Here is a 72,089-nt window from a genome sequence, read left to right as displayed (position 1 = left end):
TGTGTGCATCTGAATTGCAGAAACTGTTTATCAACGCTCTGTACCCACACACTTTTCAACATCTTCAACTATATAATTATTTTTTTGGAATCATTTAGACCAAATACAGATGCTTCATACATGTTCAGTCAGAAGGGATGAAACAAAAGGAGACGTAGGGTGGGAATACGTTTTTTCTTCCTTTCCTTTTTTTAAAATAGTGGCCTCTTATCTTAGCAGAGAAATAGGTATGGTGTTACATGTAGAGTTGTTAAGGGCAGAATGGGAGTCTTTGAAATTGCATTGCAAATTATATAATTACCAAAAGCAAACAGGTTAGAGCCATAGTGCTAAAACAAAACATGAGCAGGAAATGACTGGCTCATGGAAGAGGTGGAACAGATATGGTGGTAAAGAAATGTGGAGTGAAATGTATTAAAGACCATTGCCCAATTGTTTAGAACTTCCATTCCTGTCAGAGCTGTGGTGTAGTAGGTAGTGCATGTGCTTGTGACATGTAAAGAGCTGTTGTACTTATGAGGTTGCATTTTCGAATCATGCCTTCAAGGAGACCTACTATGCACCTTTTTACAAGATGTAATTGTGGCAGGGCAGAGGGTGGGTCCCTTATCAAGCTAATCAAGCCTCTGAGAGGGATAAAGGCCGACTGCGGAGTATTGTGCGGGAGAGAGATATAGTTTACGGACATGTCCGTCATGTGTGTGTGTTTGTCTTTTAAGTGCATCATTAAAAATATTATTTATATCGTCAAGCCGGTTCTTGCTGCCTCCTTTCCATTGACTGCTTTACACTGGTGCCGAAATCCGGGAAGGAGGAGGGATACGCCATAGTAGAGTTCTCGTCACTACCGTTCACCCCAATGGAGCAGCCGCGGCAATCTGCCGGGGGACGAGGAGCCCAGCCGTCTGGAAGCGGACCTCAGCTGCCGACCACGAGGGGAGAAGGGGCTCCTAACCGACTGCCTGGAGCGGTCAGGGCCGCTGCCAGGGGCGGAGGAGTCACCTACCAGCCGCTGAAACGCAGGGTGGGGCTCGCTGCCGACCGCCTGGAGCGGAAGAACCACTGCCAGGGGCGGGGGAGACCCCTTCTGTTCCCCAAGAATGCGGTGGGGCGTTCCGTCCGCCAGGGGCTGGAGGTCTGCCTCCGATCCGCCCGGAGAGGCGTGGTTGTCCTCCGTTAGAGGGTGGAGGAGTGGCTGAGGAACAAGCTACAGTGTATCGGAGAACTGGCGAGTAAGTGTTTTTTTTTTATCTCTCTCTCTCTCTCTCTCAATCTCACTGCTCACTGCGTTGGCCTTTTCCCTCTCGTTTCAAATTTTTTTGTGTTTTTTTGTGGGGTACTACACTGTAACAGGAATCCGTGTGTATCCGTGAAATTGCGTGTGAATATATATATATATATATACACATGCAAGGGGCAGTGTTCTGTATGCACAGATTCTTATGGACCTATACATTAAAGACAAAAGGAGACAAAGTAACCTGTCATTGTCCTTTACTTGATGGTAGGCAAAGATAGACTATGTTATATTTGATCAGAATATGATCAAATATCGGATATACATTTTGTAACATTACATTTCAGAGAATGTATTGAACAATATCTTTCTCTCTCTCTCTCTCTCTCTCTCTCTCTCTCTATCTCTCTCTCTCTCTCACACACACTCACTCTCTGTGGTTTGGTGTTTGCGATTATAATCCTTGACGTCTGTGAACTCAGAGTGGGTGCCGGGATGCTGAACTTGTCTTTATGTAAATGGAAGCAAAATAGTTGTCAGGTAGATGGCTATGTTTTAGATTGCAGCAAAAAAATGAGATCTCTCTCATAAAGGGTAGGGGATAGATTTTTTCAGCTTTATACGTTCTCCTCGTTACGGTTTTAGGGCCATTAACGACTGATCATTTACATTTATGCTCTTGGCAGATGCTTCTAGTACCAGCTGGATGTTCAGATCATAGGAGTTTGAATATGCACCAATGCCAGGAGGACTAAATATATGGATTTTGTTAATGATAGATTACATTAGGTCGAGAGCGAGAGCGAGAGAGAGAAAGAGAGAGAGAAGAGGAAATATGTAGATATTTAGAGATAGAAAAGGACAGTGTGAGAGATAAATGGATTCACAGGATGTGTTAATCAGAGATTAATTAAGGGCATTTCAGAAGGGATTGGCCTATTCTTTTTTTGGCAGCAGGTTTGATGGGCTAGTTTTAAAAATATATTTGTTTTATGATGGCATCTATGCCACAGTTGAGAGTGTTGTAATGCTTTGACTGCTTGTAACGTGCAAATACACACACACATATACACACATCTCTTTCTGATTAACTTGAGAAAGAAAAGAGGCAGTCAACTGTTGGGTGTTTTAGCATAATTGTGGTTTTGCTGGTCTCACTCGAGTGAGATGCTTAATTAAAATAATAAATCATGCTTTTGTGTCACTGCTAAATAAAACCATTTTTTTTCCCTCCTACCCACCCACTCACTCACTCACTCAGAAATGTATCATTAGTGTGTCCGTGAAGGTCACGTTGCAACCACAGCGTCCAATCCAGGGCCACATCCACCCAATCCCACTTCAGGATTAGCTGGTGAACTCGTTAAATGGTTAGCAGATATATCATCCTCCCCTCCCTCACAACCCTTCCTGATTTTACCCAAGAGCAGCCTTGAGTAAGACACTCTTACCCCACATGGGATGGTCAGATTACAATTTCCCCATAATCCCGCACAGACTACAGAGACATGTGCCAATTTTAGCAATTCTACCTCTTCCATTTTCTTTCTCATTGTTCTTTCTTATTCTGCATACTTTATATTGGCAGAGAATGGAAATACATACTCATATCTACACATACACACTCCTTCAGTCACATTCAATAACAATTATGCATTTGAACCTGTCTTTTATTCCCATTCTATTGGGAATTATGTAGGGCATTTCCACAAACACTGCTCCCTCACTCACTCTCTTTTCTTGTCTTCCTGGCCACCTGTCTTTACTCCCATCCCCCAACCTTGACCCCTTGGAGCTCCTCTCTCACCTGAAGCCTGGTTTGGCATCCTGTGCTGGGATTATGTTTAATCTGGACACATGCCCACTGCCCTCCCTCTCCCTCAATGTCATCCTTTTCCTTCATGCTCTTGTGCTGCAGGCTATTAATGTCACCTGTAGGCCTCTCACTTTGAGAGATGACTCAGTTTTTGGTGGAGGAAAACGCCATTCCAGTGTGGTTGAGAGGAGCAAATTAAGCTAAATCAATGTGATTTACACTCACTGAGCACTTTATTAGGAACACTATAGTCCTAATAATGTGCCCAACATGGCCTTCTGCTGTTGCAGCCCATCCACCTCAAGGTTCGATGTGTTGTGCATTCTGAGATGCTATTCGGCTCAGTACAATTGTACAGAGTCGTTACCTGAGTTACTGTAGCCTTTCTGTCATCTAGAACCAGTCTGGCCATTCTATGTTGACCTCTCTCATCAACAAGGCCTTTCTGTCCACAGTACTGCCACTCACTGGATGCTTTTTTTTTTTGGCACCATTCTGAGTAAACTCTAGAGACTTTTGTGCATGAAAATCCCAGGAGATCAGCAGTTACGGAAATACTCAAACAAGCCCATCTGATACTAAATATCATGCCATGGTCGAAAACACTGAGATCACATTTTCCCCTATTCTGATGGTTGATGTGAACATTAACTGAAGCTCCTGACCCGCATTTGCATGATTTTATGCACTGCTGCCACACAGCTGGCTGATTAGATAATCACATGAATAAGTAGGTGTACAGGTGTTCCTAATAAAGTGCTGTAAATTGAAGTAAAGACATGTGAGAGTGGTCTACATGTGAACTACTCAGCACATATTAGTAGAGACACAGTGCGATATAAAATGTAACACAAAAACAATTAAAAAGAAAATATTGAGAAACATCATATAAATATCACAAAACATTTTGCACCCTGCAAATGACAAAATACAGACTCCACCATTCCACCAAAATACAGACATTCTACAAATCATATCCACCTGCATTTTCCTGAATGGAGTTTAGAAAGAGATAATAAACCAGGACAACAGAATAGATGCATTTGTGCTGTACTGTGATGAAGTTTAGCTTCTAGCTCACAATGAAAAGCAAAAGAGGGTGATTAAAGTGCAGGGCACAAAAAGAGTGTGATTTGATGGGTCTTTAAAACCCCTACAATTCAAGTCAACACAAATTATGTTAATACTTTTTACCTGTGTTGTAATTAAGCATATATTGTTCTTTTTCCTCACAATATTCGATTGGTATTTAGATATAGTTTATCTATCTATCTGTGTATTCATATAATTTCCTACAGTTCAATTAAACATTTTCCATGTTCCAAACAAGTTAAGCTCAATCAACAGCATCTGTGGCGTAATGTTGATTACCAAAATAAAATAATTTTGACTAATTTATTTACAGAAAAAAACATGTTTATAGTAAGGTACTTCAATCAGTTTTGGGTAAGTTACTTAAAAATAGTAATCCACTACAAATTACTAATTATTTCTCTAAATTGTTATCAGATTATTTGCTAATAACTTTTAAGTTACTTTCTAAAACACTTTTCCGCACAACAAATTCAAAATAATGTCTATACACTCACCTAAAGGATTATTAGGAACACCTGTTCAATTTCTCATTAATGCAATTATCTAATCAACCAATCACATGGCAGTTGCTTCAATGCATTTAGGGGTGTGGTCTTGGTCAAGACAATCTCCTGAACTCCAAACTGAATGTCAGAATGGGAAAGAAAGGTGATTTAAGCAATTTTGAGTGTGGCATGGTTGTTGGTGCCAGATGGGCCGGTCTGAGTATTTCACAATCTGCTCAGTTACTGGGATTTTCACGCACAACCATTTCTAGGGTTTACAAAGAATGGTGTGAAAAGGGAAAAACATCCAGTATGCGGCAGTCCTGTGGGCGAAAATGCCTTGTTGATGCAAGAGGTCAGAGGAGAATGGGCCGACTGATTCAAGCTGATAGAAGAGCAACTTTGCCTGAAATAACCACTCGTTACAACCGAGGTATGCAGCAAAGCATTTGTGAAGCCACAACATGCACAACCTTGAGGCGGATGGGCTACAACAGCAGAAGACCCCACCGGTACCACTCATCTCCACTACAAATAGGAAAAAGAGGCTACAATTTGCAAGAGCTCACCAAAATTGGACAGTTGAAGACTGGAAAAATGTTGCCTGGTCTGATGAGTCTCGATTTCTGTTGAGACATTCAGATGGTAGAGTCAGAATTTGGCGTAAACAGAATAAGAACATGGATCCATCATGCCTTGTTACCACTGTGCAGGCTGGTGGTGGTGGTGTAATGGTGTGGGGGATGTTTTCTTGGCACAATTTAGGCCCCTTAGTGCCAATTGGGCATTGTTTAAATGCCACGGCCTACCTGAGCATTGTTTCTGACCATGTCCATCGCTTTATGGCCACCATGTACCCATCCTCTGATGGCTACTTCCAGCAGGATAATGCACCATGTCACAAAGCTCGAATAATTTCAAATTGGTTTCTTGAACATGACAATGAATTCAATGTACTAAAATGGCCCCTACAGTCACCAGATCTCAACCCAATAGAGCATCTTTGGGATGTGGTGGAATGGGAGCTTCGTGCCCTGGATGTGCATCCCACAAATCTCCATCAACTGCAAGATGCTATCCTATCAATATGGGCCAACATTTCTAAAGAATGCTTTCAGCACCTTGTTGAATCAATGCCACGTAGAATTAAGGCAGTTCTGAAGGTGAAAGGGGGTCAAACACAGTATTAGTATGATGTTCCTAATAATCCTTTAGGTGAGTGTATATCTTCCTTGTTCAATGTAACACACACAAGTCACACTCATCACCTCTCATTACTCGTTACAGGGCCATAAATCATGTATTCTACACAAATAATATATTAAAATAAGCATAACCCTATAATGTACTTAAAAGGAATTAAATTAATTGAAAGTCAGTAACTGTAATCTGATCACAAGAATTTAAATGTAATGCATTACACTACTTTTTACTAAAAGTAACTAATTACTTTGTAATTGGATTACACCCAACAGTGCTTACAATGGAAGTAAATTGGGCCAATCTATAAATGTTAAAACATGCACTGTTTAAAGAGTATAGCTACAAAGTCCCCCTCGTGCCGCCAAATCAGCACCAACACATATCTCATATGAGATGATATTCTTCTCACCACAATTGTACAGAGCAGTTATCTAAGTTACCATAGACCTTCATCAACAAGTCATCAACAAGGCATTACTGTCCACAAAACTGCAGCTCACTGGATGCTTTTTGTATTTGACACCATTCAAAGTAGATTCTGGAGACTGTTGTGTGTGAAAATCCTAGGAGATCAGCAGTTACAGAAAACTTTGTGCCATAGGTAATCACAGCAGTGCTGATTTAGGGCTATACAGCATGATTGCGAGTGTGATATTGTTTATATACAACAGTTCAATGAACAAATATATTTTAAAAAAATTAGGAAAAACTGAGTCACAAAAAACATATTTATGCATGGAACTACTTTCTTACTTGACGGATCAGAATCTGAGGTTGTTGGTTCAAACCAAATGATGCATCTAAGCCTCTTAAAAACATCACTTCAGAACTACTAGTCATACAGCTTATGCTGTTTCTAACATGTGTGTGTGTGTGTGTGAGAGACAGAGAGAGAGAGAGAGAGAGAGAGAGAGAGAGAGAGAGAGAGAGAGAGAGAGATGGAGTGTGTGAGATCACCTGTTGATGATGCTGTAGTCTGTTAGTCAATTTTCTGAAGATAATGTAATTTTGGTCAAATTCATCCTATTGTCTCTGTGGAAAAATAGCCATCCAAGCAGGGGTATTCCTCCCTATTTCGTGGTAGCCGGTGCGCAAGAGTCTTTCACTTTAGACAACACAATCTCGCCGCCATTTTGTCCTCTCCAATGTGAAAAGTCTGGTTAGAGGTAAGCGCCTTGAGTTTGTGTAATTAATCATTCTGTTGTGTCTCTCAGCTGTGATGAGCCTTAATGCTGAAGTTGTTAGTTTAAAGCCATTTATAGCTATTTCCTAGCTTTAGTAGTGCAGTAGTAATACGAGCGATCATGGAGTGCTGTTGAATATAAACACTTAAGTGATGCTGACTCACTTCACGTCACCAACTGGCTCATATTGCACACAAAAATGGTCTTCTGCTGGCTAAAATATGTAATGTCACAAACATAAATATAATGAGACAGATGGCTCTTAACACATCTGCACTGCTCTTACACTTTAGTTTAGAATGATATACACAGAGTGAAGCATCGGCGTGAGACCATAGGTGTGAGACCATCATTACTCATGGAACATCGCTTCCAATCAGATTCGAGGACTAACTGTTGTATGTATGTATATGTATATATATGTATGTTTAACTATTAATATACAAACACACTCAGAGTTTATAACTGTTATAACAGTTATAAACTTTGAGTGTGTTTGTATGTGTGGCAGCATAGCTCATTATTAAAAATTACCATTTCTCTCTCTGCTTAAATAGGCCGCAAAATTGATTTGCCTTCCTGTTGCCGCCTCTGATAATCTCAATGACATGTTCTTATTATCAGCAATACGAGCATTATCTCGTACATTAATCAGAAAAGAATTCAGCCATAACTTTAATTACAAATCATGCACTTAGTCAACGACAAATCAAAACCACAAACAGGAGGTTACAATTGCAAATAATCTTCAGATATTTATTCAGATATGTTATGTGAAAAGAGTGACCTTGAAGGACATCTTCACTTAATCACACATTCAAAGATGTTTATGCTGTAGTATAGTTCTGAAAAAATGACCAGAGCTTTGTGCAGAAAACATAGACGTATTACAGAAGGCGAAAAAAGCTCAATTTCTCGGTGCGTTAATTATTGATGGGGGGATTATACTGCCAGCAGTATTTTACCGTAACCGAACACAGATGAAATGCCTCTGCACCTCAGTGCAAAGACAGATGTATAATTTTGCGAAGCACATGCACATGCTAAAGTGGTGCGAAAATGAAGAAGTGGGTCATGGAGTAATTTGTTTTAGAGAGGGGGTGGAAACTGGGTCACTGGATGCAGAGGCGGCGAGAGGGGGATTGCTTTTGGGAGCTTCTGTGTGCTGTTGCTGGGCTGACTATTGGGGCGTATTGAGAAAAGAGGGAGGGAGTGAGAGACAGAAAGAGAACTTCCCATCCTTTTAGGAATTAGTCATGTTTTAAGGTCTAGAAGTATCTGACAGATGCTAGATCCCATTCCAAATGCAGTATTCCAGATAACATGAGTCTTCTAGAGATTCAACTACAAAGAGAAGGAATAATGATCTGAAGAAGAAAAATGCAGAGTACCATTGGACGTAATTTCCTTGAGAAAAATAGGAGAAAAAAATCCTCACTAGTTGTATACTTCCACTTAATCAACAAACACAAAAAACCCAGTAGCCCTCTCTGTCAGAGTGATGTGGTCAGAGCTAATGAAATTGCCACTAATATTAAGGGCACTGGAGAACACCAGTGACCCAGGGGGAGAGAAGGTCATCGATCCATCCACAACGAACCAAGAGCTCATACTTTCAGCTTTATACTGCCATAATATAGCACTACTTTGACTGTACGTCAAATGATTGGTTTACCTTAACAGCTAAATACATCCATGTTATAGGAGGAATATAAGCTGCAATGCTGTCTCTGTTGCATTTGCTGGGATAATATTTTATAGATAAGATTAGAGGAAATAACAGAGCACCATCTGGCTGTGTTATTCTGTATAGCTTTATACTAGGTGTTGCGTTAATATGCTGTCTATGTGATGATTTATAAACCAACTCTACATGTTATTTTAAGTTTACTGTGGAGTTTAGCTAATGAAAACTATGCATGCATACATGTATGCACACTACGGCAGAGTACATGCATGTTAGAGCAGCAGCAAACACAACAAGACATGCTGTCTTCAGCCGATTTACCAAACTACCCTACCAAGCACTCTGTACTGACACAGCTTTAAAACACACACATGCACTCATCTGTACATAGCCTATAGGCACTCACACTCCTATGATGCACATATAATGGCCAACTCAGCACTCTACTATACCCATATACCTTTAAAACACAAGCAAACAAAAGCAAAGAAACAGAACCTAACACATCTTAATGCATACACTGCACTCCTTTCTTCCAACACACATGCTGTATGTAGCATTAGCATTAGTTTAAAAAATGATCTTCCATCCTAAAATACTGCAGGTTTAGATTTTAAACTCATTTAGCTTCAGTCGGTGTAATCTCGTAAATGTCCCGTTTCAGCTCTTCGGTTAGGACTCTGTTTTACCGACCAATCTGTTCTATGACCTCTTTAAAATGATCCAGCGCAAAGATTGACTGCTTCAACAGAACATCTGGTTGCTCTGCTTTTGTTAATTTATTTTGCTTGCTTTTTAATTTAAATTTTAATCTGATGCAGATATACACTAAAATATATGAAATCTGGGTTCATGTACATCTTGATGGGAACAGTAAATTGTTACTACCTGGTTCTTTAAAGGGCGGAACAGAGGAAAGAGTGGCTGTGATTTAAAAAAAAGAATTACTGTTTTAAGAAGACTGAGGATAACTGTAGCATTTAACACTCAAATGAGAAAATTGTAATAAACCGCAGTGCATGTGGAATCACTTTTAAAGAAACACCCACACTTGCATGGATGAGTATTTAAATTACCACACAAACATGCACACACACAGAGACAAAAACACAAAGAATAGTGACTATGCGCACACACACACACACACACACACACACACACACACACACACACACACACACACACACACACACACACATTCAGAAGGAGCAGGTCCTCGGATACTCGTCATTTGTAATGAGGCGATAATCCAGCTCAAACGCTCCTATTTGCTAATCTGTCAGATTACAGATTAAAGTGCTCTCAGAGGACGCTATCACTAGGAGGAATGCAGCCTAGGCTAGTCCTGACACACACACACGCACATACGCGCACATGCACACACACTGGCCCTAATCTTCTCCATTCTTTCACTTTATATCTGTACGATTTGCCTGGGGCATACACACTCGAAAAATATACATTAATGATCTCAAGCGAAATATATATGCACTGACATAAAACAACAACAACATATTCAAACCACATACAAACGTACCGTTTTAAAGATGCTTGAGAATGTTTTAGGCTCCCTCTATATTTCATTTTTAGTTTTTGGCATTTTAAACAAAAATTACATTTTATATTTATATTATGTCTTAAAATTATTAACTAAATGATGGTGAATAATGAATTTAATACTATTATTATTGAAAAATAATATTACCACTCATAATATTGAAGGATTTTAAATTTACAAATTGCAAATGTATCTACAAAACAACCGCACACCTGCATAAAATTTAAGGATGAAATTTTTTCAAAGAACAGAATATTTTCACAGAATATGCTGAAGCATAAAATTGATTTAAATGTCAGATATAGTTCAAACCCTACTCAGAACCCAAGACTAAACAGTATTGATCTCTTCTGTACAGCTAGTTCACTGGGGTTTCATGCTTTGAAATGCATCCAGATTTAACATCTTTCTTATCAAGTATAATGCAGAAGAACGAATAAAAAATAGATTTAAAATTAAATTAAAGTAACTTTGCATTCAGCATGCTTTGTCTCTCTGATCTGTAGCAATATTACACATTGGTGAAGTAGTGGCTCGTGTTATATCATGCATGATATATCGTGTGCGTGTGTGCGTGTAAGGGAGCATATTGGGTTGCCTCCTCGTGGCCCCCCTTACACCTTCAGCTGATCAACCTGAAAAGATGGAGTGGTCCAGGGTCAACTCTGTCATCCCCCCTTAGTAGTCAGTATTAATTACCATATATTAACCATTAACGCCTAGAACATCAAATGCACGCACCGTACACTATTTTGTACCTTAAATTCTGTGTATGTTACATTGTGTTATGTATGTGCACATTACTTCCTAATATAGCTAAATATAGCAGGTATGTCCTATCTTTATATTTGTAGGTATGTGTGAGACTGTGAGATGCAATTGTGCCCAGTTTACTTTTATATGTATTTGCAATATATTGTGTTTTAATGTGAGTGTGTGTGCATGTGTGTATCTTGGTCAGAGAGGGTCTCCCCTCCCCTGCTCAGTCAACCCCCTGCATGTGTAATCCCTGCCAGCTGTCCCCACAATCTAATCTCTCTACCACGATCAGCTGGGACGTTACACGCACGTGTGTGTGTGTGTGTGTGTGTGTGTGTGTGCCCAGGGAGGTGGGGGTGGTGTCAAACAGAGAGCATAAATTGTAGCCCAAGCGTGTGCGCAGCGCAGTGTGTGTCCGTGTGTGTGTGAATTGCTCATCCCCTGCATACCTGCTCTTTCCTCTTCCTCTGGATATGCATACATATATGCCTCTGTGTTTATATGTATATTTGCATTTTGAGCTTTTATTTAAAAAAAAAAAAAAATATATATATATATATATATATATATATATATATATATATATATATTTATATATTATTTTTTATTTTTTTAAGGGTCGTGCACTGTCAGATGGATTTTTGCAGGCTGATATAGCTTTTGGTATGGGGGAAATACTCAGCTTTTTTGTTTTTGTTTTTAAACGGCTACAACATCCCAGATCCTGATTTCCCCTATTCTTTTCCTGCATGCGTGAAACCTTCCTACCTATCCCCTGCCTATCTATCCCCTACCATCCAACCCTGCTCTTCAGCCCCATGAAAGGAGCTTCATCTGGGGCAAAGAGCTTCGGCAGGACCCCTGTTCATCCCTGGATGGAGAATAGCAAGAACTGACGGAACTAAGAGAACAGAAAACCAGGATATACACATCTCTACAGGGCTGTTTTCTCCAGTAGAGCAAAAATGCAAAGAAAAAAATCAAAAGATAATTATGGCACATAATTTGGTTCTTAAAGCAGTTGTTTTGATGAAATAGATGATGCTTCTGGGTAATTTTTGTATGTGTTCTTATGGTTGTGTCTTTAACTGATGTATTGGAACATTCCGACATGTTTATTTTCTAAATACAAGTACATTTTATGTTATGTGAAATGTAGGCATTTATTTCAAATGTCATCAGCTTCAACTCTTTTGATGTAATTTTAACACATGTTTGTTTTTAGTTGTGGTATAGGTGCATGTATGCTGAGAGAGAGTGAGAGAAAAAAAATACAGAGAGAGAGAGAGAGAGGGGGGAGAGGTGGGGGGAGGATAAGATGGGAGAGAGAGAACAGACTGTCATAGGGAAGCGTTAGCTTTACATTGCGATGCTTGCAGGCGTCTCATCATGGCAGTGGACGTGCTGAATGGACGGAGGTGGAGAGCGGTGCGTAGCTTTGCATCTTCACATCTCACACACAGCTTTGCTGGTCCTCTTTGTTTGGCATAGATGAGGCAAGGTCTGCTGGAATGAAACAAAAGGCAGGTGCCACTGAGCTTCTTGCAGAATGGTACAACAAAAGGTAGATCCTCTTAATCTCCCCCTCTCTCTCTTTCTCTCTTGTAATTTCTTAGGTCATGTATTCGGTGTAGAGTATAGGTAGTATTGTGGATTTCACCAGAACAGGTTGTAACTGTATTTGAACAGGAAAGTGTTGAAATGCTTTATATTAATATATATATATATATATATATATATATATATATATATATATATATATATATATATATGTGTGTGTGTGTGTGTGTGTGTAAAATATGCACAATAGAAACATTGTGATCTTGTCTTTTATTGTCATTTATGTTTTGATCCTAGCATACATTTAGGCCACTTGAAGAGGGGGAATTGCACTATTTAAAACAGCATACAAACACACATACAATGCACTCATTGGGAAATTGCACAGAATCCTTGGTGTGATAGTGTGTTTGTAAGAGTCCATGGTGTGTGTGTGTGTGTGTGTGTGTGTGTGTGTGTGTGTGTGTGTGTGTGTGTGTGTGTGTGAGTGAGTGATTGTGTGAGATTAGGAACTCTGATGTGGACTGCACTAACACCAGCAAAGTCCACAGCAGATGCAGGAGGAGGAGGACAAGTAAGAAGAAAGGGATTTTAAATGAGTGCAGCAAGATGGTCCTGTACTGAAGAACAAGCACAGGATGTGCAGACTGCAGAAAGAGAACTGGCAAAGCTGAAGTGCACAATATCACCATTGGTGTAAAACAAGCATCCTTATAGTCAGAAGAATCCAGACTGCAGGGATGAGGAAGAATGCAGAGAGTTTGTAGGAAAAGAAAGGAAAAAGTGGACGAGAAGGACTTTGGAAACTTGGGTTTGTGCTCTTTGTGTTCACAGTGGACCTTGATTTAATTTCAATACAATTAAGGCACGCGGTGAATGCCAAGAGAGAAGCCAACAGCAGCACTCACCTGAGAAACAGAGAATAAGAGACATCGTACTGATCATTATCTAAATCGTCTATGAGGCAAACTCTTGTTCTGCGCTGTCACTATAACCGCTGTGGGTTCATATGGAACATTACACAGTTCTGCACAATAAAAATGATACATGCACCATTACACAGCCAACTGATTCACCCTGATATCATGGAACCATTGTATCCCCTTATACACAGCAAACAGTACTAGACTATAGAATATTCATCACATTGGGGGTGGGAACAATCAGTAGGATATATGAGGCCTAATACACATTCTTTGATTTAAGAAAGCCACAATTGTATCGCTCCAAAACCATAATATAATATTTACTGACACAATGTTCTGCGAAAGGATTTGAGGCGAAATCTGTTCTGTGATTGCGTTATGACCTACATTTCACAACAGGCGCCATCATTACATACACTTGATTAAAATCGCGCGCATATGCAGTGTAGTGAGTGCGGGATTAAGGCCCTCAATTATTAGCGATAAAATTTGGGCAAATCAGAGTCAAAAGAGTCAGTAGAAGATTAAACATTTTAAACGGGAAAATACAGTACAAGCACAAACGCATAAGGCCCACGGTCATGGTTCAGGCGCGAGCGAACCATGCAAAAGATTAGCCTTCAAACTGTCAGCATTAAATCATCAATCCCGCTCTGGGCACGTGCCGCAGATGTTAAGAGGGGTCAAAGTTTACGTATTTATTTATGACTAATTATGAATTTTCCTTACAAAAGAAATCCAAATAGTGTCTGGGGTTTTGCTTTGCCCCTCAGGCTAGATTTCTGTCGACAAAGCGTATGACTGTGAAGACAATAAAAGCAAATATTAATCACCCTGAGAGTCAATCAGACCAAACGAGACATTGCTGGTGTCGCATTTATGCTTTAAAATAGGCCTATATATCTAGCGTTAATACAGATTATTTTGTATTTTTTTTTCCCCTTCACACTACAGATGTCTAAATCTATCTTTAAATAAATATCAGCATTATCACCATGAGCCAATTTTCAAAATAGCTTCAATCGATGTCGGTCCCTGCCTTTTCAAAGGGTGAACTGGCTAAATGAAAGTCTATAAAATTATATAAATATTTAGTTTTTAATAAAAATGATAAAAACAGTGAACTAAGCATTATAGGAGCATTTCATTGCATTACGTGCCAGATTCTTGCATTTAGGCCTATTTTGCATAATGCAAAATCTAAAAACCCTAATAAATTCAGAAACGTATAAATAATTGCAATTTCGTATAAAAAAAACAAAAAAAAAACAATGTAAATATAGGATGAAACAGAGGCCCTAATCCGCGAAATCTGTAAGTATTTTTTTTTTTTTTTAATTATGTCTTGAAAGATATTCATGCAAAGTCATGAAGCACGAATGTTAAAAGACATTAACAAATAATATGAAAATAGTTTTTCAGTTGTTCAAAACGATGCTCAAAATAATAGATTTAATTTTGTAGTCTTTCAGTATGATCCACAGAAGATAGCTAAAACACAGACATGACAAATATGTGTAAGATTAAACAAATCAGTATCTTGTCACAGCTCACAAAAATGAAACTGCAATAGGCCTATGTGTTATTATGACTAAATTAATTGAGAAATTCTTTGTTATATAAATAAATGCAAACATACTTGTTTTATTAACAAATATCCTACATAATTTAAATTTAAATTTAGAAAAAGCAAACAATGTGTTCGGGGCTAAGCAGTTTATTTATTTATTTTTACTGTTAGACATCTCTGACGTTTAAAAAAAAAATAGATTTTTTTTTAATTAATATTAAAAAATATATATTTATCGGGTTTATTTTCAATGTAAGCTATGTCAAATTATTTTTTTTAATGAAATTTAGATTGCCCTTTTTACATTTTCATTAGACCTCCACTAAATATTCGACTGAAAGAAATCGGTCAGTGTTGTACAGAAACGAATTTATTATGTAAATAGCAGTCTAAAGCAGACATGTTCATGCGTTACTAATGGCAAAAGATATATTATGCGTATATATATATATATATATATATATATATATATATATATATAATATAACACGCGCGCTCTTGATAATGCGCTGAACGCACGCGGCTGCGCGACTGTCAACAGACTGATAAACGGAGCGCGTGCCCCTCACCCCGTACACAATCCGGTCAACGGCAGTAGGTTAAAAAAGCGATAATATGTCTGGGCTACAAGAAGAAACTGAATCCGAAATTCACAACAGCTTTTGCGTTTAAACCCGAGAATGATTGGGTTCAGGCCTGCATCTCTTTGTTATCAGAGTGGCCACACGGATATGATCTGCAAGCCTGAAAATCGCTACAGTATTTCTCTGTGGCCTGTACGTTATAGTCAAGCATTTCACAAATTGATTGTTACAGTTTTAATAAGGATTTTCTTGCCGAATAAATAATAATAATACTTACACCTTTTACTAATTGGGGTTCTGTTTTTTCTTTACAACTTATGGTTTTCCACATTTCCTATTTTCTCTCTGGTATTTAAAGCCTCCACATCATAATGTGAACATCAGTGTGCCTGTGCACTATTATGTTTGCTTTGAAGCTGAGGAAACAGGGTTACTGTTACATTGATTTTATTTTCAGAGAATGACAATCAACATGGAGGCTGACTAGCCTGCATCTGTCTTAAACACACAGGGCATCAACGTTCTTAGAGACATGTGCCGACCCCCTCCCCTCCTTCATGCTGTCTGGAGATCCCATGAGGTTTAGGGGTCCCTGGGGAAAGAGAGGCAGAGGTCAGAGAAGGGCCCCTCAGGCAGCATGATATAGACAGCCGGAAGGTTGAGCCATGTACTGCACCTTAAACAACCTCCCCCATACGCAAAAACCCTTTATATCATCCACCCACCCACCCACACTTTGCTTACACAGTTGACTCCGGTACACACACACACACACACACACACAAACAACACAATAGCCAACACATGTCTGACAACCAGAGGAGAACTGATTCAGAGACGTATACAATTTTTCAAATCCTAAACACACACACATCCTACCCTTGAACAGTCATCAATTAAATTGATTCAGTTTAATTGATTGATGGGTGTGACCTCACTGACACACCAAGTGCAAAACCGTTGCCAGTGTAACATTTCCAATGAAGGCTTTCCAAAGCTAATCAAGTTTTAAAGAATGCCATATTGTTCATACTCAGTATGAACTAAAGTTCCCATATCTGATAGTTTTATCTCATAATACAGAGAGAAAGCTTTTTACATATAAAACCCTGTAAATTTATAGGGGAGACAGTCACATGTGCAATGTCACAAGGGCTATTACCAAGTATAAGGTTTTGAGCCAAATGTCCACTCCAGCAATGGTTTGCATGTGATTTCAGACACTCTTATATTAGATTAGTATAGTTTGGGTGAATTCTTGGGTGAAGGTTGTTTAAAAAAAAAATAAAACATTCTTAGGACAAAGGGTATTTTTCATTTAATGTGTTAGCATTTGGACAATATAAAATTTTGATATTGTTGTACTACCCAATGTGTTGTTTTGTGCTTCTTAATTGTTTACAGTTGATATTTCTCTGAAAAACCATTACATAGCCAGTGATACAATTATTTATTATATGTTGCCAATAATACAATTAATCAACGACAAATATTTGGTGACCAGAACAATATTTGTATATGTTACCATTTACATTTAGCTGTTTCATGATTGTTTTAATTTGCTGGAAAACCTATGATAGGCTGTTGAATGTTAAGTTCCACTGTAACAACATGCAGTGCTATTGGGGCATGTTGTTACAAAGGGCCAACGTGTTAAAATAAGTTTTTTTGTGGGCAATAACAATGGATGTGTTCAATAACTAAGTTAGCCAAGTCTTTATGTATGTGCCTTTTAAACATAAAGCCTACCAAGAGAAAAAGTCCTATTCAGTGGAGTCAAAAGTGTGACAACTAGCCCCAGTCTTCCCTATTTTGTTTTATGAGTAACTTTTTTTTTCTTGTTTGATGATTGTGAGGTAAAGACTAATAAAAAATAAAGATTTGTAAACAGACAAAAACAATCTGCTTCTTTCTTTAACAATCCACAAGGAAAAGGCTTGTTTGGTTCGATTTTTTGTTCAGATACATCAGTATAAACTTTCAAAATTCATATGAATTAGCACATCAAATTAAAACAATCATATTTGGTCACAAGAGCGAGCAGTTAATTCTAAGTGGGTCGTTCACAACAGTGTACGCACTTTGAAGAGGCATGAAAAATTAAGATCTACTGACCCCTTATGGACAAACATGGTCACTTACACCTCATGCCGCCATTTCATAATTAAACTGTTCCGAATGTCGAACAGTAACGAAGGCCCGCTATGTCTTCGTTATACAGACACACCATTTAGTCGTAGTGTAATTATAACCAATTATAATGAATTATACTTTCTAATACGCTTTGTAGTCACATTCATGAAAATGTGTGCACATGTGTAAAACAGCGCAACCGAGAGGCCGTTTACGAAATTATCCCTGTCAGGGGATTTAAAACGGCAGCAGTAAATAAATATTGCGTTTCAAACATACCAACATATATTCAGTTATTAATACAATGAAAATGGCAAACGTATTTTTAGATCATCGTTACACGTTTTTAAAGGAAATACTTTGAGAAGACCTTGGCAACCAATGGCGAATCCTCCTGACAGAAGCAGATAACCCGTTTTCAGCCACATAATAACATTTCATGTCCAGAGCATCTGGATTAGCGTAAAACTACAGTTAATTCATCCCTTTTATAGTTGAGACCTGGCTATAAAACCATTAAAGGAATATTCAAGTTAAGCTTAATCGACATCATAGTGACAATGTTGATTACCACAAAAATTATTTCGCCTCGTCCCTCTTTCTCTTTAAAACAAAGCAAAAATCGGGGTTACAGTGAGGCGCTTACAATGGATGTGAATGAGGCCAATTTTGAAGGGATTTAAGGCATGTGTAGCTTAACATTTTATAAAAACACTGACATGAATTCTTGCTAAAACTTGTGTATTATTGACCTGTAAAGTGGTTTACGGCATTACATCGTCATGGTAACAAAGTTGTAAAATCAAATATAACTACACAGAAAAGGTTAGTAAGTGATTTTATCACACTAAAATCAAGGTAACCACTCATATTGTTTACGTCTTGTGGCTATACTCCTGAAACAGTTAATATTTTGACATTTACGCATCGACCCCATACACATCCATTGTACGTGCCTTAATGTCTCCCAGATTTTTATATTTTATCCCCATTTCTCCCAATTTGAAATGCCCAATTCTCACTGCTTATTAGGTCCTTGTGATGGTGTGGTTACGCACCTCAATCCGGGTGGCAGAGGACAAGTCTCAGTGTCCTCCGCTTCTAAGACCGTCAATCCACGCATCTTATCATGTGGCTCGCTGTGCATGACACTGCTGAGACTCAAGCTACTCTCCACAATCCACACACAAATTACCACATGCCCCACTGAGAGAGAGAACCCCTAATCGCTATCACAAGGTTACCCCATGTGACTCTACCCTCCTTAGCAACCGGGCCAATTTGGTTGCTTAGGAGACCTGGCTGGAGTCACTCAACGTGCCCTGGATTCGAACTCACGACTCCAGGGGTGGTAGTCAGCATCAATACTTTTTTTTTTTTTTTTTAAATAAGAAAAAATCCTCAAAAGGAAAAGAGGAAGTTAAAATAATTTGTGGTAACCAATATAATGCCACAAATTATGGTGATTGAGCTTAATAAAACTTGTAGAGAGAATATTCTGGGTTCAATACAAGTTGTCAATACAATCTCCTGACATTTCATGCATTACATTTTAAGTTCCTTTAAAGCAAAACCCACACATCAGTTTCACTATTAAAGGTGACATTACCTTAAATTAATTTGACAGACACTTCCTAACAAGCCAGCCCCTAATGGTGTTGGTTAAAAATCACACAGACTGCCAAGCATACACTTAGTCCAAACAAATTCTCGAAGTGCCAATAAAAACACAATCAATGCAAAATATTCAACCACTCCAACTCTTCCACTTCAACAGCTTTTAGTACACCAGGTATTCCTCCACATTTTTGTCATATTTTAAATACACTCCTTCAGAAAGCAAACACACTTAAAGATTTGTGCAGCATCTTTATTCTGACACTGCTAAATGCCAGCAGTTTTTGCAGGAGTCGTTTAATTCACCAACATGAACATAGGAGGGTTGAAGGTGTGCAGCCAGCTAATGTAGGACATGAGTCAGGAGTGCGGGTGCTAGGTGAATGGGGAACCAGGCAGATTGGGACATGGGTTAGTGCACATAGTATTTAGTCAAACAAGGGGAAATGCAACACACAAGTTCTGCTGAGTATACCACATTTATTTTTAATGAACTGATTATGCGAAAGAGGGTGCAAGGCCCATCTCAATGCAGACTTGAGAAACGGAAGAGAAAGAAAGACGAGACAGAAAACAAAAGATAATGGGAGGAGAGCAGCCCATTGCAACATTTTTAACTTGCAGAAGAAAAAGGATTAAATGGAAAATAAGCTGACAACTCTCAAACACGGCCCCTTTTGTACACTATAAAACTGATCCAATCACCAAAGCTTTAACTCAAATCTGCTTCTCCATTTACCTTCCCCTGCCAAATACTTTATTACCAACACAAAAACAAAACAGGAACAGAAAAACTCAGGACAATCCTGAACATTCATTTGATTTACTTTTTTTTTTTAATATATATATATATAATCTTGGTTAAGGGCAGTGGACATTTTTTTTTCCCCAAAGTAATGATACTTTTATGTAATTGACCAATTACCAACAATAGAACATCTACTGTGATGGCGATGTCAATTGTGCATTGTGACTGGATGGTTTCAGCTCCAATGAAGTGAGGGAGGGGTTTACAGGAAAAATGGGGGAAAAAAACCCAAATCTACAGGATCCAGGCACTAGAGCTCAATGTTAAAAAACCCTCAAGATTGTGATGAGAAGCAAAGCCTTGTGCTTGGACTGTAAAACCAGATGTTTAAAAAAAATAAAAAAATTATCAGAAGAAAGAAAGAGGCAGCGGAAAAAAACAGAACCAAAAAGAAAAAAAGGCAAGTACTGGGTTCACTATTAGAATCCTATAGAATAATTAAGTTGTAGTCCTATGAATAATCGTGTCATTTTCTTTTACTACAAGTTCGAAGTAAGTCTTTTAGGTCAAAAGAAATCAAAAAGTCTTCATTTAGTTTTTTTTTCCTCGTTTTGAATCCTTGGTTAATTCGTTCCCCAAAATAATTTCTGAAAATATCTGGTTGTAAGATTGGGGAGAGAGAGCACAGGGCCTGTCAGTCTTTTGCCCAAAGCAGTGCTTGTTACTTCACACGTCCTTGGCGATCCTGGAGAAGACAAAAAAAAAAAAAAAAAGATTAGTAAACTATGCATAGACAGATGAAATCTTAAACTACCTTAAAATTTACATTTTCCAAAAAATAATAAAAAAGAAAGAAAAGGGCAGAAAAACATTAAGATTTCCAAAACCAAATCTAGTTTACATTTTTCAATTTTACCTGACATATAGATGCTTATTAATCTTTTTTTTTATATTTAATTTTACACATTTGCCCAACAGATTCTTCTGAAAATATACAAGCGGAACAAAGTTAACAGAACCTACTTCAGTTAATATACACCTACTGACAAGCTCAACAAGACTTGTTAAACGGAATATTCTGGGTTCAATACAAGTTAAGCTCAATCAACAGCATTTGTGGCATAACAGCATTTGTGGCATAATGTTGATCACCATAACATATTATTTTCTTTAAGAAAAGAAAATCGAGGATACAGTAAGGCACTTATTGTATTGTGTTTCACTTAAGAGAATTGGGCAGAAATGTGAAGTTTATAATTTTAATAAAGCGCTTGCATTAATTGTAATGTTAAAACTTTGTGTATTGTTTGAGCTGTAAAGTTGTATAAAAAGTTTACAGTTATTTTAGTGCTTATGGCATTACATCGTCATGGTAACCATGTTTTAAAATAGGATATAGCTACACAGAAAAGTTTAGTTTGGGATTTTATCACACTAAAATCATGTTCAAACATATATTGTTTGTCTTGTGCTATACGTTTGAAACAGTATTTTAATTAAAGATTGGCCCCATTCATTTACATGGTACAATGGAACCCAGACTTTAACTTTTTTTTTTTTTTTTACAAAAGGAGTTATCAATATTATGCCACAAATGCTGTCGATTGAGCTCAACTTCTATTGAACCAAGAATACCCCTTTAAAGCACCTTAAATTTTAAAAGTATGTCCAAAGCATGCTGCCTAAACTAGCAGAAATAAAACCTTTCATTATTTAAAAGCTCACAGAAACTAATTTACAAGCATCCAACATAAAAGGACAATATGAGCCAGCGGTGAATCTGCAAGGTGCATCACCTGCATTCTGTAGTGGCTCCGACTGGAGTTATTGGCGTATGGGTCACTCCCCTGAACCTCCACCTGCCCCAAAAAAAGAGAAACATCTGTTAGTCTTCTTGAACCATCATAGAAAAGAGGACAAAACTTGTATATTACTGATACTTATATTACATTCATAGAAAAAAAAAAAAAAAAGACATGTTAGAAGAGTAGTTCATCCAAAAATGCACATTTAGTCGTTTACACATTCTCATGTCATCCCAGCCCTCTATGCCATTTTCTTCCATGGAACAAAATAAAATTTGAAGAACATTGAAGAATGTGAGAGGACTGAGACCATCTAACATCTTTTGTGTTCCATGTAAGAAAAAAATAATGCTGGATTGGAATCACATATGACAAAAATAATTTTGAGCATGAAATAGTAGATATAAGTCAAACCCACTTTGATAAATGTTACAAATGGCAAATTATGGCAATGTAGTGGTCACATGACCATCATCAGGCATTTACATACACAGAGTGCAATAGGATTATGTTAGAAGTTATCTTCACATTGTCATTTATTACATGTATATGTGCTTGTAAATATATATGTGATGTTTCTCTTCAGAATTTATAGGGGTTTTGTAGAGGTCTTCCATTTAATTGATTGTTATTGGTTAAGTTGTCACGGTCATCAGATGCACTGATTGGTTATGATGCATTTGAAATTTGGTGCCATTGCACTGCCTGATGAAGGTCATGTGACCGAAACTTTGCCATAAATTGTGTAATAGGCTACTCTTTGCAAGCTAAGACAGTGTGGGATTTTTTTCTTTATTGACTTTACTACAGCTTGTGTCCTACACACCTATCAATTTCTTTTCAGGTGTGCAAGGTTAGTTGTTCAGGAAAATCACAAAACCAAATGTAAACATGCAGAATAAAATACAATCATTCATTGCGGATTTCTCACATTATTGGGATATTTCATTCAGCAAAATAAAGCCGTTACATATGTAATTGGATTCAAGCTGAAGACCTTTCAATGTTACCAACATTCAGTGGGAAAAAATGGTGACATCCACCCACAGGTACAAAAAGAACTGTAATAACTAGTCTGAACAATTAAGGCCACATTTCCTCGTCATTCACATAACCACGATATAGTAATTTTTCCAAAAATCTCAGTTAATAAAACAAAATAAAGTAGAATGGTGGATCTTGGCTGCATTTTAAAAGATAATTTCATGTTCTCAGGTGAGCCTAGAAATGCTGCTCACCTCACAAAACAAACACTTCACATTAATATTGTGTACTGTAATGTGCACATTGTGTGCAGTGCATCACACTGTCAGAAAAAACCAAGTGGCAAAAATACAATTCCAAATAAAGACACTGGAAAGTGACTAGATGGCTCAAAAAAAAATATTCAGATAATACAGGATAAAATACTGCTACTTTTATGTGAAATCTTACTAAGTCCAATAGATGTTTTAATGGATTCACTAATTGTTTTGCATGTGTGAAGAAAAAATAAAATAAAAATAAAAACTGCTGTATGCAGATGTGGTCGAACAAAAAATACAAAAACACAGGTGTTCTCTTGCAGTGTTGCACAAATCACAAAGCTTTCAACACCTGTGGTTGAGTTAAGATGGGTTTAACCCAAGTTTTTGTATGCTTATGTCAACTGACGCACTAGCATTCTAGTCAAACAAAAAGGCAGGTTATATAAATTCAAATTAGTATAAGTCAATAAATAAACTTAACCTCTTCAACTGAGCGGGCACTACGTCATGGAAAAAAAGTTTACTCTTAAAATGTTCAAGTCTCAAATACTTAAATAGGTATATATGGTATCTTTTGAAAGCTAAGATAACCACCTCTTCTGCATGTATGATACATAAAATAACAAAATAAGGTCTTAACACAATCGCATCACAAATCAGCACCACCTAGAGGTCCTGTGGTAGAAATATTAATAGAAAAGTCAAATGAAAGCTCTCATTCTCAGGAATGTAAATGTACAGATTATTTTGTTGCCCTAATACCACAATTCACAGGATTTTCAAAACAAAGTTAAATGATTTCTCAAAGACATCAAATACACACGTCTAAGTGCCAATCACTGTTGCAAGCCCCAAAAAGCTAAAAATCTGCTTTTACCTTAGGCCGTTTTCTAAAACAAATAAGCCTTTTTTACTTGCCTGTGAGCTTGATTGTGTGAATAATACAATGTTATATCATAGATGCCCAGAACAAAATATGTGGTCCAGCAGTAAATGCATGCTAAATGAACCATCGGAAATATATTTGAATCACCTAGTGATGATAAAATGTTGTACATCACAAAGGGGAGAATCTCAGCTTTCTAATGAAACCTAGATTCTTCTAGTCCAAAGGCAGAGATATTCAATGAAACAATGGGGGCGTTTTGTTCTGAAAATTACACTTAATGTCTTTTGATCAAATGTGTTCAGATTACCACCAACATTTTATATATATATATATATATAAAAAAGTGGTCGATCAACATATCGCCAAGGCCGATGTCCGATATGACGTTAATTGTCAGCCAATACATTTTCCAGTTAGGCAAATTTGTTTCTTGAGGGCACCAAAAATCACCTGCTTGCAAGTGAGCGACTGAGACAAGTAAATGACCAGTAACGGTTTGTTTTGTTGTTACGTGCCATTGTGTTACTACAATAATAGACCAGTGTGCAACAGTCTCGTTTAAACCAGTTTCATTTTGGTTTTGGCATTTAGTCCACAGTATCCGTGAATGGTGAGCTTATAAATTTGAGGGTGAAAAAAATTGTCAGAGTTGACATGGTTAACAGATTAAACGGACTGGAAATTAGCATGGGGGTGACTGAATTACCACAGCACAGTATTCAGAGTAGTTCAGTAAATTTGCAAATGATGTAGGGAAACAATTTCAAGCATGTTTTCATGAACACTCAAAACCTATTTGTTGTTCAGTCACAAAGGGTTGCATTTTCCAAACGGCATTAATGTCAATACTCTAACGAAAATGGGTATATGATACAGGAAACAACAAAATCATTACATTAAGTGTTTAAATTATTTGTGTTAATATCCTTGTCAATGTATATGGAGGAAATAAAACATTTCACCTACTTTTTTTTAACTGGACAAACTCCAAGCAATCATAACCCTATTTCTAAGTATAAGGTATGATTTAAGACACGCAAAACCAAAAGGGACAGGTCTCAAGACAAAACACTGAACAACACCGTTTTTAACATTTTAAAAAAACAAAACAGCCGGTTGTGTGTTTAGTAAAAAAAAAAAAAACTTGGTAAAAGATAAGGTTTATGTCTCAGATGAAGCAAGGCCATGGCAGGTTACCTTTTTCACACTCTCCTCCTCTTCCTGACGTTTCTCATAGTGTGAGAAGTCGTCAAAAATGGAGGTGGTGTGCTTGTAACTTGCGATGATCTTCAACACCTGCCGCGCCTTATCCAATGGAACCTCCTGCGTGTCACGGGAGTTGGTGACTGGCTTATTCTCATTGTTTTCCAGACGAATGTGCCTCAGTTGGCTGTTTGGAACGTCCTTCACAAAGATCCAGCGCACATCAAAACGTCCCTTCCACTTGTCCTGTGACCACACGCCTGCACAGGTGTTGTAGTCCACAGGCGAGCGCATCTCGGCCACACCACAGAAGTGCCCACTACCGTTCACGCTGAAGAGCAGGTAAAGGGGCCCTTTGTTGGCCAGTGAACGGTACGCAGCGTCCAGACGCTTATTGCCATGTTCCGTGCTGCACCAGATATTGTACTTAATGGAGCGATGGATGTCGTCCTCCGAGTAGCTCTTGATTATGAAGACACGACCATGCTTGGGGTTCCAGTCAAAGTCCTTGGGATTGTAGTTGTTCACCATTCGAAGTTTCTCCAGAACTGGGTGGGGCTCTGCTGGCACAGCAACTCCACCCATTCCTGAACTGGGAGGGGATTGGCCAGGCCCACCCGCTGCATCCCCAAAGCCGTTGGCACGGTTACGTGGGGGGACCCAACGGGTTGGTTGGGAGTTTTGGGGAGCAGGAGGGCCCTGGGACAGAGGTGGCGGGACAGCTCCCGGCTGCCCATTAGGTGGAAGGGGGTGCTGCCCAAGTTGACCAGGAGGAGGAACCAGCTGTCCATTGGTGAGGGGCAGTTGTGGCACCCCTCCAGCAGTAGCCCCAGGTTGTGGAGATGACTGACTGGCTGGCTGTCCATTAGTGGGCACGGAAGCCTGCTGAGGTGCTGCTGGTTTCGGCACTGTACCCTTGTTGTCCCAAGTCCCAATATCCATATTATGTTTGATTGGAGGTGGTGGCAGATTTGTCCCGCCAAGCCCTCCCTTGGTTTTCAGCTTAGGCTGAGGTTTGGCCGGCTTGCTGGCAATGTCCGCCCAAGATGCAGCTTTTGCCGGAGCCATGGAGGATGGAGGCATGGTGGGAGCTGCAGACACCTGACTCAGAGGTCCTCCAGGGAGTCCAGAACCAACAACTTTGGGTGTCATGTCCCCAGCCCCAATCTTAAGCCCCGCCATGCCCTGATCTAAACTATTCATTCCCACAGCCTTGTTGAGTGGCTCATTGGCTGCAAAGGGTGACTGTCCATCAATCATGGCACCTCCTAGCGTGCTAGGAGCATAGGCATAACTGCTGCTGTAACCGGAGCTCTGTGTGGACTGTCCCTGAGAGCTGCTGTTTCCCCAGGCAGAGAAGTCAATCCCACTAGGGAAAAAGTTGAAGCCATGCTGTCCCAGGAAAGGGTTGCTCCCAAGTGTCCCCGACTGGCCAAACATGGCGTCTGGGAGAAAGTGGTGCTCGCCATTGCTAAGTTGTCCATAGGAGGCCAGGTAAGGCATCGGAGGGTCACCACCTGTAGACCATGCCGCTTCGTTAAGAGAATAGGTAAAGCCTATAGAGGGACTGTAGTAACTGGGCATGTAGGAGTCGGACATGGCCGTATAGGCATTGCTCTGCAACCAAAAAACAAAAAAAAACAAATTAATTCACATTCAGCTGCAAAGTTTTCTTTATTTTTTTAAATGCAAACAAGTGTGAATTTATTTGATCGTTAGAGAAGAAAATATAATTATAATTAAAAACATTTCTACCCTTTCATTTACCTGTCCAGCCAATTAAGTCTATCAATTATGACATTGCTGTGGATTTGAAGAACAAGAAAGCGAGGACAAGTACGGGTACCAAGTCAATACTAAAATAAAAAAAGATGTAACGATACCAGTGTTTCTGCAATACGAGCACCAACTATCAGATACCAGCACGCAGTATGACTAACACACGACTGCTTTAAAATGCAAATTTTGTGCGTGTGCCGTTACTCCTGGCACTGAAATGGACAATTTAACAAATTAAAATTGAGACATGCCCTAGTGTGAATTATACCGCTCAAGGCAAAAACCTTCATGTGGAAGAGATGCATACTTTGAATGAACGTATAAAATGAACGTATAAATCGGACTGCTCTCCACAGGCATTGAGATTCATTCACGACACATTGTATCAGATGACAGGGCAGAAAACGAATTACTGTGAACCATGCAGCACATATAAACTACATATTTATATATTTAAAATCACAGCATTCACCAAAGTGCTTCACAGTAATAAAGTTAAATTACCACATACACAAACATCAGTGTTCTAAATCACAAAATATAAACATTCCAAAACTGTGTCATACTTTTCATTTGTCAGACTCAAAAGGCCTATTTAAAAGAGATTTCAGACGTGACTTCAGTCTCCGTGTTGCAAACTGTCTATCCAGAAAGTGACGATTCAGGCAAAAGCAAAATGCACGTCAAAATAAAAAGCATGTTTCAAAATAGAAGCTAGAGCCCTGAAATTTAAGAAATTGTGACAAATATATTACAACTGTATAGTAAACTGTAATGATAATTAATAATAATAAAAGGAATATCACAAGCAAGACTGCTGTTGAATAAAATTGGCAAAAAAAATGTTTTACATTTGAAGTTATATTTTCACATAAGTTTTAAGAATGAATTGATTACACCATTTTGATGAAGAAATTAAATTAACATGTTCTGGAAAATAATAATATTTAATTTTTGATGTACATTAAAATGTAACTATACATAGGCTAAACGTGTGTGTTCAATAGCACATTGTCATATTGTCATATTTGTGCTGTGGTACCGAAAACCGTGAAATTTCACTGGTATCGGTACAGACTACTGGAATTCTAGTACAGTGACAACACTACTGTATACTAAAATACCTCAGATATGTTCATAGCTGGGAAGGGGGCTTTAAGATCACTTGTGCCCCCCCTCTTGGCACACAGCTCTTAGCCTGCTCATATTTTAAACACCAGCAATTAGCTTTGTGAGGGCAACAGTGGCACAGATTCCTACAAAGTATCCCAGCATTCCTTTGGCAGAGTGAATACTAGCCCCATTCATCCATGTCCCATTTTCTTCAGAAGGAGGGACATCCATTGAAAAACACCCATTACATCATCATACATTAGGGTTAGATTGATACATTAAGGAATTATTAATTAGAATGTAATTACTTTAAAAGGAAGTCTGTACAAGTAAATTATTGATAATTTAATCTCCAATCACAATTTTATCACTTCCTGGTAAACAACTGTACTGCATTTCTGCACAATTTCATATGACTCATCCAGACACATGTCTCATTACAATGCCCTACAACTTTAGCCCAATATGGATGAGAATAGTTTTATATGAAAACAAGATGTTATAATTACTAGAGCTTTTCTTCATGATTTTATTCCTGTGCGAATCGATCATTTCAGTCACCTTCCGGGATTTTTTACGGACTGCACGTTTCAGCAACGGTAAAGATTACAGCACTTTTTTTTAACCTACTATAAAACACCCAGTAAATTAAACCCTGGTTACACCTATCCTGTGAAAACTGACATTTTGGTAAAAAGCCTGCAAATCTCTATTGTCCAACCTAGGATCCCTTTACTATCATTGCTCTTCAAGGTCTCAAAGTGTCTGAAGTGGATTTTGGAAGACGCCAGAAAATGTAAGAAGCGGTTCACAACTTCAGATAACACTGGCTGTTGCGTTTGGACATGTTTTTCTCAACTATTTTTTATTAGAAATATTAGAAAGTAAACAAGCACATCATTTTGTGATTTGAGCAGAGTGAAAAGGGAAAACTGTGTTGAGATTTGTTGTTTTTACAGACACCGCATCACCACGTTTCACAACATGTTCCGGATTGTCCATATTTTTAATTCAAGAGTGCAATATAGGATTACAGTCGTACTAATGTCACCAGTTCTGTTGGATTTTGCCAGATATTCCAAACAATTTCTTCTAATAATTCCAGATACAGTATTTGGTCATGTTAAATAATATTCCCTGCATAATTAATCAGCACAGCTAAATACATTTTTATACAGTCAAGTTATGTGTAACGGCTGTGTGTAAATGCAGCAGATACCCTCATTTCTGCGATTTATACAGTAATTGCTTATACATTACTATTCAACAGTAAACATAACAGATGTCCCCAGTAATAAATACGTTACAGATATATTTCGAGGAAACTAATCCTATCTGAATAGGGCTTTTGACACCAACTCACTACCTGTGTATATCCATATGCATGACAACTTGACTAAGTGTACACACTTCTCAAAAAAACGTATGTAGTTTTTGACTGCTCCGCCGAATGACACCCTAATAGGAAAGCAAAGCCCAGAGACCAGGATGCAATTACAGGCTATAATGAATCCTCAGAGAATAGCCAGCAAAATGAATTGCACTGGTTTTGCCTCAATGGGTTCCCTCTTTTGTTATGTTCTGAAACAAGACCTACCTGTCTGGGTTGAGCATTCAGGTAAGGCTCGAACTCATCATCGTTCAAAGTATCCTTTTGAGTAACAGCTCCGTTTTGCACTGGATGGGAACAATACAAAAGTTAGGGAACATCCTCAAAGTTTATCTTTCAATGTAATTCAACGTGGCAAGTGTTACTAGCTTACTTAAAACTAGGAAGCAAACTTATGAGAGGTGAAAAGTCATAGCATAGCAGGTGTTCTAGGGGTATACTTACTATTTGTCTGTTGAATTAAATGTGTTCACACTTAAAGTATCCATTTAAAGTGACAATTACATCAAATGTCACCTAGCAATTTGTCAAACTGGCTTTACAAAAGAAAAGTGAATTTAATTAAACTGAGGCTGGAAAACGACATATCATCGGCACCACTAGTGAATATAACTTATTCTTAAGGGTGCTTTCATAGGCTCAAAACTCAATGTCAGAGCAGTGTAATGCAGCTGGTACTGAAATGAAAATGTGAAAAGAACTGACTGCAGTTGCTACTGGAGTACAACATTTGAGACCTGTACATCAACCTTAATAAAGTTGCATTCTAAAAAGAAAATTAATAAAAGCTCTTTGCCTTACTCATACCCAAAACATCCAATCCACGTGGTGATGTACACTGATTTACCATGTAACTGGATTGTGAGAGTGGTGCTGAAAAGACCCTCAACAGGTTCTTCCAGGCAGCGTGCTTTACCTCCTGCCTAACTATCACTGATAGGGATGCAAATACATCGCTACATGTTAACTGTACACCTAACAGCGTTGCATGAAAGTATATGTGGGTGTTCAGGTGAATGAGTTTGTGTCACGCTTTCAATTGCACACTCGGCCTCATTAGTGTGCTAGGCGGCTAGCTAGCGTTGGCTCTAAACACAAGCTCTTCTCGGGTCTGTCAGTGATCAAAACAACCAAAATGTTCTATAATCAGACACACGTCTCTTTATATGGGACTGTTAATAAGCAGGTTTCACCAATAGATTTAACAACGGAGTTCATGTGAACACACGGCCTGATAGCAGCAGCGCCGCATGAGACGGCGCTAAAACATTACAACAGCACTTCACTTACCCTTATTTGCTTGGCCTTTCGGTCTCTGGATTGGGTCCAGGTGATTCATGAAGGAGTGAGTTTGGAGAGGAAAGAAGGAGAATAAATGATGATTTATTTGAAGTTCAGGCCTGAACTCGCGCTGCGAGAGTGAAAAACCCGCCTCGACGCCACTTCTGCTCGATGTTCACAAAGTGCCTCTCTTTACCTGCTCCAGAAGGCTGCTGACTGACATTTCTCTCTCCTCGGAGCCTGTGTGTTAATCTGCGCGTATGTTTGGGGGATAAAGTGAACGAGAAACGATTGTTTTCAGAGTGTTTGCGTCCGTGTCTTTTTCTCTCTCTCCAGCTGCAGATCAGACACACAATGGCGGGCTGCAGTTCCTCCACACTTCAACATGGCCGAGCCGCCACCGCACGTTTATCCGTAAAGGAACAGCGCCACCACGCGACCGGGAGGAGGAGGGTTTGCATTTGTACATAGAAGAATTAATTTATGTGATTTAGATTGTCCTGTAAGAAAACGCACAAAGAATGTGTACACTCCCCACAGTAAAGAGGAAATACATGATGTGGGTGTCTGAAGGAAATGAACGAAGGAGATAAACAAATATCTGACAATGTCTGTGTGATATAATGAGCCAGTTGAGGAAGCTCAACCTGCCACAGGCTAATACAGTTCTACTCAGCAGTCAGTGGGTGAAAATATAATCGAAAGTGATCATCCCTATGCCCTACTCACTACAAAGGACAAAGCTCTTGATATGGGCTCTCTAAATAGAGCATGACATTACTGTTTGATTGTACCCGTCACTAAAAGTCTTGTAAAAAGCGCCCTTTGTAAAAAAAGATTAAAAATACTTTCTTACTTTTGTTTGGAACGACACTTCGAGTGGCGTCCCCTTTCCGAAGTGTAGGCTGAGAGGATTATTGGTTGGCCAGTGCCCTCTCTTCAAGATCTGTATACTTCCAGAGTGAGGAAAAAGGCAGGAAAAATCACTCTGGACCCCCTCACCCAGCCCACTACCTTTTTGAGCTGTTGCCTTCTGGCCGGCACTACAGAGCTCTGAGCACCAGAACCGTCAGGCACAATAACTTTTTTTTCCCCTCAGGCTAACAGTTAAAACAATACTGTAATTATGTGTAATATAGTCAGTTATATTATTGAACATATCCTACCTCTTCTGCATTGCATTCCATTGCACTGTATATAACAGATTTGTATTTGTACATAATATATGTATATTTTTGTCTTATTTAATATTTTTATTCATACTTGTAGGCCTATTTCTATTCTCTTTTTATTTTATTCTATTCTATTCTTTATTATTATTATTATTATTATTATTATTATTATTATTATTATCATCTCTGTCTTGTTGTTGTATTATTTGTGCACTGGAAGCTCCTGTCAAAAATCCTTGTATGTGGAAGCAAACTTGGCAATAAAGCTCTTTCTGATTCTATTTACATTGTTTACTATGTTTCATTGTATTTGTGTGCTGTGGTAAGCATTATGAAATCCATGGGATTAATTATGTATGTATTGTCACCTGTTGTCCACTAGGTGTCAGAACTACAAATATTATGATGAGCCACAGACAAAAGAATGTCCAGCTGCGTCCTCGCAACACCAGCAGTTTTAGGGAAAAAGCTCCAGGGCAGTCTCAGGGCGGGAGTGAGGACGGAGTTATGACATGCTATTTTTCTTTTTACAAAGATAATGTGTACTTTGTGCGGCACGGTGGTGCAGCGGTTAGCACTGTCGCCTCACAGCAAGAAGGTCGTGGGTTCAAACCCTGGTTGCCCCGGCCTTTCTGTGTGGAGTTTGCATGTTCTCCCCGTGTCTGTGTGGGTTCTCTCCGGGTACTCCGGCTTCCTCCAACCATCCAAAAGACATGCAGGCTAGGTTAATTGGTGTCTCCAAAAAATTGCCCTAGTTGTGGAGGTGAGTGTGAGTGTATGTGTGGCCCTGCGATGGACTGGTGACCTGTCCAGGGTGTCCCCCGCCTTTTGCCCAATGTTAGCTGGGATAGGCTCCAGCCCCCCGTGACCCTGTACACAGGATAAGTGGTTGACGATGGATGGATGTGTGCTTTGTTTTTCATGATTATTCAAATAGTTTTATCCACCACAGCAGTCTCTGGATAGGTTGTACCCATACATAAAGCTTAAAGTGATAGTTCAACCAGAAATGAACATTCTCTCATCATTTACTCATACCATCCTAAATGTATATGACTTTCTTTCTTCTGCAGAAGATTTTTGAAGAATATTTCAGCTCTGTAGATCCATTCAATGCAAGTGCAAGGTGACCAGTACTTTGAAGGTCCAAAAAGCAAGTAAAGGCAGCATAAAAGTAATCCATAAGACTTAGCATTATGATAGATGTAGGTGAGAAACAGATCAATATTTAAGTCAATTTTACTATTAATTCTCCTCTTTGCCCAGTAGGTGGCAATATATGTGGAGAATGTGAATTGCCAAATACAAAAGAAGAATGTGAAAATGAAAGATTCTGAAGATATAAGGTGAACCACTGGAGTCTTTTGGATTACTTTTATGCTGCCTTGATGTGCTTTTTGGACCTTCACAGTTCTGGCTACCATTCACTTGCACTGTATGGACCTACAGAGCTGAGATATTCTTCTAAAAATCTGTGTTTGTGTTCTGCAGAAGAAAGAAAGTCATACACATCTTAGATGGCATGAGGGTGAGTAATTGATGAGTGATTTTTTTCCTTTTGGGTGAATTAACTAAAAGATAAGAGCCGTGATGTGGCTGATATGATATGGCAGATCCTTAAATATTTTTATATTAAATTCTTTAGTCTCATCGGACAATGCAAGTAAACGTTGGTAAAATAGCACGCTACTATAAAACTGTAAAAAATGAGGATTCAATTATAAAGAGGATGCATATACACTCACTAAGCGCTTTATTAGGAACGCCTGTACATCTACTTACTCATGTGATTATCTAATCAGCCAATCATGTGGCAGCAGTGCAATGCAAAAAAAGCATGCAGATACTGGCCAGGAGCTTCAGTTAATGTCACATCAACCATTAGAATGGGAAAAAAATAGATTGTTGTTCCAGATGGGCTGGTTTTAGTATTTATGTTACTGCTGATCTCCTGGCATTTTCACACACAACAGTCTCTAGAATTTTCTCAGAATGGTACCAACAACAAAAAACATCCAGTGAACTGCAATTCTGTGGATTTAAACACCTTGTTGATGAGAGAGTTTAACAGAGAATGGCCGGACTAGTTCGAGCTGACAGAAAGACTACTGTAACTCAGATAACCACTCTGTACAATTTTAGTGAGTAGAATAGCATTTCAGAATGCACAACATGTCGAAACTTGAGGCGGATGGGCTACAACAGCAGAAGACCACATCGGGCACTTTATAAGTACCACAGTGTTCCGAATAAAGTGCTCAGTGAGTGTATTTTGTAAATTTGACACTATCTGGGCATTTTCTACATCCATATTTGATAGATATACTGTAAGTGCCAGGTCTATAAAGACCCGAATATGTAAGTGTTTGGTGAAATTCTCATGCATTTAAGGGTTAATAACTATATCGTTACTTGTTATGAGGCACATGCTACAACAGATACTGTAGGTTTGAAAGAGAAATGTGGTTTTCTACTTCAGCTTCAGCTTTAGTGATGGGCCAATTCACTGGTGTAGAGGAGAGGGAGAAATGTACAGTGTACGTGTAGAAGTTTACACAGATTAAACAAAGTTCATAGCTGTAATTTGTTGCCTATTTTCTATTCTTAAAGACTTACAAAACAGTTATACTTTGTTTTGCTTATCTTGTTGGCACCCCTTTCATAGCGGTGTCCTGTGCAGAGCCACAGCCAGTATTGATCCACTGGCCAATACAGAGGCAACGCAATGCAGATGTGGACCAAGCATAAGATACCAAACTACATGAAACTGTTTTATGCCCTTTTTTCAAGGCCGATATAATTTTTGACACTTTTACGAAATAAATGACTTCTTTGGCAGTATTGACATAGAAGTTATAGGCTAAGAGTTGTTGTTGATATGATATTACTCAAATCCCAGAAGTAATGCTTTTGCGTACAAATTAGACACCTGCCAATGTCCATTTACAAAGTTGAAAATGTAGCAATTGCTCCCAAAATATTGCCAAAGGATCAATAAGCACACATAAAAAGCAGTGACAGAAAAATAAATAAAATTATCCAGTGCCAGTAATGCTAATGAAAAAGTAAAAACTGTACAATTTATGATAAAATAAAGAACAGATTAAAATACATTTAAAAATTAGCTTTCTCTTAATTTAGTTTTCAATTCAGAATCAACAAATAGACAGGTAAACAAGTAGTACTAATACAAATGAATTAAAAACAGTATAAAATAAAATCATACTGCTATGTAAAATTTTGAAGTGACAGTAACCTAATTTAACAAAAGGGAATTAATTCCAAAGATAACATTCAAAATAAACTAGTTATTATAAGGGATAAATAAAGATTATAAATATGACCAATATATATATATATATATATATATATATATATATATATATATATATTATATATATATACATATATACCAATAAGTATTATAAAGAACATAAGTATTTCTAATAGAGACAAAGTCAAAATAATTATATGAATTATTCAATATTAATCTGTTCAAACTGTACACATAAACATTTGTACCTTTCTATAGGTGTTAATATGTAAAATGATGATGTTTACATGCTGTCAATACGTTTCATGTCTATGCGAACGTAAGATAATGTACATTTGCTAGCACCAAACTTTATTTAAGAGTACATAAGAGTTCTCTTGAGATCACGTTGGTCAGTCACAAATATTGTGCAACTAATATGTATGGCACAACTGAACCTGGAACCAAAAAAACAAACAAACAACAAAAAAAAAAAAACAAGGGAAGAATAAAGGAAGTTGTAGTTTCACACTAACATACATGGATGATAAATGATGAATCATGTTTGCAATTACTGGCACTAGTTTAAAATTAAATTACACATTTGTTCACATGGCTGTTATGTCACCAAGTTATATCTCCCATTTCTGCATGTGGCTGGAAAATTATATATTTAAAATGGTTGGAACTGATCTCAGTATAATGTCCCACACTGAGATTGCATAGGGGTGACGTTAGTGCTCACTCTGTTCCAGGGTCTTGTGAGAAATAAGAGATGGAAAATGATTGGATAAAAATTACCAATGACCTTGTTATCATAAGGAGTTTTATTTTACAGAATAAAATGTGTTTACATAATTCAATCCTGCTTTTCCACGTGGATGCTTGTTTGATTAACAGTATACATTGTATTTTTTGTAGATGCTCTCTGATTGGCTAACCGTTGTAACTGAGCGTTGATCTACCAGTTTATTGGCCAATAAAAATAGCAGTGAACTTTATGATGTCAACGCTAAATAAATCACTGTATCTGAATTGTTCAGGTGTCAAAGCATGAAAGAAAATCTCAAGATATAAAACTATCCCCAAATTCCTGTTTTAATGTTCAAGGTAAAGCAGTTGCCCACAGAAATCATCCAGAATCAGTAACAGCCCTCTAAATCAGTTGCTTAATCAGAATAGATTCAATAACACCTTATATTATGCTTGTATACTCTGGTTTCAAATAACATCAACAATGCAACGTATTTTGAATAAAAATTGTGTTCTGGGTACAGCTGAATTTATAGTGGATATTGTCCCTGATGGGCAGGCCACATTTATATTTATGCATTTGGGATACATGTTTATACAAAGCAAATTACAGTACAGTGAATGCTATCAGTGTGTTTTCCCTGCACTGTAAAAAATGTCAGTAATTTTAATTATAAAAATGCTACAGAAATAAAATGTTAATTGATTAACAAATATTAACTGTAAAATATACAGTAAAATGTTTTAATATATTTTAAAAGACATTACAGTAGTTTTTACGATAAAATTATGTAACAATTAAATTATTTAAATGTAAAAAGTACGATTTTCCTGTATAATTAATGGTCTAAAGAACAAGAGAGTACATGTACTTTTTTACAGTAAATTATTGCTAAAATTACAGTAAAAAACTGTAATCGGGCGTTCCCACAATTTCCTGCGTGGCCCATTACATTTCATTATATTTTATGGGAATAGTTATGTTTAATCTTATTTTAATTATCAGTTATGTACACTGGGGTGTTCTGTGTTATATTTGACGTAATTTAGTTCATGTTTACTGCATTATTTAAATCTCACATGTGTTACCAAATGGTGCTTAGTGTTGGTGTGAGTGATAATGAGCAATGTCTTTATAGGTCATTGCTCCTGTAAGAGCCGCTTCTGATAAACTTCATGTCATCAAGTGCCCTTCTGTAGTTACTATGGTGATTAACAAATACCTTATAAAGTAAACAACAGATTTTTACAGTTTCAGAAGGCTAATATCAAGTTTATGCATTTTGTTACTGTACATTTAACAGAATTTTGTATTTATTTTTACAGTGCCAGCGTGTAAATTATAACCATTTTAAACTGTAAAATGTACAGGTTGTTCTGTAAAGTGGTTTACATTTTAACTGTATTTTTTACATAATTATTCTTGCAACCACAGCTGCCAGATGTTTTTTGTAAAAACAACAGGATTTGCTTTACAGTGTGGTTATCAAACCCATTGTGTTGCTAGCACCTTGCGCTATCATTCACGTTACAGGAACCCGCAATGAAGTATGTGGGTGAGAAAGCATTGGGTAACTCTGAAACATTTGGTGGAACTGCCCTTTAACATGGAGTGCCAAAGTGAAGAGTTTAGCGTGCAGAAGGATCTCATCTGTGTTCTTGGCATTCTGAAGCACCAACACCATCTGACAGCAGCAGAGTAAATTATTGCTGTTTGAGCATGTGACACAACAGCTTTGTAACTGCATCTCCTTTGGCCTTAGTTGCTTCAGTCTCTCACTCTCTCTCTCTTTCTCGTTCTTTGGCAACATTGTACACTGTATACAGTCATGCCAATAAAGCTCATTTGAATTTGAATTAGTGCCCTCTGGTGCTTGTGGGACAGGAATGTTCAAAAGCAGGGTGACAATCTTCTGCTACCCTTTTAGACACACACACACACACACTGAGGATGACATCAGCTGCTTGTCTACATCGCTGGGATACTCCAGGCTGACAAAGGGGGAATGTAGCACTCGTCAGTAACTTCAGCCATGCTTCTTGTCCACATACTATCCATACTGAGTGGATAAGCTTTTAATAAACAGGCCCAAGGAGAAAGTACCTCTGTTTGTGTAGAAGTGGTGGAGTAAAGTAGGGAGGACTGTCCATGTGTTGGCCACAATCAGGCATATAAAAGTTATTAAAAGGTTTATTGCAAGCTGTGTTCAAGGTTATAATTCATCTATTCCCCTCTGATCCCTTTGTCTTTATTAGGGCTTTGAACATAAGCCTTACTGCAAAACTGAGCACTAAAGAGTCACACTGCAGCCTAGAGACTTAAGTAGATCCATCTATTTGTAATAGTTTTATAATTGTTATAAGACACATAAAGGAGAAAATGGAATGAAATAAGACATGCTGCATAAAGGGATGATAACCAGTTAGAAAGGACATTTGTTATAAACAAGCTTGTCGTATCTTGGATGAGAATCAAAAATATTCAGTGACTCCACTTAGCTCAAGAAAGTTCTAGAACATGATGTTAAAGTTGAAGTGTTTCCTCTCTGTGCCTCCAAACATTGTATAACAGCATTATATATTGTGAGAGGATGAAGTTTACTACTGAGTCGCAGAGTTTTTCAGCATCTTGAGCTCATGCTCATGCTCTGCATTAAGATGATGTGTCAAGTTAAAATAACTTCAGCATTTAAAAACAAGCCATGAGACACATGCATTCTGTTCCATTCGTTTAGCTTTTTAAAGCAGGAACAAGTTTGGTGTGAACGGCCACTTCAACTATAATGGATTTAAAGTTCTAGAACCATGGTCTCATAGAAACACGTTACTATACCTATATTTTTGCAATTTGCAGCCGTTTCCTGGTGAAATAAGTCTAGATGTGGTACAACAACAATTACTTTTTGTTAAAAAAGTAATTCCCTTTCAAACAAATAACGAGTAAAACGACAGATTGTCAGTTCAGAAACGGCGACTTTTTGCTCTGTTCCTCACACGATGCTATCTTATGACATTAAAACACGCTTTTTATAGCATATGACTTGTAAGGCGATACATTTTACTGTGTGCATTACATAAGCAATTACATTTACAAGCTTATTCGATAGCGATCAAGTTCTATCAGAAAGAGTCGTAGTGAATGGGTGCCTAGGGGGTGAAAATAATGCGCATGACCAGCGATAACTGACAGCTGCAGCGTTATAAAGAACATGCTGAATTATGATAGGACAAGATGCCTCAATGGAATGAACAGAGTATGCTAATACAAGTCTTCCTGACAGAACTACCACTACACTTCCATTTCCGTGGTACAGTAGCTCAATTGTGTCTCGTTTGGAAGGCTGCATCCTCCGGAGGCCGCATTTGCCGGCCACTAACGTCATCGAGGCTGTCTCATAAAAGCGAGTAGGACACTCCGAATGCAGCCTTCGAATGTGACCTTCTTTCACGGGAATTTGGAGGATGCATGAGGTGTATCCTTCGTAGGCACTCACAACCCACAATTCTTTGCTTCAACGGAAATGTTTAAAAAAATTATGTCAATTTGCCCATACATTTGATGTTCAAACACAAGGATTGTTAATTCCCATGTCGAAGTAGGCCTACCTCAGTAGATGGGTGCAGAGTATATAATATTTATAATTATATTAATATATCATTCAAATAAAGTATTAGACTAAAATTACACCTGAAAAATCTATTTACATCATTATAACTCTCCTCAAATGTACCTCATACATTCCCTTCTAAAGGGACTTTGTTTCCTTCTCACTTAAAGCGCTCGCGCTTGTTAAATAATGGCGTGCTGTCATAGCAACCATGTTACGTTCTGTTTCCATTTGTTCTACGAAGGCCGTGCCGTTTAAACAAGGCTTGTTTAAAGGAGGAGGGCGTTCAGTATACGGCAGCTTCCAAAGGACGCGTCCTACCTAGCACGTAGCCTTCGAAACGAGACACAGCTAGAGTGTTGTACTTGCACACGAACGACAGGGGTATAAGTACAGCAGAGAATGCATTTAACATGTGTGCCTAAAGCAGTGGTTCTCAAAGTGTGGGGTGCGGCCCGTAGGACGTGCGAATGTAGTATTGTAAGGTGGGCGCGGAAGACTGACCCGTTCTAAAATCACTTTCACACATTCAGCAAAAAATAGTGACAATACACGCAAGAACCAATGTGCGCAATTTCTACTTTTTCAGTTGCTTTGTTTAAAATGCATGCTTTCTGCACGTAATAGTGTCAGGTGCGCTCTCAGTTGTGCTTCTTTAAACAAAGATGTCTCGCGCGCAGTTTCAAATGGGAGAAACGATGAACACTGCTGTTTCTGTCGGTCTCTCACACAACTCTATCGAATGGCTTCATTAGAATGTAATGATATATAGGGCACAAGAGTTATGGACGACTTGTATGGTGCTTTTGGACAGGGCCGGTTCTAGACATTTGGAGGCCCTAGGCAAAATGTATGTTGGAGGCCCCCCGCCATGCCCTCCTCCCCTCCACCTTTCAGAATTCACGAGTTCACACTTACATCAAATGAAATAGAGTAAAGATTATGCGTATTTGGCATGCTGCCCATAGGTGGAGGGCTCCAGGCTCTGAATTTTGGCCAGATTTACACAGTATTACATTGGATTGCATTGTATTTTGGATTGTGTTGTTTACATGCAATAAGAGATTATTAAAAATCAAAGTGAGGAGATGGGGGTGGTGGAGGGATAAACTGTCAATGAACAGAGGTAAGTCTGCAGTATATATATATATACCTCTTATCTCGTTGATTATCTGAATGTGCTCCTCCCGAACTTTGTTAATAAAACATAATTTAATAAAAAAGACTTGAAAACAAATATGATTCCTAACCATTTTATTTATACAAAACCTGTTATCACTATTTTTATATTTTTACTTAAATGTGCATATTAATGTAACTTTAATAAAGGTAAACAAAAAAAAAACAAAAAATCATCTGAAAAGTCATTTTTTTTTTTTTTAGCAGTCAGGAAGTTTTTTGCAGTAATTTGTTCAGTAATTTATTTATGGTAACACACTAACCCACTATTTGGGATAATGAACAGTTTTGTTTTTGATAGACTAAATATAGTCATATTAGGTATGTATTGTAGAGAAATACCTTATGATACACAAATCAGCTGCTAGTGGAAGTGAAAAGACAAGTTAATTTCGTCAACTGTAATTGTGTGCTTATTCATATGCTTAAGATTGCATACTTATTTTCAATAAATATTGCAACAGTATTTATGATTGGAAAACGAAAAAAATGTAGTCTATTATGGTCTATAGTCTATTATGATAGACTAGAGCAGTTAATGTAGGCTAAACATCTGCGTTTTAGAAGATATACAGACTGTTTTAAAACATAATAAACAATGGTTTAGTATAGTGCGTTTGCTCTTTGACTGACAAACTTTAATTTTTCTGTAGTATTTTGCGAGTCAGCTCCTGACTAGGGCTGGAAATCGATTCTAAAAGAATCGATTCCTTGATTCAGAGGCGTTAGGAATCAAGATTCTATTCCACAGGTTGTAATCGATTCCATCGACGAGAATCGACTACTTTGTAAGATTCAGTTCAACAGTTAATCATGAATTCGCCTCGATCTCTCCAACAGTGACTGGAAGTCCGATTCATTTCCGCGAATCAGACTCTTTCGGACGGTTCATTTAGAACGTATTTCTTTTTTCTAACAAAAGTCTGCATTGTAGCTACATACGCTCGGATTCAAAGTGTCAGAAGCGAATTCAGTCCATCAACGGTGCTCGCGCTCTTTTGAACTGGAAATAACCGTCAAATGATCTATCTCAAAATGACGCTGATCGTTAGAATCAGTTTATTTTTTACAATACATTACAATCACTCAAAAATAGATGATACCTGAATCACGAGCTGCACTTTCTTTGCGTGCCTGCTTAGCCTTACGCTTAACAGCCCCTGAAGGATGAGTTCGCTTCGGCGCCATCAGATAAATTTGCAGAAAAGTTGGATTTTATTCATCTACAATCTCTTCATTCATAAATTCAGAGGTTGGGAGTGACTCGCATGTAAACGGTGATATTAATTGGTTTAACTACAGGTGAATGACAATTGTTATATCCAATGGACAAACAGCACAGTATTTTGCTGCTCTTGATTGGTGGATAAGCATGTGTATATTTTGGAGGCCCTGCCTCCAAGGCCGAGGCCCTAGGCAACAGCCTAGTTCGCCGGCCCTGCTTTTGGACCATCCTCTCATCCCTCGGTCTTGTCGCTGTCACGGAGTAGCCTACTTGTTACTTTTCTCAGCGCTGGCTTGGATGGGCCAATCACAGTCGTTTATTCTTACTGGAAGTTTACTGGAGTTTAAAAATGCTTTTATAGATACTACTGAGGTGCATTAACATTCACAGGTATGAATCCTTGCAATTATTATTATTATCATCTTAAAAAAAAAACTATCCACTGTAAATAACTTAATTGGTTGCTTCAGCAATTGTATTTCCCTTCTCACATTTAATTTAAAGTCTTGCACGAACGTAATCTTTTTTAAATTATATCTACTGGATAGAAAGTAATCAAAGTCATCATTTTACTTACTTTGATGCAACTGATACAACTTCCAATTTTTAGTCAAACATAAGTGTTGCAAGCTGTAAACTTATGGTCTCGGCAACAGAGGATGACATCATGTTGATGAGATTCAGTACAAGCTTTCAAATCAGGCATGCAAGGATCTCAACATCCAACACATAAACCACAATGCTGCATCACTTACAATCATATTTTTGGAAACAGATGCCCTCACATGACACAAAACCCAAAGAAAGAACAAAACCAAAACCCCAAGTGAAATTACAGTAATAGAAAGCAAATATTAAGACATTAATTTGCTGTTTCTACCCACCACGGTGCATGCTGGGAACCTGACATCATAAATACATCTGGTTATGGCCAAAGAAAATGATTTAGGTTCTCCCAATGCAAATGGAGTAAGTGAACTTCTATTTAAAACATTTAAATTGATTGCATGCAATGAAATTAAGATGTGACAAAAATTTAATAAATAAATACAAATTGTAAGAGTTGTTACATCAGCTCATTTTAAATAAATGAGTACCCAAATTCAGTAACACTTCATTTTAGGGATCATAAATTAGATAGTAATTCATGACTAATAATACACTTGTAGGTGACTAGTTGTGGACTTGTTTGGCATTATTAAGTATTTATTAAACCTTTATTGTCTGATTTCTTATTCTTGTTTTATGGCCCCTTTACATTTTCTTTTGTCATAACAATGAATTTCTTAGCTTAAAACAAAACATATCTAGTATGATGCAAATGACATCCTTTATAGGTCCTCTGTGTGAATGTGCAGCAGGTAAACAAATATAAAATACATGTAGAATGCATATAGTATTCCAACAAAGCAGGGAAGGTTAGGGTTAGGTATAGGGTTAGGGGGTGGTGTAGGATGTCTGTGGGACACAATAAACATGCTGATGCCTCTGTAATGTATGGTAGTATTCAATTAAGGGTGCAAATAGCATCTAACACTATGATGCTTTTTGTTGCCATTTACACTAAGCAACAAAAGTCTCTGCCATCTATATTTATTTTAGAATTATAAGCTGCACATTCACAATGTGTAATGAGAGCATATAAAAGATGTATTTTGCACCTTACCAGCAATTGGTATCTTTTGTTTTTAGCTAATAACTTCAATGTTAGGAAAAAGGAAATGCAAAGAGGCTATTAGGCAAGGATAAGATTTCAGTGAACAAAGGCATAATAAATACCATATCATCTACACAAGTCCTCTAGAATCTAAATTCTGATCCCTAAAATAAAGTGTTTCCATAAATTCAACAATGAGTAAAACAATTTTTTGGGTGAACCGTGTAATATCATCCAGCAAAAAGGTCACCACAGTCACATCATTTCCATGAGTCTAGAACTTTGGCCTTCGTTGTACTATGTGATGGTAACAGACAGCTGTACGGAAATAGTGTACATTTGTGTGTGTGTGTGTGTGTGTGTGTGTGCATGTGTGTGTACTTGTACAGAAGTACAGCAAAGCAACTGCACACCACACATGGACTATGTTCATCTTGAGCTATAGCTGAAAAGACAAACAACCTTCTAACCCCCAGCTCTGACCCCCCATGGGGATGAGCCACATAAGTCCCAAAACTCTGGTTGTTGTTTCAGGTCCCTGACAGGATCTGACCCCCTGTATGAAATACACTTGAGTGAATGTGCAAGTGGTAAAGGTAGGAGTTTGAATGTATTTTTTTGAGATTTAAATAATATACTTCCAAATACTATACATTTATATGCTGTAAGAGGATCTGAATGTCTTCGCAGATAGGTTAGGTAAACTTTTCTTGTTATCACTCACATTACACCTATTATTCTATTATTCATATACTGAATAAGAATAATAGGTGTAAAATAGTGCTGCTTAATCCATTATATGTAAACAGTTTATTTCTCTCTACAGTAGACCTTTTGAACAGCTAAGTACAGCACACTGTATTTATTGTTTTGTGGAAGTTTGATATATTTAGGTAGTATACATGACCCTCGCATCAGTGTCATGCAGTGTGATATGCTATGATCAATCAAATTATTTGAAATAACATTTAGCAAATTCTTTATTAATTATTATGCATGCAGTTCGTATGTAATATTTGTACTTTGTCATACTGCAGGACCATTTAAAATGAACTAGTTCAGGATCTGTCCTTCCGTCTGGATCTGTCCTTCTCTTCTGTTCCCTAGTTTGGTCACTAAGAGCTCTGCATCATGTGTCATACCCTGTGGCTCAGAGATTGTGCTACAGGCTAGGCTAGACATCACATGTTTTCGCATATAGTCATGCAACCTGTTTTCTTAGTAATGACAAATGACTTACTGTTCCAAAAAGGAAGGAGAGAGTAATATGTGTTGCTGGGAAGACTTTGAGAAATAAGAGAGAGAGAGAGAAGGAGAGACATAGGCAGAGTGAGAGAGCAATTGGTCATGGTCATTAACATAAGTGGTTCCTCCTATATGTAGTCATAGTGCAGAGCCTGTTTTAAACTTCACTCTGTGTGTCGTCAGGAGCAGCTGTCTGTCACGCTGATTGTCAAGCTATTGACCCCCTTCGCTGTGGCATTGCATCATTTCACTGTATCCCAAAAAAACACGCCAATGAGAGTGAAGCTCTACACAAGCCAAAGTTTCAAAGTAGACATAAGCGGAGACAGAAATTAGATGGGTAACAGCATGTCCTAAACACTCCAGAATGCATTAAGACAACAAGTGTTTTAAATGTGTGTAAAATGAGACGTTAATGGGCTCAGACCTCTTGATCTGCTGCAAGGAATAGTTTAGCATGTACTCATGACAGTAGTGTGGAGCTTGATTCAGTTTTGTTTCCATGTCCGTGTCTCTTATTTCGGTTTACTTCATAATTGAGCATGTATATTTTAACTGCTCTATTATGTGTGTTATGCGCCATTTGCATTATGTTTTTGCAAGCGTTTTTTAGTTTAAAGTACTAATCAGACAAAATAAATGTCCTGTGCTTGTTTTAGTAGGTGTTATTTCAACAAAAGCAATGATTTTCTGACACTTTACATGTGCCGGGACGAAAAGAACCAATCTTAGACAGAGAATTTGGCGATCAGTTGAAGCTGACATAGAGTTCTGGCAGATAGCTCCTCTCTCAAACCTGAGCAAACACTTCAGAGACATTCCTCTCTGTTTAACGCTGCTGGATGAAATTCTGCACATATTCCACACAATTCTCTTAACATTCTAGAATGTCTGTCAAAACCTCCTGGCACTTAAGATCCAATGCGCATTTTCATATCTGGAATAATATCTGACAGTTTACAAATCAGTACCAAGAGGAAGTTATTTTTCCTTGAATAAAAGATTAACAGCTTAGATTTGGAATATTAATCTAAACTAGTGGAATGGAGAAAACATTTGCAGGTGCATGTTGGACTGCCCTCATGTTTGTTTAAGTGAAGGTGATAATGTGAGCTAGATTTGAGAGGAATCTCTTTGCTCAAGTGCTGGTATGGATAGGGTGTCCAGTCTATACCTCACACTCATGTGCCACCCTGAGAACCAGTGTTCTTCACCGAAGCAAATTAGCTCACTACATGATACTTTCTAGATACGCAGTTGAATAAATGAAATTTGAAATGAATTTGAACATTTTTGGTAACACTTTTCATTAATGTTCCCTTTTTTAAGGGATTATAAAGAGGTTCGTTAATGACATTAATAAATAATTTACAAATGCATTATAAATCATTAATATGCAATTATAGCAACATGTATAAAAAGGGTGACTTTTATGCAATTCCTGGCAAATAGTGATCTAGTTTACCTCACATGTTATAAATACTTCATAACACTTATTCAACATTAATAACATATAAAACTGTACCTTAATGTTAAGTGAATTACCTTAAAATACAACTATGAAGCATTTTTAAAGGGGTTGCCAACATTAGAAACCTGTACATAAAGTTCAGTATGGTTTAATGTTCATCAGGCTTTATGGTAAATGCTGTAAAGGGGCATGAAGATATGAAAAATGTTTTAGCAAAGTTTTCGCAGTGTCTGTGCTCTTTAAAACCATTCTTCTGACATCAGTGTGACAAGAAAAGTGACCAACACGAGTAAGTCAAGACATTACAGTATATAATGCAGTATAAACACAAAGCTGACTGTAGCTAAATGAAATAATCCCATTAATCCCACTATAATAGTATATTTTGAAACATTGTGACATAAATCATGAATAAGGGCACTTTATGTTTTCGATTTTTTTTAAAGTATGAATACATTAATAACCATGTAAGTTAAATTCCTCACTAGTTGGCAAGTATTAAATGAAAGTTGCCCTTTTAATGCATGTTGCCTTAACTGCATATACATTATTTATAATGCATTTATAATGCATAATGCATGTAAATGGCTCATTAGTCATTAATAAACCCTTTGATTAACCCTTAACATTAAGATAAAATGTAGAAAATTGTAACTCTTTACATGTCCAAATAATGTATAGTGATTACATTTTTCATTTTTGTTAATTTTTAAATATATTTACATGTAGACTATTGTTTAAACATGTAATCATTCATGCAAATTTAAAGATGTGCTAATTTGAGAGAAAAAAAAATCCAGAGTATTTATAATGCTTTTATTTATAGTGAACATATCTGTTCCAAAAAGCGGGTTCAGAAAACCCATCACATAAAAGCTTTGAGCATCAATCAGTGGAGATGAACAAGAAGGCCTGTCATTGAACTCAGCATATGAGCCCAAACTCTTTACGCACCGACATGCTCTGCATTGTGTGAATCACGCTGTTAAATTTTAGGGGGGGTTTGACATGTGAAGATCAATCTTGCGCACAGTCTGTGGTATAAACCAAAGCACAGTCCCGCGAGCGCAGCTGTCAGCGCGCACTAGGTGTGCATCACCGTGGACCACCGATCAGTCTTCGCGCGCTCTACTGACCGACACAGAGATGTTGCAGCGTTCTGCCTGACTTTACTTATCCGTTTCTCTGCGTTTCGCACTTGAAACAGAGCGCAAGAGTTTCCCTGCATGCGAGCCGAAAGGAGCGAGCGGGTTATCATGAGTTGTCTGGATGTTATGTACCCGGCTTATGGTCATTACGTACCGTACGCGACCAAAGCTTCAGCGATCATCAGCACTTTACCGGTAAGCTGGTGAAAACACATACAGCAACATATGACCATAATAATTACAAATAATAATAATTATATTTGGGTATATATGTTATATTTGGGCATATATGTTGCATACATATTCAAATTCCACTATAATGTGGGAAAATATAACAATATATGAACATACATTCTATTAAATGTTTTTTTTTTTTCATAAATTGCCATATACTGTATATTCGACTTATGTATGGGAAAAGTAGAATTAAAACATAATTAAGCAAAAGTTGCTGCTTTACAATGTTATTGTGCAAAGGTCAACTGCATTGTACAAATGCTCCTTTTTATTGTTTAAGCAATATTGTTTACACTGTAGAAATTGGAACTGTGCAGTTGTCACCTGTATGTGAGCTACAGTATATGTTCCTCATCTAACCCTTAAAACGACTTGTTGGTGCTACCTACGTCAGTTTGATTCAATAGGATTAAATCATATTTTTAGATTTTTGGGAAAAAAAGAAAGAAGCTAATTTAGATGCAACTACATGATGACCCATAAAGAAATTGGATATATGGCAAGTTTTGTAAAACACATATAAAATGTATTTTCATATGTCATTTCCACTGATTTGAAACAGGCACAAACTTGTACATATGTGCAATATATAAATACTTCAAAAGTCTACATATATTTAAAAATACTATATATATATATATATATATATATATATATATATATATATATATATATATATATATATATATATGCACTCATATTTGGCCAAATATATAATTTCTGTATGGGCGAACCAAATATATAATTTCTGTATGATCACAGTTGTTAAACACTCAAACACACACACACACACACACACACACACACACACACACACACACACACACACACACACACACACACTTGACGCAGTCACTGATAGGTAACAGCAGAGTGTTTCGCAATGGCTTTGAATCACTTCTCTTTCTTAGGCACCCATTGGTCTGAGAAACCACTCATCTCGTTGTAGGGATACGATGAACAGCATGGGATCCCCATGCTGCTCAGAGAGTGTCCTAATGTCTGCCAGGAGCTCCAGCTCGGAGGGGCCTTCCCCATCGCCGTACCCCTCGGCCGGACAGGTGGAGGAGGTTACGAAGAACAAGGAGGTTGGGGAGGCGGAATACCTGAGCTCGCGATGCATCCTCTTCACGTACTACCAAGGGGATATTAGCAGCGTTGTGGACGAACATTTCTCCAGAGCTCTCAGCACCTACATGGAGGCAGAGGGCAAAAAGAGGCACAGTGATCCCAGCACAGGTGAGACCTCATGGATAAAGTATAGTGGCATTGGAACACCCATTGTTTGGTGTGGTCTTTCATACAAAAAGTGTTATGAGAGAGCAATAAGACACAGACAGGATATATGGAATCCAAAGTCATTGCATTTTAAAGTACTTCTATGTATAAATAATCGCAACTTAGTGGGCTTTATTGTTTTCAAATGAACTGTGCAGAACTGAATCAAATTGTTTGATTTAAATAAAGCTGATTTGCTCTAAAGGGACAGTTCACCAAAAATACAAATTCTGTCATTATTTACTCACTCTCATGTTGTTCAAAACCTGTATAACTTTGTAACACAAAAGGAGACATTAGCCTTAGTCACCATAAACTTTCATTGCATATTTTTTCCCCAGGAATGTTGCTAACATTTAACCTAACTAATCTCCTTTTGTGTTGCATGGAAGAAAAAAGTAATGCAGGTTTGGAGCAACTTGAGGGTGTGTAAATTATTACAGAATTTTTATTTTTGGACAAACTATCTCTTTAAGTTGAATTTGAAAAAACTGATGAGGAAACATGCATAAAGAACCAACAAGCACTGCATCGCACACTAAATGGTTTGTGTGTTTACCTTAATGAACCTTTGCTATATTCTCAACAAGCACTTGGTTGCGACCCCCCTCCCTCCCTGAGAAATCTTCATCTGGCCTCTCAGACACTGCCTGCCTCCCAACAGATACTATGTTTATACATGGTGGTAAGCGCAGTGGCTCGAGCCTGTATCGCGTTCAAACAGCTCACAATGCAGCCAGTCAGATTTATTAGGACCTCGTCCACCCCTCCTCTGATCACGACTACATCACTGGTGTCTTTTTTCAGAGCCTAAATATAAAAGTAACGGCTGAAATAGGCACCACTCCACCTTCCGACATTCTACGAGGTTAGTAAAAACAACAGGTGGGGGCAGGAGCAGAGACATGGGTTTGCAGGTCTGTGGAGGTGGTGTTGAGGGTAAACTGGGTTGACATGAGAGGAGACAGCCACATGTGGTTCTACAGGATTTAAACTCCTGCCTTATATAGGCCTTTAGGATAGACAGGACAATGCTTTTTTGCTCTCTGTCTTCTCTTGGAAATGTAGAGATAGAGAGATTTACGGACAGCTGTCCGACACCTGTGTGTGTGTTTGTCTTTTTGTTTCAGTTTTATATTAAACTATTATTTATATTGTCAAGCCGCTTCTTGCCTCCTCCTTTCCGTAAATCTCTCTCTCTGTTGCACTGCAGCCTCCAGTCAGCCTTTATCCCTCTCTGAGGCTTGATTAGCCTGATTAGGGGCCTAAAGGGTACTAAAAAGATTACTAGTTTGGTTCAGGAATAGGTCCATGGGGAACTAGTTCACGTGGTGGAATTCCAGGGTTCCCACAACATTTAAACAATTTTCATGTGACTTTTCAATGACTTTGTGAAAAAAGAGGACCTGAAATAGTTCCTGGAACAAGGAAAAGTTCCTTTTTTAAGTTTTTTTCCATCAGTTACTTTCTAGATTATAACTCTTACGATAGCTGCATTGGAAAACGTAGGCAGCTGCCCAATCAGTTAATGGTTTAAACGACAGCGTTTCTGGATGAATTAAACTCTCTGAACAGTTTAAAAACACCTTATTTCATCCTACATTCATACAGCCTCCGGAGGCAGCATTTTCCAGTTTTCTGACACAGCTAGTGTCTTCAGGTTACAGTTTAAACTGGCCATGTGAGGCGTACTTGCTGTGTCCCTGCAGCCGGAGTAAGAGATGAGACGAGGCACACTTTAACTACGCAGCACACGCTGAACTCAGCGGACAACATGTTGTAAATGCACTATAAACCTATTTATCAACACAATGTTTTATAATAAAGGCTTTTATGACTCAACATAAATTACTGTACTGAATGCTCACTTATTTAGTTAAAAAAGACGTCTTAATGCAAGTTAACCATGCACTGACAGGCAATCAATATTTCCTTCATGTTAACTAGATTTCCTGAAGGTTTAATAATAGTGTAATAATAATTCAATTACCCACTCTTGATAAACATCTGATTATTTATAATCGTCATCCCAGGAAAAATGTGATGTAGTAATCCAGAAATCACTTTATTTTCTGTTCACAGTTACACAGTACAAACAGTACAGATTTAATAAAAACTCAAAGTGTCTCTCTATGTAATCACGCAGCAGCGCTGCTCACCCCTCAAATAATGCTCAGCTAAAAACGATTTATTTAATTGGCCAAAAATTAATTTTTTGTGTGCACAATTACTTTTACATGCTTTTTAAATACCATAATTCAAGCAAGGGCGGAGCTAGCAGGTGGACCACCATGGCCCGAAGCCTGGCCACCCAACTTGCAATTGCTGTTTTGCCCCCCCCGACAATACAACCACCCCCCCACCCCCCGCCCCCCTTCCGGAGATACGATCAACCCACTGTCCCCCACTGGACAATACAAACCCCCCATCCAACATAATATGAACAACCAACCAACCCCCCCCGACAATGTGCCACCACAGACACTGGACCATGCCCGACCACCCCTGTGAAACACTCCTGGCTATGCCCTTGATTACAACCGACTCAAATAGTCATGGAAAAGCATTGTGGGAACCTTGGAATTTCCTTCCTTTCTGCTCTCTAACTCACTGTTTTTCTCTCTTGCTCTCTCTTTCCATCTTTCATTTCTCTCATATTACTGTGTGTATTTCTGTGATGTGTGGTAAGCTTTTTAGAAGCAAATGCAGTACCACATGATTTAATCAAAAAGACATTTGAGGGCGTGGGCTAAGAATCATGTGACAAGCCTGACTCGAGAGTCCAAGGTGCAACAGCTCACAGAATGTGAACAAATGTGACACAAGAAATGCCATCTCAGCTGAAACTATAATACAATATTTGATGTCTTTCAGATGCAAATATAGACTGAAAATTAATAATAATTAAGAAACTGATAATTATTAATGATATTTACAATTGAGACAAATGCATCAGATGTTTTCTGCAAAAGAGTCATAATGGGTTTTTCATCCAAAAATGAAAATTTTGTAATCATTTACTCACACAAAAGGAAATGTTAGGCAGAATGTTAGGAACTGACATCCTCAGTCATCAGTCACTTTCATTGTATACATAACATATCTAATGAAATTGAATAATGAATGAGGCAGTCAGATTGAAACAACATGAGGGTGAGTAGATGATGACGTAATTTTCCTTTTAGGGTGAACTGTCCCTTTATTAATGTAAACATTTGCCCTTTGGTTCTCTTTGTCAGTTTCTCTTTTTTCTCTTTCCCTGTCAGATGCTTCGTCCTCGAGCAGTCGCCGCAATTTCCCTCCATCATTCTGGGACAGTAATTACCCATCTACACCCAGCCGACCCCACTGTGATCCCACAGGTGCTCCCACTTATGGAATGGACCCATACACCCAGGCCCTGCACCCAGGTCTGCCTCATTCACACACTCACCCACACCCATCAGAGTCCTGGAGCTACTCTCAAAGCCAGCCCTATGCTCCCCCACGGCCCCTCCAAGAACTCTACTCTCCTCCTGGGCTGGATCCTCACTACGGCCCCCTGCTGATGTCCACTGTCCGGCCACCACATCTCCCGACGCTGCCTGGGCATTATGATGTGGGAAAGCTTGAACCAACTTCAACTTGGCCAGGACTTCTTCCACCTGGGGAAGTGGCACAGAGACTGGCCCTCAACATGGAACCGGGTAAGTTGATCTGACTTAATATAATAATACAATATAATACATTTATCACACAAGGAGGGACATAGAAATGACCTGAAAAGTAGATGGGACACAGTATACTTTTAAGCTTGGCTAATGATGTTGTTAATTATTCTGCTGAGTTGACTGAAAGTATTATCATTTATACACATTATATATAGGGTGCCTGGTGCTGGTAACTGCAGTGGCTCCTGACATGTGACCCAACACTCATATTTTATTGGTCAGAGCATTTTATAGCTTGGTGAAGAAAAAAAAATATTGACACACTTACTGTAAAAAAATACATTGGAATATCACTTTGGTGGCATGCGAATGTTGGCTCCGGGTGTAAATCGGCTTCATAGGAATCATTTCAATAGGAACTGTTTCTGTTCAAAATGTTAATTGCGGTGAAAAACGAATTCGCATGAAGACCTTTATATTGACTACACAGTAAAGGTCCATTCATAAAGAATGCATTCATGCATTTAACAGCATGTTATCCTATAATGTATATACATTTTATACTGTTTGTTTTTACTTATCCTCCTGTACAGCACTTTGTGATTTTATCTGTGAAAAGCGCTTTATAAATAAACTTTACTTACTTACTTACTTACTATAACGTATAAACGATAATATATCTTTACAACTGTGCTGGGTCTCGCTGTATTTTCAGCATCTCACGAAGGAGTACATTGTTTTTCCGAAATCACGTATTGTCAGAGTATGTACCGTATTTGGTAAAATAGTATTTATTTTAGGTATGCCTCCAAATAGTATGAATAGATTATGGACATACTTTATCCAAGAGCATAAAGTATGTGCTAAACACAGTGTACACTAATGTGTACAATAGCACAATATTTTCATCCGAATATTGACTGTGGATTTTCACATTGAGGAAAAACAATGATGCTTTCAGAGGCTTTATATGGAGATTGGATGAAAATACAGAGCATTTCGAACTGTTCTGAGAGCAGTGCAGACAGACACCACACTGGAAGTTAAGACATTCACTAAGTAGAGAGTTTGGGAGCATCCTATAGCTTACCTATGAAGCCAAGTGCATTCAATCCAAACTTCCAGTCAAAAGATTAGTTTCAGGCTCCAGATGATGTTTGAACCACTCAACATAGTTGGCTGACATGGGACAATGGTAATTAGTACTTAAATTTAGAATTTATAATGTAAATTTTATTTTGACATGGTTGGCAGTGATTGGACGATGCTGGCCATTACTAGTATCAGAATTAATTATGCTCATTTCTGATTGGTAAAATGCTTTAGCTTGTTTGTTTGACAGTGCAAAGAGAGAATATTGAGATTTTGTTATTAAAGTAGAAAAAAAAAACATTGGAACAAAAAGTAAAATCAAGAGTTTTTTTTGATATATTGTTTTATATTCGCGCTCTTCCTAATACACATTGTTTCAAAGTAGTTTTGCAGAAAATCAGCTGTAATGTCTGTAAGATCTCAAAAACAAATGTATATCCAGCACTCCTGGAAACATAATAAACAAATGGATAACTTTTTTTTTTTTCAAATAATAATTTCACAATTTCACAATTTATTCCCACTGTCCAAATATGTGGAAATCAGTTTTTAGGAAACTGTTTGCTATAGAATTATGATTATGATTATTGTTTTTTACCATGTTTATTAGGGGCTACTGGTCACAAAACAAAAAGGGAAATGGTAAAGTTGTTGTTTTACATTGTCGTCTAATTTTGATAATGATTACCTTTAAAAAAAGTCATGAGGACAACCTTTACCCTCTACACAGTTATACCCGCCAAGGTATAACGGTAACAATGCTTTTGCATACAAGGAACACACAAGGAAGAGACTTAAACAATACTAAAACTACTTGTCCTACAGGTGAATATGAAATATAGTGACAACTTCCTTGTACAAAACATCTAGCAAGAAATAACTTGATACATTTTCTGAATTTTCACCCAGTTTATGAAAGAGTATGAATTGCGTTAAAAGCAACAGAGCCACTCAAGTGTGTTGCAGCCATGGGGACATGGGGGACACGTCCCCCACACTCTTTAAAAAGGTGATTTATGTCCCCCACACTTTTCCAAGCTAAACCCATACCGAGTCCAAATGGTGGATTTCTATACAGTATTTTTTGTGTTTTGTTTCTTTGGGCTGATTGAGCATTCATCCAGCCAATCACAGGTGAGTTTCATGAGCCAAAAACAACCCTTACATAATAGGCCATCAGTCAGATAGTCTAATCAGCGCGGCTCCATTCATTTCTACAAAGTTGCTTTCAGGGTTGGGGAGTAACAGAATACATGTAAAAGGATTACAAATACAAGTAACTATTTCACTACAGTTACAATTTTATTAGTTGGTAATTAAATTACAGTTACATTCAAAAAGTATTTTCATTACTGAAGAGATTACTTTGCATTTTATTGTCATTTGTTTCATGTAATATTTAGTCCTTTCAGATGGAAAACATTTATGCATATAAATTATGTGATCCAAAGTGCATTTGAACAGCGGTGAAACACTTTCTTATGTGTTACATTCATACGAGCAGACAGAGAAGAAAGTTTGAAGTAAGTTTGGAGCAGAAGAAATAAAAATAAACCTTGTGTAATTGTCAGCTTTGCGCTAAGCTAAAATGCTATTTCTAGCCATTTTACATGCACATGTTACCAGACACGATCATATTTTTTTATCAAGAAAATTCTCGTTGGATCATAATTTCTTTTTTTCTAGATTGACCTTTGATTTTAGGACAAAAATCTTATTCTTGATAATAATGTTTGTATTGTTTTCCTTTAAAATATAAAAAAATCCTTAAAACAAAATCAATTTGATTTATCTTGTTTTAGAAACACTGCATAAGATATTTAGGTTTTTCAGAGAATGTATTTTTAACATGTGTAATTTGTCTTACTGTCGCAGAGTTTTTATATTCAAAACAAGTGAACAAATCTACCAGTACTGAAGTAGTAATCCAAAGTATTTAGAATACGTTACGGAGTAATCTAATGGAATAAATTACAAATGACATTTTACAGCATGTATTCTGTAATCTGTAGTGGAATAAATTTCAAAAGTAACCCTCCCAACCCTGGTTGCTTTCAACAATGCTCATTTATCCATGTTTTTTATCGGCACTGATGTTGATCTAAATGAATAATCTAGAGATGAGGAACACACAAATGAGAGTTATTTATCGGCATATCGTTCTTGATTGGCAGCATTACGTGAAATGTACTGCAGAAAAAACAAACAAAGGACAATCCTTCTTTTAAGCACACATTGTAATTAGAGTTTATAACAGCGCATGAGTCTTAATTTAATTATGTTTTTTATATTTTGTTTGTGAAGTAATAGTTTAATTGGATATTTTTGACAATTCAAGCAGATTACAAGATCTGAGTTAAATAAGTAAAGCTATTTTTAATATCAGCTCTTGTTTTTTACGTCTATGTTGATGTGCAGTCTACAAACTGTAGGAAAAAAAGATCTGCTGTGTTCTTAGAACACTTGAACAGAGTGTGAACAGAGTGAAGTAGTCATGCATTTTTATACATGAATACTCACAGATGTTATTGAAACTCATAATTATTATAAGTTGTCTAAAAGTCAAGCTCAGTAGCTCACAAACTGTAGGGAAATTATAGATTTGCTTTGTCCTTATAATGCAAAAAACCTCTACTGAATTCTCTTTGTAGGTCTGTATACATACAAACTTTAAAGGATTCAAATTTTCTTTTGATTTGTTAATTCAGTGATTAACTAGTTTCACACATGATATGGTCACTGAACGAATCATTAAATGGATCTGAATTAATTTTGTAATGTAGTCTAAAAACTCAAGCCACTTGGATACATTTAAATCCCACAATGCACAAGCACAGAGTAAAAAATACAATTGTGCATGTGCACAATTGTCATAATAATTTATTCAGGATCTTTAATTGGCAAGTGCTCCACAAGATGAAGCTAATTTGGCAAAATGTTGCTATTATTTTGCAATACTAGAATCTTTAAAATACTAAAAATATTAAAAGTAAATAATATATATATATATTAATGTAATGCTTAAATCATACTTGTATATTAATATACTGTAATATATAATACTGCACTCTATGTGTTGGGTCTGTGCGAGCCACCTACTGAGAGCTGTGTCGTTGTCGACGACCACACTTTTAAAATGACTGCTAAACCCCTTGGAGCCACACAACACAAACCCTCTAGCTTAATGGCAGTAAATGAATTGTTTATTCATGGTTGTTGGTGCTTATTATATAGAGAGCTTGCAGCCACCATGGAGATTGTGTGTGTGTGTGTGTGTGTGTTAGCCTTCCTTGATTTCAGCCATTGTGTTTGTCTCTGCTTTGCACTGCAGGTCTCCAGCATCACAAGAAAGGGAAGGAGCTCTACTGGTTTTAATGAGAAGCCCTTTATCGACCATCCAATTAAAGCCTGAGTATGGCCCATTGTAGCCGAACTGTTGTTTCTTTAGCCCCATGCACACCGGCTCGGCACCAGCTCTGCACATGCTCTGAACGCGCTCCAAGACTATTTGTGTGCACCATGGAGATATGAACATAGGGTGATGAGAGAAGGCCTGGGGGGAGGCAGGGGTTCTTGAATGCATGGTCTCTCTCTTTTGATCTTTTTTTTTTTCTCTTTTTTAAATTAATTTACTGTGGTGTAAACATTCAGCTTGCCCTGTTTGGACATTCAATGGTGCCATGTACAGAATGATTCATGATGGGCATATGAAAGATGGATAGATTTTATGTTTGATTTTTTTAAATCTGGTGTTGACTGGCAAGCTGTATATATTTTATTGGTGGGGAGGATAATTGAACTATTAAGGGTGGCAACAACATGTTTTTATTGTTTCTTTGGTTTTACATTTTTTCATTTATGTACAGTATTTGTATTTAAATATAGTATTTATGTGTTTCAATTACAATACACTTATGGCCAGTGCTGTTACCGGTAGTTTTTATGTTAGTTTTTTTGTTGTTGCAAAATGTACCGTGATAACAGCTTAAAGATGAGAGAACTTAAAGTATTAATGAATCCTGTCCAGTTAAAATATATAGTTTCCAAGTTAACGAGCCACTGTATGGAACTGACAATATGATTTTGTGTTTTCTATGTTTAGGTCTACTTTGTTGAACTACAGATAATGAAGACACTTTCTTTGTTAAGCTTGAAAGTGTTTGTATTTCCATATTAAACATGTATTTAAAAATTATGTCATAATCTTGCTATAGCCTTATATATGAAATATATATATATATATTTCAATAGATATGAAATGGTAACTGAAATAAATTTTCAGGTTACATTAGTTTTTATCCAATCTTTGCATCAGGTGGAAATGGTTACTGATGACCAAATTGCAGCTTTCATGTTAATGACTGTAGAGAAGAATTATACATTAAAGCTTAAAGGGGTCATGACATGAGGAATCACATTTTCCTTGATTTTTTTGTGTTTGTGATATGTTAATATAAAACATACTTTATGTTTCAGAACTCAAAACTTCCTCCTCACAACAAAAGAAGCATTTGTTGAAACCAAGCTGTCAATATGATTCACTCTCAACTTCCTTCACATTGTGATGTCACACTGTGGTAGACATTTACATCTGACTGCCTGCACAACAACATATTAACACCTACTTTACCTTTAATAACATCCGTAGCTCACCCAGTAGCGGTGAACAGTGAGATTGCAAGAAGAGAGCAGGTCAGTCAAGAGCAGAGAGCCAATCAGGACAGTGGGCATTTACTGTTTACTGTAACTGAAAGGAGAAGCAGCACCAAAACAGAGTGTTTCTGACAGAGGCTTAGAATGAGGGTGGAAAATTATTATTTTTTACAAATATATGGCTGTTTTTTGTGCAAAAAAAGTTTACTTATATACTTCTATAAAGCCATGTCATGACCCCTTTACACATCAGTCAAAGACAGGAAGATCACAGACAGAAAGTCTGAATTAATTTGTGTTTGTTGGGGAATGATGGACAAATATTACATTAACATGACACTGCTTTACATTCAGACTGTTTTTATGTTCTTCTGGAAGGGAAGATGTTCCAGGCTGACAAAGTGACTCATGTCTGGTCATGAAATTATTCAATGGTGCTCTAAGACTCCCCTACCAAACCTTTAACATATGTCAGCCAGCTGGTACAAACTTTTCTGTCTGTTAACACGGCCTATTTATGTTCCCATTTTACCTAAAACACTGAAGTTGATAATTAATATATATGTGCTATATAAACACATGCTTCACAATAACTTAAATGTTAATGAACTTAAAACTAAGTGAATAGGCCAGAAAAGAACATGCAGTGAATTATTCAGATTCATGTCATAATTATGTTATTGCACTTCTCGGTGAATAAAAGCTAGGGGATAAAATGAGGAAGAAACATTTGTAATCAAATGTTATTTATAGCTTTGGATTATTGTGTGCGTGTGTGCGTGCTGCGTGCGTGTGTGTGTGTGTGTGTGTGTGTGTGTGTGTGTGAGAGAGAGAGAGAGAGAGAGAAATAGAGAGAGAAAGAGAGATAGAGCGGGCTCTTTAGGTTGATTCACATACTGCTCAGCTCTTGGGGCTAGTGTAGTCGACTATGCCATTACAGACAATGGACCCCACCTACATATGTGCCTTCACTGTCAGACCACAGTCTTCCTTATCAGACCACTGTCAAATGAATGTGTTCCTAAAGAAAATCCAACACCATAGAACAGACCAAGGGCCCAGCAACCTGTTCAAACTAAACCCAACATACAAATGTTGGTCCCAAATTATGAGTCCGAATTTCTTAGTGCAATTAGCTCCAAAGAAATGTCCAACCTAATCAATAGATTTCACATAACACAGTTTACGGCTAACAAGATTTACATAAATTCTGCAGTACAACAAATAAATTATATTGATCAAAGGTGCTTAATCAAAGCAAACCTACTCCGTACAAACAAGTAAACTAAACTAAAAACTAGGGATGAAATTTGGTTTGATACAAAATTTTAAATTAAAAGAAAACTACCGAAAACACAGAGAGACACAAAAATCTGAAATCAGACAAAACTATTGTGAAGCACTTATAAAAACACAATACGCCACAAAAAGCAACAACACCTAAACAACACTCTTAATGAAATTGAAGACTCAATTAATTATAATCAGTTCTGGGAAAAATGGAGCAGTCTGAATAAACAACAAAGCCAAGACATTGTCATACAAAATGGAGGATTATGGAAAGGCTGTTTAAAAAACATATTCAAAGAAATTTGGAACCTACAATAAAAAAAAATAACCAAAACACTTATTATATCAGATTACCAGAGAAGAATTGACAGATGTACTTAAGAAACTAAAACCCAGAAAGGCATGTGCCTTAGACAACATTAACAGAAATGCTGAAGCACAACATTAAAACTGTTCAATCTGGTTCTGCAAACTGGCTATTTTCCTGACACCTGGAGTATGGGCTTAATACACCCGTTATATAAGAGTGGAGACGAATTCAACCCCAATAACTACCGAGGCATTTGTGTAAGCAGCAATCTGGGGAATACTTTCTGCTGTATCCTGAATGCCCGGATACAGGCCTTCCTTACCAAGCACAATGTCTTGAGTAAGAGTCCGATTGGATTCCTACCAAACCACCGCACCACCAACCACATTCACACACTACACACGATAGTCAACAAGCACCTTCATCAAATTTATGCATGCTTTGTTGATTTAAAAAAAGTATTTGATTCCATTTGGCATGATGGTCTATTTTATAAAATTCTACAATATGTCATTGGGGTAAAATGTACGACACTATCAAATCTATGAATTCAGACAACAGGTGCACAGGTGGCAATAAAAGAACAGAATTCTTCACTCAAGGGCGAGGAGTGAGACAGGGCTGCAGTCTGAATCCAACTCTGTTCAACTTTTACATTAATGAGTTAGCAGTGCTACCCGGTCTTACTCTAAATCATTCTGAAGTTAAATTTCTTCTCTATGCAGATGATCTGGTGCTGCTGTCAGCTACTGCACAAGGGCTATAGCAGTACCTGGACCTGCTGGAGAACTACTGTCAGAACTGGGCTTGGACGGTCAATTTGAATAAAACTAAAAAAACTAAAATTATGAACTTCCATAAAAAAGCCAGATTACAGGACATCAGACACACATTCACTCTGGGAAACACTGCAATAGAACACACCCGACACTACGACTCGATCTAAAATCAGTTCAGTTCTTCAGGGGGTTTTGGTCTGGCAGTGAAAAAGAGCATTCTATTCTATTAAGGGCATATTTACCCAAATGGACATTCCTGTAACAATTTGGTGTAAAGTCTTTGATATTATTATTATGCGCATTGCTCTGTACGGATGTGAATGTAGAAACATTCTAAGAGTTCAGAAAAGAACATGTACTAATGCATGCCGGGACGATTTGGCAGACACCCCCTAAATTTGCATGTTGAAAAAGGATTCCTCAACTTTTGGACATACCTAAATTCAAGTTCCCCTAACACACTGCAACATGAAGCCCTTAAAACCTAAGAGCTGAAGCCTAAAACCAGTCGCCTTTGTCAGCTGAATCTGAAACTCACAAACCCACTAACAACTAACAAACACCAGTTTCTGATCTAAACCAAATCACAATAAACCAAATCATAAAAGAAAGCAAAAACTCATATTTGGACCATTGGGAAAATGAAAGTACAAACCAAAGCAAATTGGAATGTTATCGGGCCCTAAACAGAACATATAATCTGGCAGTATATCTGCACACTGTAAGAGATCCAAAACAGAGACGGATCCTCACCAAATACAGACTCAGTGATCACAGTCTGGCCATAGAAAAAGGCAGACAAAGACAAACATGGTGTGCACACTTTCTCCTTCAGAAACTGACAGGTGAAAGAGAAACACTTAATTGGTCCAATACTTCGAACTAGGGATGGGCGGATCCAGAGCCGGATTATCCATAAGGGCACTTGGGCCAGTGCCCAGGGGCACCAACCATTCACAACCACTAGGGGGCACCACATGACACAAGCTTTAAAAATATTTTTCGTAAATTGTTATATTATTAACTTGAAATTCTTGAAAGACCATACATAACTTGTTTATGAACACTAATTTAACAATAATAATAATAATAATAAATTATAAATAAATGAAGATTACATGACCACTATCACCCCCCAATCTGTCACAGTTGAGTTGGTCCACAACAATTACGCGCAAATGTGTCATTTTTTAACGGCTACTACAGAAAATAAATCAAAATCCAAAATGGACAGACGGCAATTGAGTGGTTTCGCAAAAAGAAGATTAAAGAAAGAGAAGGATGCTAGACGTTTAGCTACAATAAAAAATGTTCCAGGGATCGACAAATTTTTTGTTAAATCACTAGTTTTTTGGGAGAACACGGGAATTGCAGACACCAGCAGCACTAAGTCTGACACCACTGGCGCTGCTAGCGGGGGAGATGCAGCAGCTGCTAATGTTAGTCAGGGCGTCGGCGATGACCGCCAGGCGAATGAGGATATTCTCCTTGTCCTTGGGGGAGACAGGAGCGAGGAAGATTCGGGTGAGGAAGAGGACATTAATGAAGATAAATATTAGGGGTGGGACGGTACATGTAAGTTATTCGTATTGAACCGAAACGGTACGGGCGTCACAACTCGGTGCACGAATTTACACGGAGAATACACGGTATAAAAATAAATAAAACTAAATAGCGATACATATCGCTCTATTTCGCATAATGAACAGTCTGATCAAGATTGCAATGCTGGAGTGTGTGTGTGTTTGTGTGTGCGCGCGCATGATTTTTTTTTTGGGGGAGGGGGCCTTTTGAGGTATAGTGCCCAGGGGCACCACACTGTCATGATACGGCCCTGGGCGGATCGATCCTAAAATTATCGATATTTCCGATACTAATATTGTGTAGAAAATATCGATCCTCACACAAAAATATCGATTCTAAATATTTTATTTTTTGTATTATTATTTGGTTACCACGAACAATAATGATAAGCTACAAAGTGAAAAATACTTGTGCAGGATAGGAACAATTTCTTCTACTCATCTTAACTTAAGCAGACAAGCGCTTGTGCCGTCACTCGTTCAAACAAGAGGGAGCGCCTTATAGAGGTAATGAAAGACAATCAGAGAAACAGCTTCTGGTGTGTAGTCTAGGGCATACGTCGTGTGTCCTCAATTGTAGGATTTAGCAAATGCCCACATGAAATAACTGATGACACGTGTGGCCGGAACAACGAGCATTTGACCAGGAACTTTTTTCCATCTAATAACGCGATGCCGCAGCACCGATGAGTGAATTGTGTTTTATTATTATTATTTTTAAAAATGTATAGAGAGTCACTCTAAACACGCACGCAGATGCACTGGGGAGCACTGGCTAGACAGACAGTCGGACTGAGCTGATCCACCAATCAGAACGCTCATTTCAGACATGATTGGATATTTGTTAACCAATCACATTTTCCGTTTCAATAAGGGGCGGGACATTTCCAGCGTTTGACACACCTTCATCCCTGGAGAAACTATAATTTGCAATGCATATTTATTTCCCAACTAAACGTAAATATATGTATATACATTTAAATGTAACTTGTGCAATTAAACTTTGTGAAATTACTGCATGTTATTGCACCACTCATTTATTCTTTTTTTGCCCTTTACTGCTGTCCGTGGTGCCTTTTTCTCGTGATATCAAATAATTTATATTTCTAAGTAGGAAAACAATTTCACTATACACAGAAAAGCACATAATATTACACAAATAAATAAAAAAACATAATTTTTAATGTACGCTATGGTAATACAAGATAACGTGTTATTGTGAACATTACTACACTCATATTAATGCTTAACATTTTATTGCGTATTATGAATTAGTTTAGGCTATTAGTTATAATAATAATAATCAAGTATTAAAAATTTTCATAGTAGCATAATAAAAAGAACAATAATGACACCTTTTAATTTAAATACATATTTAACATGAAATTATATACCATTGAACCCATTGATTTACTATAGTAATATTGTTGTACTATCCATGGTTAATTGTGTGGTAACTATGGTTTAACTAAATACCATGGTTAAACTATAGTTACTGTAGTGAAATTGTTCATTTTTGTAAGGGTAAACAAAACAGAAGTCTAATAATTTTCTGTTTAGGCAAAACAAATTATAATAATAATGAATTGAATAATGACTAAAATTATTATTTTAAATTACCCATTTTATCCCCCAAAAATGTATTTAACAGAAGTATCAGTATCAGTATCTGTATCAGTGATATTGGACTTGAAAATATTGGTATCGGATCGAAAAGAAAATAAGTGGTATCGCCAATCCCTACGTTGAACCAGATTAGGTTTTCACAGAGCTCTTCAAATGATGGATTATTATTCAGATAACACATTTCATAATTGGGACCTGCTTTTTAGACCTATTTCACTAGTTCATTGTTTGTACAGAGAAAAAAACGGCCTCTGCTGGTAATTTATTGCAATGTTTTTCAAAAAAATAAATGCATGAAGTATCTCCCTCTGCAATAACACTTTGTTGTTACTCACTAATCTAAGACATTATTCACAATCTAGGGGAATCCTTAAAGGTATTATGACAGACTTTTCATTTTTGGGATACCTTAAACGTATTTAAGGTGTCCAAAAAAAGAAAATTCTGTCATCATTTACTCACTCCTATGATGTTCCAAACCTGTATGACCTTCTTTCTTCTGTAGAACACAAACAGAATATCAGCCACCATTCACTTTCATTGTATCTTTATTCTATAGTTATATGGGGTGAGTAAATTATGACAGAAATGTACTTTTTAGGTGAACTATCCCTTTATGAGCCACTTTGATTGGAAGTTGGCGAAAAAGTATTATATATCTTAGTTGTGGAGGAGATTGAAACAATCTAATAAATAAAATGTGAATTTGACAACTGCTATAGTCACATGGCTGGACAGGGCAGGACCGTTATATGGCAATCATGTGTAAGACAATAAAAGCATTCTTAAGTGAAGATATTTTTGTGGGCTTTTGTATTTTGCTTATGTAAGTGCTTGGTATTTTTCTTTTTTGCTGTTGTTGTTACATCTGTTTCTCCATGTTTAGTCAGTTGACATAAGTCATAAATGTAGTACTTCAGACATGTGATGTTCTGTTTAGACAGACAAGCAGTAAGAAGGTGTTTTTTGCAGTCTGGTGGCTTTTTGCCATGGTTCTCACTTGGTTCTGCATTAAGACCCAGATCTTACATTGGATATCAAGTGGTGACCCTACATAGCTGTATTTAATGTAATACAGTTTAGTTAATGGTTTTCAAGGATGATGGCATGTCACACAACCTGTCCATGTTGGCATCTGCCTAAGATGGCTAGCTTCTACCAAGTCACTTAGTGAGATTTTGTGAATTTGTTCCAAATTGCCCTATTAACACTGCCTGTTTATTTTTAAGTTTTAACCTAAAACACTTAAATTGACAGTTAATGTATGTGCAATAAAAAAAGCATGCCACACAATTACTTAAATGTAAATGAACTTATAACTAAATGAACAGGCCCGAACAGGTGAGTTATTCAAGTTCATGTTATTATGATGTTATTTCCAAAAACACATAGAGTTTGACTGGATGCCTTTGGCTTTAGCAACAAAAGATATTGGAGATTTTCTACCCTTCCTTTTAAAACATTTATAAGCCTATTTACAGTATATGGTTAGTTGCATTAAATCATTTGCATTCAGCATTGCTCTCCCATTGTCCACAACCCTATACATACAGACTTGAAATACATTTTTGTGTTGTGACCCTCCAGTTGAAAACCAACTCATTTACACAATACATTACAGCAATACTGGAAGCATAGACATCTACCCAGACATCCAGATACACAAACACAAACAGATACACACACGCTCACAAATGCTTAGAAAACATATAAAAAAGAAGACAAGATATCACACAAGAGCACACAAAAAGCCAGAGAGAACAAGATGAGGTTCGTACTTTTGTCTACCTCTATACAAAATAGCTCATTATCCTTTTATTGTAATGGGAACTGCTGCACGTCACCCTGACCTAAACAGCATCTAACCCACTTCTGCCCTGCTTCAAATTCTAGCGATTTGGATGTCTCATCTATTGTAACAGTGCAGAAACAGCTGAGAAAGACACATTAATGATTGGCCTCGAGTTCGGATGGTCTTGAGTGTATAGTCCACAAAATTCACGATGGCATGAGATAGTTAAATTATGGGATTATAGGATCGGATTACAAGTTATGAGAAAATTAAAGCGAGAAAAAGACACATACAAAAGGTAGAGGTAATAAACACGCAGAGAGGATAATTTATTTGGGCGAAACCTCTAGAACGCTGCTGGGGCAAACAGGATGTCTGGGGTTTGGTAAACGTTTCAAAGAAATCGAGAAAAGCTACATGTTTGAAAGTAGTCAGCATCTTCCCACTCAAATACCATTTTAAACTCACAGGAAATCAAATATTTAATTAATCATAATGTTTACAGGCTGAGTAAAATCCATGTGAATTTAAGTCAGCACATGACACAGACATGATTATGTGCAGAGAGGAACTGGGGAAAGGCTTCATGATTATTGCCAGGACAAAATCAGTTTTTTAATGAATGACTTTTGTCTATTGTTCTTGGATCAAATGAATTAAACTACAGTATGTCACATGCATCTTTTTGTTACTGGAACACTGGGAAAATATGCCACTCTAGCTAAATATTTATGTCCTATGTTGTACGTGTTGGCTTTGGAATAACAGCTTTTTCCTAATGCAGTGAGTGAGTTAATTAAAAACACAACTTTTATAACTTTTATACCTCAGAGGAACTCATTGTATTTTTTTACTTCCACTTGCAAAATCGTTATTTTATCCTTCTATAACAATAGTTACTTCAGAGGTAAACACACTTGCCATCATAAAATTAGCATATAGTAAATACATTTGGGGTGAAAAAACAACAACAAAAGAATCTTAGGTTGCTGTTTGCAGGAAATTCCAACATTATGTACGAATCAGTCACACCGAATGTGCTTACGTAATTTCCCATTTCTTTGAGCTCTGCACTCAGAACAACCCCCCCCACACAAACACACGCACACAAAGTTTATAGCTTTGTGACAGGCACCTGATCAGAGACACTAAAGTCTCCTATATAAACTCCTTCATTCTCACATACCAGCACACCACAGGTGCCTTTAAGACTTGAAGAGAACCTCCTGTACATACAACACAAGTAAGTGTTCAAACTCTGATATGCAGAATAGATGAGGAGGTTTAATTTTAGATTTCTATAATTGAAACCAAAATACTGTGTGTGGAGAAATGTGTGGGAGTATTAGAGAAGAAATGAAATAAGACAGTTGGTTCAGTTTCTCTATCTGATCTCACATTTTCACATCTCTTTCTCTGTGCAGGATGAGGGTTTTGATTGTTGCTGCTGCTGTTCTGGCGGTGGCCAGTGCTGCCAGTCTGTCTCTGGAGGACATGGAGTTTCGGGCATGGAAACTGAAATTTGGTAAGAAAGCATTTGGAAAATGTCCTTCTTAAATTGAATTAAACAGTGCAGGGGAAAATATTCTCCAGTTTCAACTCATTCATGGAATACCTTTACCAAACTAGCTTGTGAAACACTTAAGCAATTCAGACAACGAGGAAAAGCAGTAGAATTTTGTAGAATTTCAGTTATACATTGTGTCCTGTCAAAATTTAATTCTGAACATGTACAAGATATGGCATAATTTGACTCACCTGACAAAACACCTGACACAGTTGCAGAGTTATTTGCCCTGGAATTGTCAAGCAGGTTATTGAAGAAATGTTAAAATGTGCCTTTGTTTGAGTCCGAAGACAAACTGCTTTCTTGTTAAGAAGAGAAAACATTTATTTGAAAACATCCTGTTTTATATTTAAAAATTACAAATGAATGTTATGACATTACAATTTATGGTGAAATAGTAGAGATGACAAGGACTAATTTGGTAACACTTTCTATGAAGCCCATATATATAATGTATTGTAAAGGCATTCATAATGTCTCATAATATACCTTTTAATAAGTTATAACTTCTCATGAACACTTATGACTACAGTTATAATAAATTATAACACTTCCCCTATTCAGTTATATTTAAGAGTATAATGCATTATAACACAAGCAACATCCAATCTGAACGCAGCAGAGGCTAATAAACGTAATCGTATAAGTGCTGTCATGCAAAAGTAGCGTAGTGTAAACAGTCAAAAGGCTTTATGACGTGATCATATTATAAGTGGTCTTTGGCTGCTTTAAGTACAGTTACAAAAGCAATATCTTTTATAAACAGCCATAACATAAACATGTAACATTCAATACATTACAAGTCAACTTATACAATAGAAGTGACTTATAAAATATGTCTCCAAATAAGATGCACAAACATTACAGGTTATTGAATAGAGTCAGTTATATTATAGAATCAGTTAGATTTTTTTTATATATATATATAAATATTTAATATATATTAAGTGTATTAAATGTAATTAAAACGTCTTTGCAAAATGTTAAACATTTACATATTAAATTAATTATTTGACATATTATATGATTTCATTACATATTATTTAAACAATGAACATGAATTAAGCAGCATTTATTAGAATGAACTGATAACATTGTTAGTTTATTAAAAATGTTAAAACTAGTAAAACAAAAAAAGAAAAGCAGTTGTTTTAAACACAATGCATCATCAGCTGTGTTTGTGTGCATCAGGTAAGAGCTATAGTTCTGGGAAGGAGGAGGCACAGCGTAAATCGACCTGGTTGGCCAATCGCAAATTGGTTTTGGTTCACAACATTCTGGCAGACCAGGGAATCAAATCCTACAGACTGGGCATGACATACTTCGCTGATATGGTATGAAATTGAACAATAACTTCAGAAATCATCATAATTCGATTAGTAAAACTCATGACCAAAGTGACCCTTCTCTCTCCCTCTATCCTCTCACAGGACAATGAGGAGTACAGACGGGTGGCGTTTCATGGATGCCTAGGCTCCTTCAATACATCTAAGGCCCGTGGTGGTGCTACATTTGTCCAGCAGGCACATGGCATTGCACTGCCCGATTCTGTGGATTGGAGGGACAAGGGCTATGTGACGGACATTAAGGACCAGAAGGATTGCGGATCATGCTGGGCTTTCAGTACTGTAAGTCAGAACACATCTGAAAGAAACATCAATGCTACTGTATTTAAAGACAGATCTTATATGAAAAAGGGGTTTTAAAGATACGGTGCACAATAATTGCAACCAATAGGACGTTAAAGGGATTGTTCACCAAAAATGTGAATTCTGTCATAATTTCTGTCATAATTTATTTCTGTCGAAATTTGACCCTTATTCCATATTGGTACATCTCATACTTTAACATACAACCAATCACTGGCATAGTTTCACATAGATAATACTTCTCACATGATTTTTTCTTTGCTCTTTGCCTCTTTTCTGCCTCTTACATCTTTCAGACTGGTTCTCTGGAGGGTCAGACATTCAAGAAGACAGGCAAACTGGTGTCTTTGAGTGAGCAGCAGCTTGTGGACTGCTCTGGTGATTATGGGAACATGGGCTGTGGAGGGGGACTAATGGATCAGGCCTTCCAGTACATTGAAGCCAACAAAGGTCTGGATACTGAGGACTCCTACCCTTATGAGGCCCAGGTGAGTCCTTTTGCATGTTTGAGAGGAAAAAAATAAGTAATAATAATCCTGCTGGACAAACAAGTTTATCATGTTGCAGATTCCTCCAGATGAATTATTTTGATGAGTTTGGAGATAACTGATTTCATGCTAAACTATCCAGTCAATGAACTGTACCTCTCTCGCTCTCTCTCTCTCTCTCTCTCTCTCTCTCTCTCTCTCTCTCTCTCTCTCTCTTCCCCTCTTTTTTATTAAACATTTTGTTCATCAATATTCTCCACACAGGATGGTCAGTGCCGTTTTAACCCAAGCAATGTGGGTGCCACCTGCACTGGATATGTAGATGTCAACACTGGGGATGAAAGTGCACTACAGAATGCTGTTGCCACAGTTGGCCCTATATCTGTTGGCATCGATGCTGGACACAGCAGCTTTCAGCTCTATGAATCAGGTAACTATCATCTGACTGTTAGCTGCCTGTCATTTCCAAACCTTTTACAAGCATAGGTATAACTTACTAAAAGTAAGAATTTAGTCACCCTCATATCATTACAAACTTGTCTGACTTTCTTTCGTGGAAGACCAAATAAGTTTAACATAATGTACCAGCTGCTCTTTTCCATAGCATGAAAGTTAATGCGAACCAGGTGCTGTCAAGCTCCAAAAAGGCCAAAAAACTATATAAAATAATTATAATAGTTGAATATTTACCCAGGACACATATTCCAAGTGTTCTGAAGACATACTATAACTTTGTGTGAACAAAAGACTGAAATTTAAGTAATTATTAACTGAAAATCTTTCCCTGAAAATCTTGCTTTGCATGATTTGCTTTAAATAGCTCCTTTTCCTTTTCATGAAAGAAAGGCATACAGGTTTTGAAAGACATGAGGTTGAGTTATGTGGGTAAACTATTTCTTTAAAACAAAGAATACTGTATCCAGCTGTAACTCAATAGCTTTTACTGTTACAGTTTGCTATAGTTCTTCTGATTGTCAAGAGGAACTGTCTAATTACAAACTGATATATTAACTTAATGATGAACGTTTCTAGGTATCTATAGTGAGCCAGACTGCAGCAGCAGTGATTTGGATCATGGTGTCCTGGCTGTTGGTTATGGAAGTGAGGGTGGAGATGACTACTGGCTGGTCAAGAACAGGTAAACAAAAACTAGGTAGAGCACACAAACAAACAACTAACCAAACAAAAAAATATTAAGAAATCAAAGAATCAGCTGAACAATTAGTCAGCCATCAACCTGGCAAGACTATACAGAATAGTTATCAGAGTTGGAATTTTTGCATAATTGAACTAGCAAGAGCTGCAGTTTACTGCCAACTATTTCGCATTAAGAAACCTGTAACTAGCAGTTGAGTTGCTGTACACAATTTCACAATTGAAAATCGCGCAATACACAGGCAGCAACTAAACACTAATAATGCTATGATTTTAGCTGGGGCCTGGACTGGGGTGACAAGGGCTACATCAAGATGTCTAGGAACAAGAGCAACCAATGTGGTATTGCTACTGCAGCTAGTTATCCTCTGGTATAAAGGTGAGCATATCACTTACATGATTTTATGGTAATGAAAAATTGTATATTTAATTAACTTACATTAACAGGGATTAATAAAATTCTGTAAACAATGTATTGTTAATTGTTTGTTCATGACACCTAATAAATTAACTAATGTAAATAAATGGAACCTTATTGTAAAGTGTTACCATTACTATTATTATATATATTTAGGCTAATTATATTCTTTATTTTTCTACAACAGTTTTCTGTTTTGTCAGGCACCACAAGCTTGTGAAAGTTTTAGTCCTTATTTAGCGACTTGTTAGACAGACACATTTTTTTTAAAACATAGTGGCTTCAAAATTCCCGTTTGAGGCATGACTGTGTGTAATTTATGTTGTAGAACAAAACGTCCATGTATCTTCAAGTAATGCTTACCACAGACCATATTTTACTCATAATTTGAAAAACCACATTAAAAACCCATAGGAAATTCCAGAGGAAACCAGTAGCAAATTAGCCTTCTGTGTTTGCCTATAAATTGATGTCATGGCTGAACAGCTCTAATAAGAATGGAATAACTGATGTGTATATGTGAATTTGTTTTATGTTCTGCAGCTCAGGAAAGGGCAACATGGGATCAGTGGAGATTTAAACCGTTTGAATGATTCTTCAAATATACCTCATAATTACACTTTTAATTTATTTGTATTAAAATAGGAAAATGTTCTAATAAAAACTCCTTGACTAGGAGAACAATATATTCTTGTAAAATAGAGAATAAACATTTCTGAAAATGTATACATTTGTGTGGTGATTTCTTTGAGCTTTCAGTGTCTATAAAATGAGTGAAAAATACACTGTCAAAAACACAATGGAGTCATAAGGAGTGATTTCAAGGCTGAAATAAATATCAAAACATGCTTTCAATAAAACTGAAATAAATGATTAGCACAAAAATGTATATAGACCTGTGAGCTCTGACTGTGCTCTTTCTCTCTTTTTTATTGGTCTCAG

General features: G+C 37.4%; 3 protein-coding genes across 3 annotated transcripts; 2 read left to right on the top strand and 1 right to left on the bottom strand.

Moving 5' to 3' along the window:
* Nucleotides 1-16,355: 16,355 nt before the first annotated feature.
* LOC127656868 (YTH domain-containing family protein 2) lies at nucleotides 16,356-31,237 on the bottom strand. The gene is made up of 6 exons (XM_052145391.1): nucleotides 31,066-31,237; nucleotides 30,879-30,903; nucleotides 29,796-29,875; nucleotides 25,301-26,923; nucleotides 21,959-22,021; nucleotides 16,356-20,907 (listed from the first exon to the last, which is right to left on the bottom strand). The coding sequence occupies exons 1-6, from the start codon at nucleotides 31,090-31,092 to the stop codon at nucleotides 20,884-20,886; spliced, it is 1,842 nt and encodes a 613-aa protein (XP_052001351.1). The 5' UTR covers nucleotides 31,093-31,237; the 3' UTR covers nucleotides 16,356-20,883.
* A 16,212-nt stretch (nucleotides 31,238-47,449) lies between these two features.
* On the top strand, nucleotides 47,450-59,188 carry vgll2b (vestigial-like family member 2b). Its single transcript, XM_052145399.1, has 4 exons — nucleotides 47,450-47,775; nucleotides 48,729-49,056; nucleotides 52,362-52,781; nucleotides 57,169-59,188. The coding sequence occupies exons 1-4, from the start codon at nucleotides 47,659-47,661 to the stop codon at nucleotides 57,210-57,212; spliced, it is 909 nt and encodes a 302-aa protein (XP_052001359.1). The 5' UTR covers nucleotides 47,450-47,658; the 3' UTR covers nucleotides 57,213-59,188.
* Nucleotides 59,189-67,039: 7,851 nt separating this feature from the next.
* ctsl.1 (cathepsin L.1) lies at nucleotides 67,040-71,827 on the top strand. The gene is made up of 9 exons (XM_052145398.1): nucleotides 67,040-67,113; nucleotides 67,295-67,395; nucleotides 68,629-68,771; nucleotides 68,868-69,065; nucleotides 69,383-69,574; nucleotides 69,839-70,004; nucleotides 70,607-70,712; nucleotides 71,007-71,108; nucleotides 71,691-71,827. The coding sequence occupies exons 2-8, from the start codon at nucleotides 67,296-67,298 to the stop codon at nucleotides 71,104-71,106; spliced, it is 1,005 nt and encodes a 334-aa protein (XP_052001358.1). The 5' UTR covers nucleotides 67,040-67,113; nucleotide 67,295; the 3' UTR covers nucleotides 71,107-71,108; nucleotides 71,691-71,827.
* Nucleotides 71,828-72,089: the final 262 nt, after the last annotated feature.

Source organism: Xyrauchen texanus, chromosome 16 (genome assembly GCF_025860055.1).
Source record: "Xyrauchen texanus isolate HMW12.3.18 chromosome 16, RBS_HiC_50CHRs, whole genome shotgun sequence".
Classification (NCBI taxonomy): domain Eukaryota; kingdom Metazoa; phylum Chordata; class Actinopteri; order Cypriniformes; family Catostomidae; genus Xyrauchen; species Xyrauchen texanus.
The sequence above is the reverse complement of the archived record's forward strand: the minus strand, read 5'-3'. Positions and strand labels throughout refer to the sequence as shown.

Bases quoted from the DNA above. Each gene is read 5' to 3' on its own strand.
- LOC127656868 (XM_052145391.1), bottom strand. From the start codon at position 31,092: ATGTCAGTCAGCAGCCTTCTGGAGCAG. The intron at 29,876-30,878 runs GTAAGTGAAGTG...GTTCCCATCCAG, and splicing joins GAAAGGCCAAGCAAATAAGG to TGCAAAACGGAGCTGTTACT. The intron at 26,924-29,795 runs GTAGGTCTTGTT...TTTTGGTTGCAG, and splicing joins TGAATGCTCAACCCAGACAG to AGCAATGCCTATACGGCCAT.
- vgll2b (XM_052145399.1), top strand. From the start codon at position 47,659: ATGCGAGCCGAAAGGAGCGAGCGGGTTATCATGAGTTGTCTGGATGTT. The intron at 49,057-52,361 runs GTGAGACCTCAT...TTTCCCTGTCAG, and splicing joins GCACAGTGATCCCAGCACAG to ATGCTTCGTCCTCGAGCAGT. The intron at 52,782-57,168 runs GTAAGTTGATCT...TTTGCACTGCAG, and splicing joins GGCCCTCAACATGGAACCGG to GTCTCCAGCATCACAAGAAA.
- ctsl.1 (XM_052145398.1), top strand. From the start codon at position 67,296: ATGAGGGTTTTGATTGTTGCTGCTGCTGTTCTGGCGGTGGCCAGTGCT. The intron at 68,772-68,867 runs GTATGAAATTGA...ATCCTCTCACAG, and splicing joins TGACATACTTCGCTGATATG to GACAATGAGGAGTACAGACG. The intron at 69,066-69,382 runs GTAAGTCAGAAC...TACATCTTTCAG, and splicing joins CATGCTGGGCTTTCAGTACT to ACTGGTTCTCTGGAGGGTCA.